Source organism: Microtus pennsylvanicus, chromosome 2 (genome assembly GCF_037038515.1).
Source record: "Microtus pennsylvanicus isolate mMicPen1 chromosome 2, mMicPen1.hap1, whole genome shotgun sequence".
Classification (NCBI taxonomy): domain Eukaryota; kingdom Metazoa; phylum Chordata; class Mammalia; order Rodentia; family Cricetidae; genus Microtus; species Microtus pennsylvanicus.
This window is the reverse complement of record NC_134580.1, coordinates 98,051,948-98,122,660: the sequence shown is the minus strand read 5'-3', so window position 1 is coordinate 98,122,660 and position 70,713 is coordinate 98,051,948. Positions and strand designations below refer to the sequence as shown.

The 70,713-nt window shown below is 48.3% G+C and overlaps 2 protein-coding genes across 3 annotated transcripts in view; one reads left to right on the top strand and one right to left on the bottom strand.

Moving 5' to 3' along the window:
* Positions 1-40,996: 40,996 nt before the first annotated feature.
* Tyro3 (TYRO3 protein tyrosine kinase) lies at positions 40,997-60,210 on the bottom strand. 2 transcript variants are annotated; one of them, XM_075961841.1, is made up of 19 exons: positions 59,899-60,210; positions 58,092-58,275; positions 57,653-57,753; positions 56,579-56,749; positions 55,098-55,184; positions 54,249-54,364; positions 51,522-51,699; positions 50,536-50,681; positions 49,941-50,085; positions 49,164-49,293; positions 48,979-49,079; positions 48,632-48,727; positions 48,261-48,341; positions 47,547-47,639; positions 47,081-47,202; positions 46,602-46,711; positions 46,279-46,438; positions 45,936-46,072; positions 40,997-42,487 (listed from the first exon to the last, which is right to left on the bottom strand). In XM_075961841.1, the coding sequence occupies exons 1-19, from the start codon at positions 59,990-59,992 to the stop codon at positions 42,097-42,099; spliced, it is 2,643 nt and encodes an 880-aa protein (XP_075817956.1). In that variant the 5' UTR covers positions 59,993-60,210; the 3' UTR covers positions 40,997-42,096. The 2 variants fall into 2 exon arrangements, with proteins under 2 accessions (XP_075817956.1, XP_075817955.1); XM_075961840.1 differs by lacking the exon at positions 59,899-60,210 and adding an exon at positions 58,917-59,004 and having other exon boundaries at positions 41,035-42,487.
* Positions 60,211-69,474: 9,264 nt separating this feature from the next.
* Rpap1 (RNA polymerase II associated protein 1) overlaps positions 69,475-70,713 on the top strand; it is a 21,888-nt gene continuing 20,649 nt past the window's right edge. The window contains exon 1 of the mRNA XM_075961839.1: positions 69,475-69,895. The gene's annotated coding sequence lies outside the window, so the exon portion shown is untranslated. The remainder of the gene's footprint in view (positions 69,896-70,713) is intronic.

Here is a 70,713-nt window from a genome sequence, read left to right as displayed (position 1 = left end):
CAGATCAACCCTAGAAAGGCAGGAAAGGACTTTCAGAGGAGATGAAATGGTCTATATATTTTGATCAGATGAATGGTTATGAAAATGTCTACTCTATCAAAACTGTGAACTGAAGACTTAAAACTTATATGCTGTGTATAATTGATAAAACTTTGTTTGGTACTTTTGGGCATTCTTGGCATTTAGGGAGTACATGGCAAGCCGCTCTGGTTTGCAATCTCATCGGCAAGGTCGGTGTGTATCCCAAGCCCAGCATTTGGCTTCAGCTCCATCATAGGTGTGAAGTAATGGTTGTCATGTATCTTCAGGGTCTTCCTGAATACTTTTAATTTCTTACTCAGGAAGAGAGGCTATCAGTTTGAACTGGGTGGCGTGGTTGGACTCTTGTGCCTTCTCCGTGGAGCTATTGTGGTCTTCATGACTACTATTGGTAGTCACACTGGCTAGGTAGGGTCAAGGATCTCCAGGCAGCTAGTCATAGATCCTTTGTGGAAAACAAAAATCAAAAATCTTGATGACAGCCCAGCTAGGCTCCATAACGGTGTGATAAACTCTACAAAATCACCGGTCCCCGCTTCCCATTGAAACTAAGCAGAACGGGTTTCAGTTTCACAGGGCCCAGGCTTCAGGAGGCTGTGCTGTCTTCCTGGCAGGCTGTCACCCACCTCAGGCTGCTGAAGTCTCAGTCATCGCCACGCCCACCTCTACCCACCTCTGTGCCGAGTCTTAGTCACCATCTCTGACTCCGAGAACTCTTTGTGAATACTCTTATTATAATGCTTGCCGCACATCGGTTTTTAAGTTTTTGTTTACAGATTTCTCTTTTTCACTGACTTCCTTCAGGAAAGAAAACTTCTGATTCATCTTCCTATCTCTACCAAGCGCTGGGCGGGGAGTAGATTCTCGGTAAACAGAAAGTGGGTTGCAGTGAATCAATCAGGCTCTCTTTGATTTTTCTCACCATTTTGTGGTAAATAGTCCTCTGTACCCTGGAATAGGGCGATTTCTAGATCCGGGCCCACGGCTGTCTTCTGGCCTCTGCTTCTCTCCTATTTTCTTGCCTCCATTCCTTTGGTAGTATCTACAAACTCAAGGTTGTAACCATTTCCCCCTCTGTAGATATGAGCAAAAATTATACGTCATCAGAAACAAGTTGTGGACCTGAGGATGTCGCTCAGTGGTCTTGCCTAGCATGCCCAAGGCCCAAACTCTGTATCTTCATGTCTGATGTTAAAGTGATCTTCAGGTCTCCAGCTCCTTTTAGCTTTGTTGGCTACAACACACTTCTCTCTCTCAGACTGGTTCCATGCCTGGTCTGCCACTCTCTTTGACAGGTATCCCACGACTCTGGTATGTCTGACATCTTGGGTCTCCAATGAAATCCAGGTTTCTCCTTCACAGCTTCACACATGGCCTCCATGCAAGGATGCCCTTGACACACTCGTGACCTCAGCAACTTTTCTTAGCTGAAGAGAAAGAGGCTCAAGAGCTCCTTTCTTGTATCCTTGACCCTAAAGCCAGAACCACGTGGCTAAAGCTGCAAAGGTCTGCTGCTTGCTGAGGCGGTAACTTGGCCCCTGTTCAATCACCCTTTCATCAGCTTTCTGTTTGATGTTTTCTTTTTCTGCTTAAGCTTTTCTTTAATCCTCTTTTAAGTTAGAAACTTAGCTGGGTAGGATCTTGCCTTGCCACTGTCTTTATTCCTTTTAGCATCTGGCTTTTCCTTAAGATTTTTAAATTTTTTTTTATTTTCTGTACGTTGGTATATTGCCATGGGTATCAGGTCCCTTGGAAGTGGAATTAAAGATAGTTGTGGCCAGGCAGTAGTGGTGCATGCCTTTAATCCCAGCACTCGGGAGGCAGAGGCAGGCGGATCTCTGTGAGTTCGAGGCCAGCCTAGTCCACAAGAGCTAATTCCAGGATAGACTCCAAAGCTACAGAGAAACCCTGTCTCGAAAAACAAAAAAAGAAAAAGGATAGTTGTGAGCTGCCATGTGGATGGTAGGAATTGAACTCAGGTCCTCTGGAAGAACAACCAGTGCCCTTATCCGCTGAACCATCTCTCCAGCCCCCTTAAGCTTTTTATCTCCCGGAGAACCGGAACTAGCTCCATTACACTTTCTGGTACTCCTTTTTTCCTCAAACTGTACATTTTGCAGTTTTTCTTGCTCTGTTTTTCCTTTTTATTGTAGATCTGCATAAGAGTGACCACTAAAAACCACATGACACAGTCAACTGTCAGACTGTCTTGCATTCTCCTCTGCCAAAATCATTCATCCAAAACTCTTCAGTGTAGCTTCCGACAAATTTTTAGGACAAGGGCAGAAAACAGCTATATTCTTTGACAAAATATCACAAGAATAATTTAGGTCCTTAACTCTAACCATAACCCTAATCTAAGAATATCACATAGAGGCCACTTACTAATAGTCTTTCCCTCGGACACTTCTCGAGCTGGGTCCGCATTGCTGTCAACACTACTGTCCTTGCTCCTCCTAGGCTGGCCCATTAAGCCGCACTTAAAGCGTTTGACCATTTTAGTCCAAAGTCCCCAAATCTTCTGTCATGGTGAGGCCTGTTGAAGCAATCTCTGACTCCTGGTACCAACTTCTGTCTTAGTCACTATTCTTTTTTTCTTTTAAGATTTATTTATTTATTTATTACGTATACAGTGTTCTGTCTGCATTTACATCTGCAGGTCAGAAGAGAGCACCAGATCTCACTACAGATGGTTGTGAGCCACCATGTGGTTGCTGGGAATTGAACTCAGGACCTCTGGAAGAACAGCCAGTGCTCTTAACCGCTGAGCCATCTCTCCAGCCCTTAGTCACTTTTCTTTTGCTATAGAGACACCACAATCAAGGCATCACTCATGAAAGAAAGCATTTTCTTGGGGGCTTGCTTATAGCTTCAGAGACTTAGTCCATATCCTCATAGTGGGGAGCATGGCAGCATGCAGACAGGAGCTGAAGTAGTACCTGAGAGTTACATCTTGAACTTGAAGGTATTGAAACAGAAAGCCTGGGCCTGGCATTCGCTTTTGAAATATCAAAGACCACCCAATGACACCCTTCCTCCAGCAAAGCCACACCTACTAATCCTTCTAATACTTTCAAACAGTGCCACTCCCTGGTGACTACGCATTCAAATAATGAACCTATGGGGTGATTCTTATTCAAACGACCACACCCCCAAAAGTTCTATAATGCTAGTATATGTTTATTGAGTGTTAAAGTACCAAAGTCTGAACATGAGAACCAGAAGACTTGAGAATTTGGAGAATACTGAATACAGGATGTAGGAAAGAGTAAAGGACTCAAATGTCTCCATGAAACCACCCCTCGGCCCTAAAGAACAGACGTGTCACCAAATGGTGAAGCCTAAAGGAGAAAAACAGTTTGTCTTAGCTGGGTAGAGAATGGCCTGTGACGTGCTTGGTTAATATGCACAGAGACCAAATTCAATCCTGCACTAAGCAAAATTACAGTTCATAGTCAATGCTATAACGAACTATGCAGTCCAGGCTGGAGAGAGGGCTCAGCAGTCAAAACACTGACTGCATAAGAGTACAGAGACAGAGCAAGAGTTGTCCATCAACCTCCCTCCTGACCACACCAGAGAGTGGCAGGAAAGAGATGGAGGCTGGGATCGACCTCCCTCCTGACCACACCAGAGAGTGGCAGGAAAGAGATGGAGGCCGGGATCGACCTCCCTCCTGACCACACCAGAGAGTGGCAGGAAAGAGATGGAGGCCGGGATCGACCTCCCTCCTGACCACACCAGAGAGTGGCAGGAAAGAGATGGAGGCTGGGATCGACCTCCCTCCTGACCACACCAGAGAGTGGCAGGAAAGAGATGGAGGCTGGGAAGGCACTGGACAAAGAAATCCTTACAGCAGAGGATAGACCACAACACTGACTACCAGAAACAAGTGAGGAGATCAGAAAGCTGATCTCTGTGAATCCCAGGTTATCCTGTCTTTAAAAAAAACAAAGTCAGAAATCAAGAAAAGTTCTTGTGGTAGTGTGAAAGAAAATGGCCCCCAAAAGAAATGGCACTGTTAGGAGGTGTGGCCTTGTTGGAGTAGGTGTGACCTTATTAGAGGAAGTGTGTCACTGTGGAGACAGACTTTGAGGATTCATACATGCTCAAGATAGTGCCCAGTGTGACAGTCCACTCTTTGTTGCCGTCTAATAAAGTTGTAGCCAGTACCATGTTTGCCTGCACACTGCCATACTCTCTACCATGTTGATAACGGACCTAACGTCTGAACTGTAAGCCACCACCTAAATGAAACGTTTTCCTTTGTAAGAGCTGCCATGGTTGTAGTGTCTCTTCACAGCAATAGAAACCCTAGCTTCTGTCAGGCAGTGGTGGCACACCTTTAATCCCAGCACTTGGGAGGCAGAGGCAGGCAGATCTCTTAGAGTTAGAGGCCAACCTGGTCTACAGATTCAGGACAGCCAGGGCTACATGGGGAAACCCTGTCTCAAAAAAAAAAAACCACCTAACTTCCCAGACAGACAGTTCTTTGGACAGGTATGATGAAAAGCATGTGTAATTCCAACACTCAGAAGGCAGAGACAGGAGGATTGGGAGTTCTAGACCAGAATAGAATATGTAGGACAGCATCTTACATATCCTCCTTACAAAGGAGGGCTGGAGGACTGCAGCACACATTACTCTTGCAGAGGACAGAGAAGGATTCATAAAACCCTCATCAGATATGGTGCAATAGTTTCCTCAGAGACTGAAGCATTCCATCCTTCAGGGAAGCTCCTTGTACTGGCCTATTTTATGTCAACTTGACACAAGCCATAATTATCAGAGAGAAAGGAGCCTCAGTTGAGAAAATGTCTCCGTAAGATTGGGCTGTATGCAAACCTGTAAGGTATTTTCTTTGTTTTTGTTTTTGTTTTTGTTTTTTTTTTTTTTTTTTTTTTGGTTTTTCGAGACAGGGTTTCTCTGTAGCTTTGGTGCCTGTCCTGGAACTAGCTCTTGTAGACCAGGCTGGCCTCGAACTCCCAGAGATCCGCCTGCCTCTGCCTCCCGAGTGCTGGGATTAAAGGTGTGCGCCACCACCGCCCGGCTGTAAGGTATTTTCTTAATTATGATTGATGGGGGAGGGCACAGGTCACTGTGGGTGAGGCCTTCCCTCAGCTAGTGGTCCTGGGTTCTATGAGAAAGCAGACTGAGCAAGCCATGAGGAGCAAGCCAGTAAGCAGCACTCCTCCACAGCCTCTGCATCAGCTCCTACCTCCAGGTTCCTGGCCTGTTTGAGCTCCTGTTCTGGTTCCCTTCAATGATGAACAGTGATATGGAAGTGTAAGCCAAATAAACCCTTTCTCCCCAGTTTGCTTTTGTTATGGTGTCTCGTAGTGGTAATAGAACAGTGACTAAAACATCCCTTAAAGCAAGAATGTAAACAATTCATAACTTCAGGAAGTTCCTGAAACTGACCAGACTCACTAGGCCCCTCTCTGTCAGTGTAAGAGCAATAAAAGCTGAGCATCCTCTCAAACCAGAGGAAGCAGAGCTCCAAAGACCATATCAGTTGCCTGGAAGAAGCAGAAACCAGCTGAGCTATCTGGAAGAGAGTTAGACCAACTGAGGCACCTGGACAGGACACTGTCTGTAGGGCCCATGGGTCTACCCCTGCTCCCCAGGTTTTATCTTGAGGACAGTTTTGGTCAGCCAGCTAAAACATCCGGTTTGTTCCAGTGCTCCCTCTGCCCCTCTGGTGGTTAGCTACAGGCCATTGTTGACTCCACCTTGGGCGTGGTAATTTCCCACCTACCTTGGGGGGTATTCCTTTGTGCAGCAACTAGGTATTTAAGGTGTTTCCTAAATTTGAATAAATGGCATTCGGCTGATCTCCTTTTGAATGACCCAGTTCTCTTGTGTGCTCTGTCAATCTCCTGGCCCTTGTCCGGCTAGTGGCTCGCGTTGAGAGAGTAACGCAGGTGTTACAGCTGTCTGACCTGTGTGCTCCAGGTTGCCAGCTTTGTGAGCTATCACTCATGCTGGGGTGAGCTTTGGTGATGCAGCTGTCTTTGATTCATTTCTGCTCCTGTAAGTAACCCCTCGCCTGTAAGTAATTCCGATAAAGATCACTAATTCACCAAACTGGACTTTGATGTTATCTGTACTTGGGTTTTCTGTCTGGGGTGTGTAGATGCGTGTGTGTTGTGTCTCCCCAGGAAAAGTTTTGCCACACAACATCAGGTAGCTCAAAATTCCCTGACCAGCTGCAAGGAACCCAGTGCTCTCTTCTTGCCCCTGCAGGCGCCTGCACTCAGGTACACAGACCTAAAAGCTGCTTTTTAAGAAGAAAAATGAGTCTTCCCTTAACCAATTATTTATTTTAAAGATTCTTTTATTTTATTTTATGTGCATAAGTGTTTTTGCTAACTTGTATGGCTGTGCAATCATGTGAATACTTGATGTCTGAGGAATTCAGACGAGGGCCACAAATCCCCTGGAAATGGACTTATAGATGGTTGCCAGCCACCACGTGAGTGCTGAGAATTGAACCCGGGTTTTAACTGCTGTGCCACCTCTCCAATACCACGCATACACATAATTTAAAATAACTTTTTGAAAAGGGGGACGCTGGAGGCTGGAAGATGGCTCAGAGGGCTTGCTTCTCAGACATGAGCACCTAAGTTTGGATTCTCCAGCACTCATAAGGAAAGAAAAGAAAAGAAAAGAAGAGAAGAGAAGAGAAAAGAAAAAAGCCAGGTACAGCTTCCAAGGGAGGAGGCAGGCAGACTTATCTCAAAAACAAAACAAACAAACAAACAAAAAGAACCCCTACAGATCTGGAGACAGATGACCACGAACAGTCGTGAGAGTGGGGGTTGGGGAAGAGCCAGATGGCAGAGGAACCCAAGAGTGAGTCACGAAGACACGGAAGCACACAGAATTTGGCAGGAAAGGGAAGGAAAATGGGACAGAAGCTTAAAGAAGGAGAGGTCGTGTCCTACAGAGGCCTTTTCCAAACAGGCGCCTGGAAGTGAGAAGGGAACAGACGCCCAAAGCAAAGGAACCAGTGGAAAAACATGGAAGCCAAACAATTCGTGAGACAGTTTTCCGGGGAGATAAGGAGAGGGCAAGATGCGGACGGACCATGTTGACTCCAGAAATAACTTTTTCTTAGTACTAGAGAAGCGACAAGCCAGGAGGAAGGAAGGCATCTTTTTAGGTGAAGGATTTGGAGAACGGAGTTCAAGTTCAACTTGACCCATGTCTTCCCAGTAATAGTAAGAAATCTAACATTTAATAAATATCGTGGTGCCAACCTAAGCTGTTTAAATTTTGCTTTCTTTTCTTTTGAGACAGGGTCTCACAGAGTAGCTCTGGCTGTCACGCAACTCAATGTGAAGACCAGGCTGGGGAGGGAGTTCAAGGCTAGTCTCTGCCTCTAAGTGCTGGGATTAAAGGTATGGGCCACTACATTGGGGCTCAGGTGCTTGTTTATAATGACCTTAGAATTGAATTTTAGCCAGGCAAGGTAGAGCAAGCCTATAATCCAAAGTGCTTGGGAGATGCAGATTGATGAGGAGTTTAAGTTGATCCTAGGCCATATATCGAGTTCAAGCCTAGCCTGGGCTATGTGAGACTTCGTCGCAAACAAACGAACCAATAAATAGAGCTGGATCTCAGCCTCAGGGCTGGGGAAGTGGCTCAGTGGATAAAGGCCTGATTTTGGATCCCCAGTGTTCCAAACAAACAGCTTCTGCTTACACCCCAAAACCCTAGTCGAACCACATACCTGTAACCCCAGTACGGGGGACACAGAGACAAGCAAGTCCCTAGGACTTGCTGTCAGACAGTCTAGCAGAAAAGGCAAGCTCCTCCAGGCTCAGCAACAGACCCTGTCTCAGGAAGAAGAGTAGAGATTGTTAGACGAAGACATTGGACTTCAACATCTGGCCTCTACATGTGTAGACACAGGCATGCACCCCACCCCTCACACACACACACACACACACACACACACGGAAGGAAGGAAAGGAGAGAAGTAAATGGTTCTCCATTTATAAGAAGCGAAAAGGATAGTTTCTAAGAAAATAATAGTAATACAATACACAGTGAGGGCCAGTTAAAAACTTAACTAGTTAATTTAAATAAAGCGAGTTAAAAAGGAACAGAGTAGAGCTGTAGAAATGGCTCAGCAGTTAGGAACACCAGCTACTCTTCCTGAGAAGGGGGGGGTCTTGAGTCCCAGCACCCACTGGAAGCTAACAACCATCTGTAACTACAGTTCTGATGCCCTCCTCTGGCTCCCACAGGCACTATACACAAGTGGTACATATATACACAGGCAGGCAAAACACCCATACACACAAAATAATAAAAAAGGATTTCTTCCAGGTTGTTCTTGTAGCCCTGCCCATAGGTAACAAGCCAGATCTAAGCTTCATGTGTTGGCACCTGTCATACCAGCACGTGAGAGGCTGAATCAGGACACTTCACCTTCCAGGCCACCCTAGACTACAAAGCAAGACCCTATCTCAAAAACAAACAAGGAAACCCAAATCAGTTAAAGAAGACTTTTGAAATATTCCATAATTATTTACGTCACTAAGGAAACAGAAGGTTTTATAAATAAGCCAAATTGCTCTATTCTCTTTCTCAAATGTCAGTGGTATGTTGGCAAAGCTTCCTAAAGGAGTGAGAACAGAAAAGCAGCCACACTAAAGAGTCAAAATGCTCCTCGTATGGATGCATCAATCCAAAACAAAACTGAAAAGAAAGATTACATTCAGGATAGTTTGCAGGCAAATTTGCATCATCACTATAACTTCCGCCAGTAATACAGACTAATATTTTTCACATTAAAATATGGTAACGAACAAGCAACTTAACAATAACTCTCTTGAGGTATTCCAGTTCACTTGAACACACACAGTGGGACTGTTGAGGCTTCATGACTCGAAAGGGTGAATCCTGGCTTGGAGACCATGCCAGGCAGCCTGGATGCTCAGCTAAACAACCAATCCAGAATCAAGCTTAGCTATGTAACAGTCCATTGTTGTCGAGATGTGAACAAGGAGCAAAACAGCACAGAATGGCGTCAGCTTAAGGATGTATCACTTGCATCCGCCTACGGACAACTCTGGGAGCTGTTCCTGAAATGGGAGGAGGCTGTCACCACCTCTCCTGGTGGCACAGGCACCGTGTGCTGCAGAAGTCATTATATTTGTTGCCTCCCTTCCCCCAGCTTCTCCTCCCCATCCTGAGAGGTGAACTTGGTCCTCCACTAACCTCAGTGATCCTTGGCTGGAGGAGGGAAGCGGGAAGCATTCTACAAATGCCTGTGGAGCTGGGAGACGGAACATTGCTCAGGCATCCTGGTGGGAGGGAAACCTGGTTCCCCACAGTGCAAGGAGGAGTCAGACTGAGGAGCCCCCCCCCCCAGTCCGTGAGGACTGATGGTTGCATCCTGTGCTTTCTTCTCTACGATAGACTTCACAGGAGTGACAACTAGCAATGCCAGGCCCTCCTCTAGAAAGAGACATCAGCAGTTTTTCTCATGGACTCGAAGAAGGGCTCAGAAGATCTGAAGAACACCTGATACTGAAGCGGTGACTTTAGGGCCACAGAGTTGGCTTTGTGGGGACATGTTCTTGCTGCCAAACCCGACAACTGGAGTTGATTCCTATGACACATGCAACAGGAGAAAACCAACTCTTGCAAGTTCTAATGCTCGGACTCCACGTGCATGTCCGTACACAATAAATAAAGACATACAAAATAATTCAAATGTAATAAAATCTAAATACAAAAATTTATAAGTCGGACTGGAGAGATGACTCAGCAGTTAAGAGCACTGGCTGTTTCTCCCAGAGGACCTGGGTTCAAGTCCCAGCACCCACATGACAGCTAACAACTTTAATTCCAGTTTGTAAAGATCTTATACCTTCACACCAATCCACATAAAATAAAGTTAAATAAATTATTTTAAAAAAATTTTAAGTCAATTTAAGTTATGAAAGGCATTGCATTGAAAGCTCTTTGCCTTCACCAGCCCCAAGCTCTGGGCCTTCTCAACTTTATTACACAATCTTCCTAACAAAGCAAGGTGGTCTCCCTGCCACCCTATCACTGTTTCTAACCATAGGCAGACACCATATAATCACACAAGCAAGTAGACCACAGAGTGAAAATCTAGCAGACTATCTGACCACAAGCTGTTTGCGATTCTTTTTAAGAAGGTTCGCGCCGGGCGATGGTGGCGCACGCCTTTAATCCCAGCACTCGGGAGGCAGAGGCAGGCGGATCTCTGTGAGTTCGAGACCAGCCTGGTCTACAGAGCTAGTTCCAGGACAGGCTCCAAAGCCACAGAGAAACCCTCTCTTGAAAAACCAAAAAAAAAAAAAAAAAAAAAAAAAAAAAAAAAAAAAAAAAAAAAAAAAAAGAAGGTTCGCTATAATCCTGAAGCCCCACCAGCCTTCGGAAGACACTTCCAGTTCTATAAGTCTATCTTAATCTCCTGGTACCAGGCTAAATCCAGACTGTCAATGCTTGAGTTTTAGAGTATATTTCATATCCCCTTCATCACTCTTGGCCTGTGTGGACTTTGGTTCCTTAAGATTTCCACCAAAAATCAGTTCTCTTCTTTTAGTTAGTTATCTTTGCTGCTCCTGTCTCCTGCTGGGTTAGAATGAGCTGACCATAATTATACAGAAAACCCTTCTTGCTGATTCACGACTTGTTGACAAACATGATGAAGTTTTTCCTGCACGCATGCGCACACGCACACACACACACACACACACACACACACACACGCGCGCGCACATGCACTCACCACACCACACCACTGTGATGGTTTGATTGAGACTAGCTCCCATGACTTCATATATTTTAATACTTGTTCTTAAAGTCTTAGAGGGTGAGACCACGACCCTTACGGCAGGAACTATGGCAGGCAGGCACTGGAGCAGTATCTAAGAGTTCCCATCTTGAGCCACAAGCACAAGGCAAAGACAGCTAACTAGGAGTGGCATGGACATATGACTTTTTTGTTTTGTTTTTTGAGACAGAATTTCTCTGTGTAGCCCTGGCTGTCCTGGTACTTGCTTTATAGACCAGGCAGGCCTCGAACTCATAGAGATTCACCTACCTCTGCCTCCTGGATGTTGGGCTTAAAGGTGTACACCATTGCTGCCCTGTGGCATGGGCATTTGAACACTCAAAGCCAGTCCCCAGTGAGACACCTCCTCCAACAAGATCACACCTCCTAATCCTTCTCTAATAATTCCACCAACTAGGAATCAGGCATTCAAATATATGAGCCCACGGGGCTAGTCTCATTCAAACAACCGCACATAGCAACAGCACCCATTCTGACAGTCCTGCTAAGGAAAGGAACGTTTGTGTGTTGTGGCAAGCAATTCGATCCTAGGTTTCACGAGGCATGCTCACACAGAACTCTTTTCTGTTGTTTTGTGTTTTGGGACAGGTCTTGCTATAAAGCCTTGTAGCCGAGGCTGGTTTGGAACTCCCTCAGTAGCCAAAGATAGCCTCCAAATTATGTCAGTCTCTTGACTTGATCTCTCGAATGCTGGAGTTACAGGCATGAACCACCTACCACTCCTGGCTTTCCAAAGTCTTTTATAAATAAAAGCTCATTTCATCCATGCAGTGATCTAACAAAGGCCTAGAAAAATGCCCCCATCCCCCTGGCAGATGAAAACTCTCCGGAAAAGTTATCGACCTATCCAGAGTCAACTAGGTCAAAAGAAGGCCCAGCAGAGTGGAAGGAAGGAAGCCCCAGGAGAGAAAGAAGCACCACACTGAACTGCCCTCAAAGAAACTGTTGGCTCTCAACCACAATGGTGTATGGGAAGAGGAGGAAACAAAGCCCTTGAGTTCTACTAACCTCCCAGTTTGGACAATGGATCATGTGGCAGAGAAGAGGGAAACTCAGGAAGGCCTTCTGAAGTTCCCGCTAGAGATGGAGAACTTGGAAACGCTAAGCTTTATCATTAATTAAAGCTGCAAGTTTGCTAGCTTAGTTCCTCATGCAAATTTGATAGGTGACTATAAAATGTTAACCCCACATGTCTGCCTCCTCTCCACCCTGCTCTTCCTGCTGCTGTCAGTTGCTGTGTGGTCGCTGTGTGCCATTTCCTCCCCGCTCAGCTGCACTCCATCCTTCTCCTCCTCTGCAGCAGGCTTCCTCTCCTCACTCCTCCTCACTGTTTTCTTCCTGTACTCCTGCAGGAACCAAACAGCTCCATTTAAGGACTGTGTGAAGCAGTGGAACAAGCTACCACTGATGGCTGACCCGCGGAGTGGGAGAAATCACAGGAAACCACGTTGGTATCCTAAGGCTGGTCAACATGGACCAGTCTGGAGCTTCCCTGCTGTCCTATTGGCAGTGACTCCAAGGAGTCCAGATGGTGCTAGAAAAAGTCTCTGGCCCAGGGATACTAAGACAGACTTGATTTGAAGCCCCTAGAAACATTGAATTGTAATTTATGTACTCTGAAATTTAGTTGAACCTGTGAGCCCCCTAATAGGTAGAATGTGTCCTTAATGTACAGTGGTCCAAGGTGGCGTCATGCAGGAGTCATTTTAAGATGCCAGGTCCCCTCCCAGTGAAAGGACATCAGCTCTGATTCTGAAGACCAAGAGGCATAGGCTACATCTAGATGTCGGGAAAGGGACATCCCAGAAGCTTCTTGTCAGAAGGAAGACTGTTGTTCAGGAATCTGCTCCATCCCCAGCCATGCACACCATCTGTTCATTTCTACTCCTGCACAGTACCAAATGCTATACTGAGCCTACTTCATGAGCTCATCTCCTTGTGGAAAACTGTGCCCCTTCTACTGATAAGAACTGATGATGTTCTGGTTTAATGCTTGCTGGGAAATATTCTATTTTTTTTTTTTGAGACAGGGTTTCTCTGTGGTTTTGGAGCCTGTCCTGGAACTAGCTCTTGTAGACCAGGCTGGTCTCGAACTCACAGAGATCCGCCGGGAAATATTCTAAATGATAAACCAAGGCACACAGTAACAAACTTGTAATCCCAGCACTCCTGAGAAGAGGATCCTAGCCATTGAGGCCACATTCTGATTATTAGGAGGTGTCAGGAGCCATTTTCCCAAAGATTATAGCAGAGACTATTATCCTAAGGATGTTTGTGGAGAGCCCCACACCCCAACTGTATTGAGAACTATTTGTTGGCAGAGCCCACCCCACACCCAACTATCTTGAGAGCTATCTGTTAGCGGAACCCGCCCCACATTCCAACTATCTAGAGAATTGTTTGTGGTTGGAATCACAAAAGCAACTCATGACCGTTGCTGCAAGATCCCTTCCTGCCCTTGCCATGCCCCTGCCCCCATCCCAAGCCAAATTCCTCATTCAAGGGCTATTATATAAACCACAACTATTTCACTAATAAAGTGAGACCTTGACAAGAACTCTGCTTGGTCTCCTTTTCTCCCTCCCGCCCATGTCTTTTTTCAGATAGCGCCTCTTCGGGACCTTGGAATAACTGACCCGCTGGGCAGGTATAAGGAGGAGATTCAACTGTTTGCCAGTATACAGGTCATCCTTGAATTCCTGCTTCTATTTCGCAAGTTTGAAGCCAGCCTGGGTGATATGAGACCCTGTCTCAAAAATGAAAATGTAGGGCCAGCAAGATAGCTCGGTGAGTAAAGATGCTTGTCACATAAATCTGGTGACTTGAGTATAATCCCCAGAACCCATGTAATGGTGGAAGGATAGGACAAGTTCCTGCAAGTTGTCCTTTGACCTACACACACACACACACACACACACACACACACACACACACAATAAATAAATAAATAAATAAATAAATAAATAAATAAATATGTAGGGCTGGAGAGATGATGGCTCAGTGGTTAAGAGCACTGGCTGCTCTTCCAAAGGTCCTGAGTTCAATTCCCAGCAACCACATGGTGGCTCACAACCATCTGTAATGAGGTCTGGCACCCTCCTCTGGCTTGTGGGCTTACATGGAGGCAGAATGTTGTGTACATAATAAATAAATAAATATCTTAAAAAATAAATAAATAAATAAATATGTATATAATAGAATAAAGGTGACAGTGTGGCTTCATGGAGTCCATTTTCCCATTCTTACCCTACTCTAAGGAAAGGGACAGCAGCTCTGAATACACGGACTAGGTCACGAGCCATCCCTGAGCCAAGTGACTCATCAGCCTCGGGGTTGCAGCAAAGAATTTCTCCAAGCTAAAAGAAAGAGAATCTAAAAGACAGTTTCTAGTCCAACTCGGAGTAAGAACAGAAGCCTCTGGAACCCCTGAAGCAGACTTGCTCAGGATGTAGGCAAAACAGTTAGCCTGGTGTGGCAGTACAGGCCTACAATCCCAGAATTTGTGAAGTAGAGGCAGAAAGATCAGGAATTCAAGGTCAACCTCAGCCTGGGCTTTAGGAGACCCTGCCTCGAAAGAAGACGTCTTAGTGGGGGAGAGGCATTTACACCTGACAATCTGGGTTTGATTCCGGGAACCCGCAAAGTCGAAGGAGATAGCTGACGGCACAAAAGCTGTCCCCTGAGTTCTGCGTGTGCACGGTGGTGCATGAGTACCCACGTGCAAACACACACAAAGTAAATAACTGTGAAAAGTAACTATGCCGCCGGGCGGTGGTGGCGCACGCCTTTAATCCCAGCACTCGGGAGGCAGAGGCAGGCGGATCTCTGTGAGTTCGAGACCAGCCTGGTCTACAAGAGCTAGTTCCAGGACAGGCTCCAAAACCACAGAGAAACCCTGTCTCGAAAAACCAAAAAAAAAAAAAAAAAAAAAGTAACTATGCCCCCAGACCACACAAATGGCTGCCCTGTGGACAGTAGGAACTTGTAGAGAAAAGAAGATGTGGGCTAGATAAGAGCGGCAATAATTCTGCAGGGAAATTTGAATTCTTTGTCAAAACACTGCCTCCGGGCATTAGCTAGAGGTGGTAGGAGGGGCAATTGTCTAAGAATCCGAGCAAAGAGGACGTTTGGATCCTCCACAGAGGAAAGGGCTCTCGCTTCCACCATCTTCCAGCTAGAGTCTTTTATTTACTTATTTTATTTGATTTTTCAGGACAGGGATTCTCTGTGTAGCCCTGGCTGTCCTGTAACTCACTCCTTGAGCTCACAGAGATCCCCCTGCCTCTGCCTCGAGTGCTGGGATTAATGGTGTGGCATGTACACTCCTGGTTCTTTTTTTTTATTAGCCTTATGAGAATGTCATACAATGTACTTTGATGATATTCATTTGACTCCTGCCCTAACTCCTTGCATATCATAATCTATTGCTGACCTTTCTAACCTCTCCCAATTTCATGTCCTACTTTTTTTTAATTAATTTTTTTTTAAATATTTATTTATTTATTTATTATGTATACAATATTCTGTCTGTATGCCTGAAGGCCAGAAGAGGGCGCCAGACCTCTTTACAGATGGTTGTGAGCCACCACGTGGTTGCTGGGAATTGAACTCAGGACCTTTGGAAGAGCAGGCAATGCTCTTAACCACTGAGCCATCTCTCCAGCCCTAATTAAATTTTTTTTAATTAAAAATTTCTGCCTCCTCCCCACCTCCTGGTTCTTTTTTTTCCAAGCATGTCCGGTAATCACTGGATGGGGGGCTAGAAATAGAGTGTTTCCAATCAGAGAGATAACACACAGAAAAGCACAAAGAAGACCCTGATAATCTCAACAAAGAGGAAAGGTGCGTGGGTGTAGGGAATATTAACTCAGGTGCTCATGGCTACATACAAGTGCTCTTAACTACTGAGTCATCTCTCCAGTATCTGACTTAGTCTACGGGTCAGGAAGCCTAGGACTAGCCAGGGACAACCCTGTAACCTAGCAGTATGGCATGGGAGGACCTGGAGTTCAAAGGTAGTCCAGGCTGCATAGCAAGATCCGTTCTCAGGCCTGGTGGAGGTGGTGCATGCCCTAATCACAGCATTTGGGAGCCAGAGGCAGGCAGATCTCTGAGTTTGAGGCCAGCCTGGTCTACAGAGTGAGTTCTAAGACAGTCAGGATTGTTTCACAGAGAAACCCTATCTCAAAAAAAAAAAAAAAAGAACAAAAACAAAAAAACAAAGTAAAGCAAAACGGAAAAGATCCATTCTCAGATAAGATACAGCTTAAAATACTCAGAACACTGTCCGATGTAAAGTATAAGCAACAAGGGTACCTAGGAGATGTAGAGACTTTCCAGCATCCTGGAAGAAAGCTAGCAAAAGAGGCCTGCTCTTCACACAACTAAAGGTAACACAGAAAAGATAAGAGACAAAGAATCCCATAGCTGATATTTGTTTGCCTGAGGCTTTGGTGAATGCTTTGTCCATGAATGGCCAACGAATTGAACATAGTCATAAGATGACAGCCATGGGGCTGGAGAGATGACTCAGTAGTCACAAGCACCTGTGTGCAACCACGAGATTCTGAGTTAGGCTCCCTGTGCCCACGTACCACACCAGACATGATCCAGCCTACACCTGTAATTCCAGAGTTGTTGGGAATGGAGACAGGAGGATGCCTGGGATTTATTGGCTGTCAGCCTAGCCAAGAAATATCAGTTTTGGGTTTAGGAAGAGGCTCCGACTCAAAGAAATAAGGCAAAGAGTAAGAGAAAAGGACTCTCAACAACCACCTCTGGCCTCAGGGAGTGAACACACATACACACACACACGCACACTCTATACACATATACATAGAATAAAGTGAGCTAAAAATCAAAATAAAAGATGTTTGAAAGGTAAGAACTGAGCACGGCAGCACACACCTTTAATCCCAACACTTGGGAGGCAGAGGCAGGTGGTTTTTGAGAGTTCAAGGCCAGCCTGGCCTATCTAACTGTCCAGTTCCAAGACAGCTGGGGTTACACAAAGATACTGTATCTCAAAAAAAAAAAGGAAAGAAAAGATAAGAATGATCTCTCTTTTGCCATTTTTCCTTTTATTCTTTTGTATTTTATTTTAGCGATAGGCTCTCATGTAGCCCAGGCTGGCCTCAAACTTGTATGTAGCTGTATTAGATGGGGTTTCCACTGTTGTGATAAACACCATGACCAAAGCAACTTGGAGAAGAAATGATTTGTTTCATTTTACAGCTTACAGTCCATTATGAAGGAAAATCAAGACACAAACTCTAGGCAGGAAACTGGACACAGGAACAAAGGCCATTGAAGAATGTTGTTTCCCGGCTTGGTCCCCATGCTCAGCCTGCCTTTTATATTACTCAGGACTGCCTGCTCAGGGGTGGGACCTCCCTTAGTGGACTGGTCCCTCCCACATCGATCATGAATCAAGAAAATTCCCCCACAGACTTGTCCATAGGCCAATCTGATGGAGCCATTTTCTCAGTTGAGGTTCCCTCGTCCCATAGGATCCTAGCTGTGTCAGGTGGACAAAACGGTACTCAGTGCGGGAGTCTAAGATGACTTGGGACATCTGATCCCAGAGTGCTGGAATCCAGGCATGCACAACCATGCCCAGCTTATTCAGTGCTAAGCGGTCAGACCCAAGGCTTTGTGTGTGCTGAGCACGGACTCTGCCTTCTGAGCCACATCCATGACTGAAACCCATTTTGTTTTAAATCAAAGGTCATTAGCTCTGCAAGGGCTCACACTTCCTAACCCTCCCCTTTCCTTTTCACTCTCTCTGTATTCATGTGTTCCTTTGTGGGACACCAAGATTATTTTTTTCTAGCAACCTCTATTTTGGATGATTTATGAGATAGGATCTCATGTAGTCCAGGCTGTTCTAGAACAGCATATTGTTGAGTCTGACTTTGAACTCCTAATGCTCCTGCCTCCGTCTCCCAAGTGCTAGGATTACAGAGTGGTGCTACCATGTCCAGCTCTATCTCTTTTTTTTGTTTTGATTTTTTAACTGATTTTTATTGAGCTCTACATTTTTCTCTGCTCTCCTCCCTGCATCTCCCCTCCCCTTCAACCCTTTCCCAAAGTCCCCATGCTCCCAATTTACACAGGAGATCTTGTCTTTTTCTAATTCCCATGTAGATTAAATCTATGTATGTCTCTCATTGTTGTCTAGGTTCTCTGGGATTGTGATTTGTGAGCCTATTCTATTTTTTTTTCCAAGACAGGGTTTCTCTGTAGCTTTGGAGCCTATCCTGGAACTAGCGCTTGTAGACCAGGCTGGCCTCAAACTCACAGAGATCTGCCTACCTCTGCCTCCCGAGTGCTGGGATTAAAGGCGTGCACCACCACCTCCCCAACCCTATCTTTTTATGTAGTATTTCCTTTGCTTCTGTGATGCTGGGTTTGGGACTCAGGCCTTTGTGCATGCTAGACAAGCATGAAGCCTGTGAATTCACTTGAGAGCCTCTGCCCTCCTGAGTTATGGAATTATAAATATGTACCATCATGCCTAGCATAACAACATTTGCTTGGAAACTAAGATTCTTGGCTAGGTGTGGTGGCACATGCCTTTAATCCCAGCACTTGGGAGACAGAAACAGGCAGATCTCAGATCTGAGTTCCAGACAACCAGACACTCAGGACTACACAGAGAAACCCTGTCTCAAAAAACCAAAAACCAAAACAACAACAAAAAAAAAAGAAAGGAAGGAAGGAAGGGACAGGTGTGTGTATGTGTGTGCGTGTACCGGTGCACATGTGCACACGGAGGCTAGGGGATAATATTGGGTGTCATTTCTCAAGCATTGTCTATCTTTCTTTTTTATTTTTTAGTTTGAGTATTTGAGACGTGGTCTCTTGCCTGCAACTTGCCAAAATAAATGAGCCTGGCTACCAGCAAGCCTGTCTCTGTTCCTCGTCCTGCACTGAGATTGCAAGTGTTTACCACCGCATCTGGTGTTTTATGTGAACTCTGTGGGTAAAAATCAGCTCCTTATACTTGCGAGACAAGCTCTTTACTATTAAAGCCACCTTCCCTTCCTAAACCAACAGTTCTTGCCAGGCTTGATGGAGCCGGCCACTAATCCCAGCACTTGGGAAGAAGAGGCAGGAAGATCAGAAGTTCAAAGACAACTTTTCTTCATTTATTTATTTATTGCTTTCGGTTTTTGTTTGTTTGCTTGCTTTTTGATTTTGAGCCAGGGTCTCACTACGTAGACCAAGCTAGTCTTGAACTCACAAAGATCCACATGCCTCTGCTTCTAAAGTGCTGGGCAAAGTCTACTTTGAGTCAATGTAAACTGAGTGTGGCAGTACAGACCTATTGATTAGCCCAGTAGCTGGAAGGCTGAGACAGGAAGACCTCAAGTTCCAAGTCTGAGGTCAGATGGAAGTAAAACTAACAGGGGATAGAAGGTAAAAATAGGAGCACTTTTATATTCTCTATCAGAAACATACTTGTGCTCCCGGAGAAGGGGCAGGCTGATACCAGCAAGCACTAACTACAGCCAGGGTTTCAAGAAATACCTGAGCCCTGATAGCCAGCGAATGAGGGACTGGTAACAAGAGAGGCAGGCACGTGACAAATCTGCCACAAATGTGGCGGATTCCTGTCCTGTCCAGAGAGCTAAGATGGACTCTGAGATGCTCTGTCTTTCCACCCTATCTTCTCTCTGCCATCTGGAATGTGGGGGGGTGGCAGCGTTCTTGTTTGTTTGTTTGTTTTTAACATGTTACTCAGTCAGAGCCTGGAGAGACGGCTCAAGTGTTAAGAGCACTTGCTGCTCTTGCAGAGGATCATGGTTTGGTTCTCAGTACCTACACTGATCAACCTGTAACTTGAGTTCCAGGAGATCTGATGCCCTCTTATAACAGCCTCCACAGGCACCTGCATTCACATGTACACAACCACACACAGATACACACGCATACTCACACAGACAATTAAAAATAAGCTGGGGAGAATGCTCGGTAGTTAAGAGCACACACTGCTCTTGCGGAAGACCTGAGTTCTGTTCCCAGCACCTACACTGGGCAACTGACAAGCTCCTATAACTCCATGTCCTGGAATTCTGATGCCTCTGGCCTAAATAGGCATCTGCATTCTCTTCTCATGTATACACCTACACGCAGACATACGTACATACACATAATTAAAAGTAAAATAAATATTTTAAATGTTTGTTTCTTTTTGTTGTTTTTTTTTTATTTTGTTTTGTTTTGGTTTTTTGGCTCGGGGGGGGGGGGGTGTTGAGACAGGGTTCTCCATAGTTTTGGAGCCTGTCCTGTCCTGGAACTAGTTCTTATAGACCAGGCTGGCCTCAAACTCACAGAGATCTGCCTGCCTCTGCCTCCCTAGTGCTGGGATTAAAGGCGTGCACCACCACCCAGCTAAATGTTTCTTTTTTATCTTAATTTTATTTCATGTAGCCAGGTGGTAGTGGTGCACGCTTTTAATCCCAGCACTTGGGAGGCAGAGGCAGGCGGATCTCTGTGAGTTCGAGACCAGCCTGGTCTACAGAGCTAGTTCCAGGACAGGCTCCAAAGCCACAGAGAAACCCTGTCTCGAAAAAACAAAAAAACAAAAAAAAGAATGTATTTCATGTGTTTGGGTGTTTTGAGTGTGGATGCCTGCTGCCCAAAAATGCCAGAAGAGGGCGATGGGTCCCTTGGCGCTAGAATGACAGACTGTTGTGAGTTACCAAGTGGGTTCTGGAAATTGAACACAGGTCTTCTAGAAGAGGAGACAGTGCTCTTAACTGGTGAGCCATCTCTTCAGCCCCAAATAATCTTTTATTTTTTAAGATGTCTCTCTGCTTTGTTCTCAGATTGCCTGCTCTCTAAATTAAGCCTGACTTAAAGATTTCTGTTCCTACTCTGTTGTAAGGCTCTCAGGGCACGAGGGCAGCCAGGTCCCACCCCTGAGAACTTCCAATCGCAGGCTCCAGACCCACAGACACTTTAATGGCCATAACTGCCCCCCAAGCAGCAGGTAGCCAAGCTCCAAGGAACAGAGTAAAAAACCCAAGATCAGGCCACCAATCCCAGGCCACTTAGAGAGCTCCATCCCCCAAAGCCTGCCTTCTTCTCCCCCTGGCCTAGGCAGAAATATCTTGCATGAGGTTTGTGGGTCGGTGCGACTTTCTTTGGCAGGACGCCTTCCCCTCTGAGCTGTAACACTTGCATCTGCTCGTTGGCCTTAGAAGTTATGGTCACCGTGAGCTCCAGTTACACATTTTGTCTCAAAAACCTAAAGAGGGCAGGGCAGAAGAGAAGGCTTAGAAGGTAAGAGCACTTCTTGTTCTTGCATAGGACCTGGATCCAACTCACAGGACTCATAGAGAGGCTCACAGTCATCCATTGCTCCAGTCCCTGGTGACCCAATGCCTTCTTCTGACTTCCTTGGTTTCCAGGCATGCACGTGGTCTATAGACACACACCAAAAACACTCACACACATAAACAAAAAAAAAAAGAAAGGAAGAAAATTACAGCAAGTTAAATTTCATTCATTTGGTTTGTTTGTTTTGTTGTTGTAGTTGTTTTATGACAGAGTTTCTCAGTTTTAGCCTGGTTGTCCTGGAATTCACTCTGTGGACCATAAGGCCTCAAACTGAGAGATCTGCCTACCTCTGTGTCCCGAGTGCTGGAATTAAAGGCCTGTTCCACCATGCTCTCATGTATTTATTCTGTGTTGTGGCAGTGGTGGTTTTTGGGTTTTAGTTTTTTTTTTTTTGCTAGTGTGTGTGTGTGTGTGTGTGTGTGTGTGTGTGTGTGTGTGTGAAGGTTAGAGGTCAGAGGACAACTTTCAGGAGTGTGATGTGCTCACTCATACAGCACGCATATGGAGAGGAGAGAATAATGTCTGGAGTTGGTCCTCTCCTCCACCATGTATGTCTAGGGGATTGAACTCATGTCCTCAGGCTTGGTCACAGCATCTTGACCCACTGAGCCATTCCTCCAGCCCACTCAGTGAAGTTTAGACATTTGGGGACTTTTTAAATTTTATTTTCTGTGCATGGGTGTTTTGCCTGCATGTATACAGTGCACCACATGGAGACCTGGTGCCCAGGGAGGCCAGAAGAGGGTGGCAGAGTTCCTGGAACTGGAGTTTCAGAGGGTTATGAGTCACCCTGTGAAATCAAAGCCTGGTCCTCTGGAAGAGCAGCCCGTGTTCTTGATCACTGAGCCAACTCTCCAGCCCTTGCTTTGTGGGTTGTAGGGTTTGTTGCGGGAAAGGCAGTTGGTTGTTTTATGAGATTTTTTTTTTAAACGAATTATTATGGGGGCTCTAATTAGGAAGAGGATAAACACAGAAGGGAGGAGGGAAGAGAACAGTAAGAATGTCTGAAAAACCATAAGGAATCATATTGTTAACTCTCTACCAAAAATACCTATAATATATTTAAGTCAGTACATAAATATACATATATAGTTTAAATGAAATTTTCCCATCTGGTCTGACTATGCTCTCCCAAAGAGCCATAGACCATCTAACGAAACCCCAGCATCAAGCATGAGAAGCCCTCTTTTGAGCTGTTGGTCAGAGTTGTCCAAAGACTAGCAAAAACATTATAGGCTTTTGCTCTTACCTTTAGTTGCCCCCAGAGGTAGAAGGTAAGCGCCTATTGCTAAAGATGCCATGCAATTCACATACAGGGCCCAGAGGCCCCTGAAAGGGAACCCCTGAGGGCTTCCTCCCTGAGGACTCGTTTTCTTTTTTTTTTTTGGTTTTTCGAGACAGGGTTTCTCTGTGGCTTTGGAGCCTGTCCTGGAACTAGCTCTGTAGACCAGGCTGGTCTCGAACTCACAGAGATCCGCCTGCCTCTGCCTCCCAAGTGCTGGGATTAAAGGCGTGCGCCACCATCGCCCGGCCAGGACTCGTTTTCTTGATACCAGAAAGTGCCACGAGAGTTTCCAAAAGGGGGAAGCAACCAAGAGTCCTACCCAGACCTGATGCCTATTGTTGGGGTCCAGCCTCAACGGGTTCATACATTCCAGGGTAGAGGCATGTGCATTAGAAATGTTAGGCAGAAAAAAATAGAGGCACAGGATAGAGTCAGGAGGGCAACCCAGTGAGTACTGAATCTGCCCACGGTTGCTTTTCATAGGCTTTATATACCCCATCCAGAGAGGAGGGGAAGACGAAGACCTGTTTACCAAACTGTAAGGAACAAAGTGGTTATCTTTTCAATACCCAAAGCATCAAGTAACCACACCCTAGGTCAAAATATCCTGCTAGCAGCCACAGTGTGAGCCAAACCGCCAGTGAATAACATTGAAGGAGCCAGAATAGGCCTGAACTCTCCGACCTTTGGTCAAGGTGGAAGGAATCCACGTCTGTGGGCTCCAACAGCCTATGACCCCCAACAATGACCAGCATAGCACAATAATCCTAGGGGTGCGAGGTTCAGCAGCGGTGGCATACTCACCTTGGTGATCAGCGGCAGCTCTTTTTTTCCCTGATACAGGGATTCTCTGTGTAGACCAGGCTGTCCTGGAACTACCTTGTAGACCAGGCTGGCCTTGAACTCACAGAGATCCGCCTGCCTCTGCCTTCAGAGTGCTGGGATTAAAAACATGTGCCACCTCAGCCCAGTGAATTGCCGCTCTATTAAACCAGTATAATCCTTAACTACATTCTAAACAGTTGTCCTTACACTCACAGATAAGTGTAGTACTCACCCCTTTGCAACATCCTCTGCAAAGATGGAGACCGTTACAGAAAACCACAACCAATCAAAGCGCAGAATTGTGGAGCCCAACCCCACTAATACCTCTGCAGCACAATTCCTGTACCTAAGGCTCAGAGACCATCGTGGTAGAGGGAACAGAAAGATTGTAGGAGCCGGAGGATCAAGGAGTGTGCTATGAGATGGTGTCTCTTAGGACACTCAGAAGTTACACCCCTACTCACCAGATGACCACGTAAGCGTGAGTTGAAGAAAGATGACACCAATAGACAAGCTAACGTGCATAGGGCAAGCTCACCAAGCTGAAACCCTACACAAATGACTATAAGCAGCTAAGAAATGCTGAGAGTGGGAGGAATGGCTTCCCCAGGAAAGAGCACATCACTGATTATTCAGAATCAAATGGTCAGTCCTGAAAACATACAGATAAGTAACATTATACAGACCAAGCAGGTTGTATTTCTATTTAGGAACACACACATGCACACAACACACACGTATACAATAATTAATGAAAAAGAGAACCAGGTGGTGGTGGCAAACACTTTCGATTCCAGCACTCAAGAGACAGAGGCAGGCAGATCTCTGAGTTTGAGGCCAGCCTGGTCTACAGAGCAAGTTCCAGGGCAGCCAAGGCTATATAGAGAAACCCTGTCTTGAAAAACAACAACAACAACAAAGAGTTCATGAATTTGGTGTTTTTTTTTTTTTTGGTTTTTCGAGACAGGGTTTCTCTGTGGTTTTGGAGCCTGTCCTGGAACTTGCTCTTGTAGACCAGGCTGGTCTCGAACTCACAGAGATCCACCTGCCTCTGCCTCCCGAGTGCTGGGATTAAAGGCATGTGCCACCACCGCCCAGCTTGAGTTCATGAATTTGAAAGAGAGTAAGGAGGGATATATGAGAGGGTTTGGAGGGAGGAAAGGGAAGGCAGAAAATGATGTGATCATATTATAATCTCAAAAGAAAAGATTAAAAGTATTTATTTTGAATCTCATACATGTGTGTGTAGATATGTACACATGGGTCCAGATGGCCACTGAGGCTAGGAGAGGCCTTAGGTCCCCAGAATCTGAAGCTACAGATTGGTATGAGCAGCCCCACTTGGGTCCTGGGGCCCAACTCAGGTCTCCCGCAAAAGCAAGAAGCACTTGCGCCACTAACCCGTCTCTCCAGCCCTGAGGGGTATTTTGTTGTTTTTGAAGAGGCAAGGTTTCGTCTGTCCCAAGTTTGTCTTGAATTGATATTAGACTACCTTTCAAGTAGTCATGCTGTTTGAAACCAGGCATTTGGGAAATGTGGCTGTCCATGTGCGTTCCTGAGTACGTGACAGGTTTGACCTGAGTTTAGTTTCAGCCAGGCTTGGTCACGCTGCCTGTAATCCCAGTATTCCAAAGGCTGAAGCAGGAGGACTGCCTCAGGTCAGGCTGGACTACAAGGCAAAACCTGACTCAGACTGATAAACTAGCTTGCCTTCATTTTAGGTTTGGAAGCCATCTTACAGTAGAAAACAAACTAGGTTCGTTCCTGTTTATAACTAAATCTCTGTTTCTCACAAATTGGCCTATGCCGCACCTGCAGCCTGGACTACAGATGGTCCTGTACTGCCTGATCCACGCCTTTGTTTCACCAAGGTCTTGTGACTGCCTTTTATGACCACCTCGCAACCACGTCTCCGTTTCAGGAGGTTGTTATGACCAACTTGTCACGATTATGTTCTCCTTCTGTGACCCCACCTATTTGCCTGCCTATCCCCCATTTGGAAGCCCCATACCTCTGAGCTATAAAAACCCTTATTTTCCCCATGTCCAATGCTGATCTCTCGAACCCTGTACACAGGGGAGACAGCCTGTGAACATGAATAAAGAGCTTGCTCCAATTTGACCATGATTTGGGTCAATGATCTTTCTTCTTGAGTCTGTGGGATTAACAAAACAAGAGAAAATGTAGCTCAGTTGGTAGAGCATATGCTTAACATGCACAAAGCCCTGGTTTCCATCTCCAGCACCATAAAAACTTGGTGTGATACTATCTACGGTCCCAGCTCTCAGGAAGAGGAGGCATTCCCAGCTACACTGCAAAAATTAAAGAATTTAGTTTTAGTTTGATGGCAGAGAGCTATTGTAATTCCATTTTGATTTGCCCCTTTAATGCAGTGTAAAAGGCCAATCCAAGCTAATTTTTCCTAGAAACCTTATTTCTAGAGGCTCCCTATATTTCTGGGCTCATGGACTTTCTATCTCTCAAGTGATGTCCAGAAACGTGAAGGACATCCAGTGCCAGCTTCATGATGCCCTCCTGTGCTTCACTCTTCTCCTGAGGTCTTCATTCCACCACCTACCAGCTAGTAGAGGCTAATCTTCCCCGCACAGACAGGGTCACCAGATTTGCAACCTTAATTCCAGCTGTAGCCTTGCTTCCCCTTTTTGATGGAGCCTAACGTAACTACAGACACGGGTTCCTAAGGTTAGGAGGCAGACGTCTGGGCTTTGCTTTGCGGTGACGGGGATGGAATCCAGGAAACTGCATGCTAAGCACGTGCTCTCTAACACTCACACACACACACACACACACACACACACACACACACACACACACTCTCTCTCTCTCTCTCACACACACACACACACACACACTCACACACACATACTCTCTCTCTCTCTCTCTCTCTCTCTCTCTCACACACACACACACACACACACACACACACACACACACACACGAAACAGATTTCCCAGGAGCCACTATTCTGTCTACTACAAAGGTTCTCATAGTCTTGCCAGAGGGAAGAAGTAGGACCAGGAGGTGGCAGTCAAAATGGCCTAGATTGTTACTGCATATAAACTGTACCTCAAGGAGCTTTTAAAAGGTTGGCTCTTGACAATCAAGGCCTCTATAATCATAGTAGCAGTTAGTAACTATCATGTTTGTTTGTTTTTTAAATACATTTATTTTATTTTATATGTATGGGTATTCTGTCTGCATATGTGTCTGGGCACCGTGTACATGCCTATGTCTGCAGAGACCAGAAGAGAACTCTGGATCTTCTAGAACTTCAGTTACAGCTGGTTGGGAGCCACCATGTGAGTGCTAGGAATTGAATCTGGGTCCTCTGGAAAAGTATCAAATGTTCTCTCTCTCTCTCTCTCTCTCTCTCTCTCTCTCTTTCTTTTTTTTTTCCTTCTGAAACAGGATTTCTCCATGTAGTCCTGGTTGTCCTGGAACTCACTCTGTAGGCCAGGTTGGCCTTGAACTAAGAGATCTGCCCGTCTCTGTTTCCCAAGTATGGGATTAAAGGCGTGCTCTACCACCACCTGACTGCATCAAATGTTCTTAACCATTTCTCAGACCCTGTTTGCTTTCATGTGTGTGTACATGCATACATAGCAGATGTGTGTTTGGGTGCACACATGTGCACACGCATGTGGAGGCCAGAGGACAGCCCTGAGTATCATTCTCAGGAAAACCATATGCCTCCTTTAAGGCAGTCTCTCATTAGTTTACCAATTAGATGGCTGAGCCCCGGGGATTCTAAATGTGAATCACCACACCTGGAACTTCTATCTGGGCTTTGAGGATGCGGCTTAGGACCTCATGCTTGTGAGGCAGATGACGACCTCCCTGGACCTGGCTGTCATTCATGAGAGTCTGCTATGACTTTATATGCTTTGTTAGGTACCCATAATTATCCTCACAACCTCAAGGAACTGAAGATGCTGTATTTCTCTTTATAAATGAAACCAAGGCTCAAAGAAACAAAACAAATTGCCCAGGTTCACACCTCTGGAGTGATGGGGTCCGGATGGGCATGAGGTCAAGAGAAACCAAAGCCTGCATACTAACCTCTAGCCATCTGGCCCTTCAGTGCGTCCTCTTTGCTCACGCCCATGCAAGGAGGCTGTCCCCAAACAGCAAAGTCTGTTTTCACCAAGTCTATACATCTGTTTCAAAGCCACTCTGTCAGAGAAGTTTCCCCAGCCCCTCACCCGGAAGTTCTTACTTTCTCTTCTGGGCCCACACAGGTCTCAACCTACTTCTAGTAAAGCGTTTGATCCTAGTAAAGCAATGGCATTTACAGGGTCACCTTCTTCCCCAAATTCTAATCCCTTTCAGATCAGAAACCACGCCTTCCTCATTTTTTGCTCCTCACAGCGGCTTGGTTCCTCGTGGATATTCACTGGGATTCTCTGAATCAAGTGGTTCTGAGAGCTCACTCTCCGGGTGTCCTCCCCTGCGCCCCACTCTAATTGCATAGCAACTGTAGATAAAACAAAAAGAACACACCAAAATGATAGTGTTGAGTTCAAAAACAAGATTATCATCTCTGGGACCTTCAACTAAATAGAAACACGAAGTCATGGACAGAGCTCAAACTCCAAGCTACAAGTCCTTGTAAAGATGGGGGAAGAGACAGCCAAGCACAGAGAGCAGAAAGTCCTCCAGGCAAGGGGCACAAAAGCCACACTCAGTGCTCAGGTACTGGGGTAACATTCTTCACTACAAAAAAAAACCAAACAAACAAACCTGGAGGAATAAGACCCCTGACGGCCGCTTAGGGACACTTTAGAACTCAAAACAAGAGGCCTAAGTGCTTGCCTAGGACTCCCGAAGCCCTGGGTTCAATCCTCAGCACTGCACAAACCTGTCCACACCAGTAATCCTAGCACTCAAGAGTTCAAAATCATCCTCCTAGGTTACACAGCAAGTGGAGACTTCTATGAGGCCCTGTCTCAAAAACACCATAACTAAAAGCCAGTTATGGTGGAGCACACCTTCAATCCCAACTGTGGGGAGGCAGAGGCAGGTAGATTTCTGTGAGTTCAAGGCCAGCCTGGTCTACACAGCAAGTTCCAGGACAGGCAGAAATATAGAGACCCTGTCTCAAAAAAAAAAAAAGAAAAAAAAAGAAGAAAAACAGGATGGGGAATAGAGATTGGTTAGTGGAAAAACACTTGCCTTGCAACATGGAGACCTGAGTCTGACCCTAAGAATTCATGTAAACCCTAGCATGGTGGAGTGCTTTTGTAATCCCAGTAGTGGGTGACAGTGGTTAGCCTTCCTCACAACATTCCAAGCCAAGGTACCCTGTCTCAAAAGTGGAAGACAAGCATCTGAGAAATGATACCTAAGGCCGTTTCCTGACCTAAGCGCACACATTCAGTATGTAACTTAACATATGCAGCCTTCAATGCCTAGCACCGCACATAGGAAAAAATCAAACGATAATAACCTATGTCATAATTAGTAGTGAGCGAGGCCTATAGTCCCAGCTACTCTGGAGACTGAGGCAGGAAGACTGAAAGTTTAAGACCTTCCTAGAAACTTACAGAGAAGCCTGGTCTCAAAATAAAAAGGGAAAAAGGAGCTGGGGATATTGTTCAAGGGACAGAGCCCTTTCCTAGCGTACTGGGAGTTCTAGGTTTAATCTCTGTTACTTCTAAGTAAACATGAGTAAATAAATAAAATAAATGAAGCTAGGTGGTCACAACAAATTGCAAACGGCTATCCAACCCAACTGTGTGTCCATCTCCACAAGCCTGGGGTAAGGTAGTCAATAAAATCCACAATCTCAGCTGAGCGGTGGTGGCACACTCCTTTATGTCAGCACTCGGGAGGCAGAGGAGGTGGCCTGTGAGTTCTGGGCCAGCCTGGTCTATAGAGTGAGTTCCAGGGCAGCCAGAGCTATGCAGAGAAACCCTGTCTCAAAAAACAAAAACAAAAACAAAAAATCCACAATCTCATGCTTGTGAGAATTTACTCCTTCAAGCTACTAGGATTGTGTAGGGTTGGAATCTGTGTTAGGTTGATGAAGGGAAAGAACTTTGTTCTTGGACAACCTTGAGAGTAGCAAGAGCACCTCTGTCCTCAATCACCAGCATTCAACAGAAGCCAAGAAGGAATCCTGACATCTAATGACTGCGACAGCCCCTCTTGGAGGTTCAGTAAGAGCTGCTGCTTAGTCCAGTGAGATAAGACAGTTCAGGGGATGGAGGTCCTTGCTACTGAGGCTGGTGACCTGAGTTCCATCCTGGGAACCACGTGGCAGAAGGAAAGAACTGATTCCTGAAGGTGGTCCTCTGATCTCATTTATACCCTGACATGGCATCCTTACATGATAGATATAATAAAAATAAAGACCTCATGGGACCAGGTGCGGTGATAAGCTCACCTACACGCCCAACACTAGGACAAGAGCATTGGAGAAGCAGGTGAATTGTGAGTTCCAGCCTGGGCTACACAGTCACACTGTCTTCTTCTTTATTTTTCTTAACTTAAAAAAAAAATTAGCATTTGAAATACTGGGTTTCATGATGGCATTTTCACACACATACATCATTACGCTTTGTTTCGACCTCACTGCTCTCTGTCTTCCTTCCTCCAACTGCTGATCCATTTCCTCCGAAATACTCCATCTTTCTGTTTTCCATTAGCCTCTATCATTCCCACCCACACCTCCAGACCCTGGAAACCCAGACCAGGTTTTTTGTTTTTTAAGGAGCTCATGATGAGGGACAGACTGGGCATTTCTAAACCCTCAGAATTCTAAACTCCTTCCAAGAAGCCCTGCAAAGCGGAGAAGGTGCCAGGAATAAAATCCCAGCCAGAGGGACAAATAGGAAGAAGGCCCCAAAAAAGGAGAGGCGGGTGTGTGGCCCAAGCTGTAATCACAGACCTTGAGAGGTAGAGGCAAGAGGGGCAGAAGCTCAAAGCCAGTAGTCTCCAAAACATGAGACCCTGTCTCAACTGCACCCCACCCCCAAGGCAAGTAACTAAGACAATAATAAAATAAGAGTGAGGGAGGGCAGTAGAAGAGGCAGATCGCAGGAGGAGTGTCGAGACTCCAGACTGAAAGGGCATGAACATACCAACGGAAACTGATTCAGAGCAACTAATCCACTGGAGGATTGGTTCAAAACACTCAAAGAGGGGCTCGAGAGGTGTCTCAGCAGTTACAAGCACTGGCTGCTCTTTCAAGGGCCTGGGCTTGAGTCCCAGCGACTCACATGTTGGCTTACAATTGTCTGTAACTACAGTTCTAGGGGACCCAAAGCCCTTCTCTGGGTTCCTCAGGGACCAGACACACACACATAGTATCCATGCAAGGCAAACATTCACATGCAAACAATATAAAGTAAATAAATAAATAAAAAGAATATTACAGGAGCTGGAGAAGTGGCTTAGCAGTTAAGAGCACTAGCTGCTCTTCCAGAGGACCTGGGTTCGATTCCTAGCACCCACATAGCAGCTCCCAATTGTCTCTGACTCCAATTCCAAGGAATCCGACACACAGACATACATGCAGGCAAAGCATCAGCACACATAAAATAAATAAATAAATAAATAAATAAATAAATAAATAATCATTAAAAAATAAAGCCATCAAATTTATTTTTTAAAAAAAGAATATTACGAAAACCAGGCCAGTTTTGTGATGGTAAATAATCCTAATATTGATGAGAGCAAGAAGCAGAGGGTCAGGAATTCAAGGCTGTCCTTCCGTGGGGGAGGTGTAAACAGTGTCCATGCCTTCTCCTAAGGTCCCAGTTACAAATCAAGGCATGATTCCACCAAAGTTCATTCTGAACAATCGGTGAGTTTATTGAGGGGTTATCTACAAGGGTGTTGTAAAGCACTCCCCAAAAAAGCCACACTGGAAAATCTTTACTCAGCAGGGATGAGGACTTTCCCATCCCACGAAGATGGAGGCCTTCTCCTGCAGTCTCCCCTGGCCTACATACACAAACCTCTCCCCCAGGCCTGGGGCAGTGTTGAGTGTTAGGCCGTAGAGAGCAGCTGGATGCGCAGGTCACTGTAGGTCAGGAGAGGGAGGGTTGGAAAAGTTAGACTTGTTCCTCGAGTGTTCTTGGAGCTGACAGGTTCCGGCCTCAGGTGCTGGACCTCAAGGAGCCCCATGCTTTTCCGTGGGTACTCTTTGGATGTCTATAAATAGCTGGTGTCAGAATGCTATACAGTCAGGGACTCTCAGGCAACCAGACTCTACAGCAGTCTTGTTGACAAAAATACCTTCTGCAGAGTTTACTAAATCCTCCTCTGAAGCCTAGGATTCGCCTAGGCTTCCACACAACTACCTAATGTCTGAGTCCAGAAAGGTTCTGTTTGGGTCCTGCTAATCACTGTTCCCCTGAGGACCTCTGTCCAACTCTGTATACTCACCTACCTCTAGTTTATAGTTAACGGTTTGTTTATAAGTGTGTATGTGTGTTGTGTGTTTCAAGGCAAGGTGTCTTACTCAAGGTTTCTACCACTTTGAAGAGACACCATGACCACGGCAACTCTTACAAAGGAAGCATTTAATTGTGGTGGCTCGCTTACAATGCAGTCCATTATCATCATGGTGAGACACGGTGGTGTGCAGGCAGACATGAAACAGTAACTCCACTTCCAGAGGGTCTGATGTCCTCTTCTGGCCTCTGCAATCACCAGGCACGCACTGACACACTGATGCACTTACTGTAGGTAAAACACTCCAGTACATAAAATAATTTTGTTTTGTTGTTGTTTTGTTTTTGTTTTTTGAGACAGGGTTTCTCTGTATAACAGACAGCCCAAGCTGTCCTGGATCTAGCTCTGCAGACCAGGCTGGTCTTGAACTCACAGAGATCCGCCTGTCTCTGCCTCCAGAGTACTGGGATTAAAGGCGTGCCCCACCACCACTTGGCAATAAAAAGATTTTTTAATATATATAAAATCCTCCATTTTTTCCCAAAAAACAGTTCAAAAGTCATCCTTGGCTACATAACAAGTTCAAGACTAGCCTGGAGCCGGGCGGTGGTGGCGCACACCTTTAATCCCAGCACTTGGGAGGCAGAGGCAGGCGGATCTCTGTGAGTTTAAGACCAGCCTGGTCTACAAGAGCTAGTTCCATGACAGGCTCTAAAACCACATAGAAACCCTGCCTCGAAAAACCAAAAAAAAAAAAAAAAAAAAAAAAAGACTAGCCTGGACTACATGAGATCCTGTTTCATATATATATATATATATATGTATGTATGTATGTATGTATGTATGTATGTATGTATGTATATGTATATGTTTGGCTACATTGTAATCGAAAACTTCTGTATTTAAAAAGCCCACAAAGGAGCCTAGGCAGTTTGGATGCTCACCTTACTAGACCTGAATGGAGGTGGGTGGTCCTTGGACTTCCCACAGGGCAGGGAACCCTGATTGCTCTTTGGGCTGACGAAGGAGGGGGACTTGATCTGGAGAGGGGGAGGGAAATGGGAGGCGGTGGCGGGGAGGAGGCAGAAATCTTTAATAAAGAAATTAAAAAAAAATTAAAAAGCCCGCATAAAGGGCTGGAGAGATGGCTCTGAGGTTAAGAACAACAACTGCCCTTTCCGAGGACCCAGGTTCAGTTCCCAGCACCCACATGGCAGGTCACAACTGTTTGTAACACTAGTTTCAGGGGATTTAACACCCTCTTCCAGACTTCATAGGCCCTGCATGGTTATGCACAGACTTACATGTAGGCAAGCATTCATACGCATAAAATAAAAATAAAATCTCACAAAATGGAAAAGTGAAGAGTCTCCCCCTTTAAAAAAAAGCCTACATAGGAACTAAGGATGAAGCTCAGTTGGTAGGTCACTTGCTTTGCATGCACAAATCCTTGGGTTTGAGCACCTTTACGACATAAACCAGATACGATGGCACACACCTGTAACGCCATCAACTGGTAACAGGTGGAGGCAGGAAGCGTGGAAGTTTGAGGCCATCTTGGACCACATAGCTAGTGCTTTGTTGATCAACTTACTGTGTAGGCCAGCCTGGGTGGGGCACACAATGTCATGTCTAAGAAAAAAAAAAGACAAGCTAGCCTGCTGTTATGGTTTATGTCCACAGTCCCAGCACTTGGCAGGCTGAGGCAGGGGGATCACCCATGTGCTACACGGTGAGTCCCAGAACAACCTGGGGTACAAAGTAAGATCATGTCTCAAAAACAGAACAAAAAAATAGAGACAAAGAGAAAGCAAAGAAAACCACAAGTCACAGCCAGAAGACTTGTCTGTCATAAAGCTGAGACATAATTGGCTCAAAATGGTTAATGCATTCCTCAGGTCAGTACACAAAAACAGCATAAGCTGTAGGAAACCAAAGCCATACCCAGTTTCCCATTGTCAACTGAACAGTCAAGTCACCAGTAAGCAAGGATGTTCGTGCCCATCAGATTGCTAAAACTTAAAACATCTGAAAATGTTAACTTGGACTGAGACTGCGGAGCAGAATGGCTGTCAGTCACTGCTGGAGTTCTCCAGCACAGGCTCGCTGAGCGCTTGTGTCCAATAAGGGGAGCTGTACTGCACTAGGCCAGCAAGAGAGTCTGCAGGAGACCTGAGCTAGGGTGTTGAGTGGGTGCTGTGGGTGCTAGGGTGTTGGGGTAGGTGCTGTGGGTGCTAGGGTGTTGGGTGGGTGCTGTGGATGCTAGGGTGTTGGGTAGGTGCTGTGGGGGCTAGGGTGTTGGGTGGGTGCTGTGGGTGTTGGGTGGGTGCTGTGGGTGCTAGGGTGTTGGGTGGGTGCTAGGGTGTTGGAGTAGGTGCTGTGGGTGCTAGGGTGTTGGGTGGGTGCTGTGGGTGCTAGGGTGTTGGGTGGGTGTTGGGTGGGTGCTGTGGGTGTTGGGTGGGTGTTGGGTGGGTGCTGTGGGTGCTAGGGTGTTGGGTGGGTGCTAGGGTGTTGGAGTAGGTGCTGTGGGTGCTAGGGTGTTGGGTGGGTGCTGTGGGTGCTAGGGTGTTGGGTGGGTGCTAGGGTGTTGGAGTAGGTGCTGTGGGTGCTAGGGTGTTGAGTGGGTGCTAGGGTGTTGGGTGGGTGCTGTGGGTGTTGGAGTAGGTGCTGTGGGTGCTAGGGTGTTGGGTGGGTGCTAGGGTGTTGGAGTAGGTGCTGTGGGTGCTAGGGTGTTGAGTGGGTGCTAGGGTGTTGGGTGGGTGCTAGGGTGTTGGAGTAGGTGCTGTGGGTGCTAGGGTGTTGGGTGGGTGCTAGGGTGTTGGAGTAGGTGCTGTGGGTGCTAGGGTGTTGAGTGGGTGCTAGGGTGTTGGGTGGGTGCTAGGGTGTTGGAGTAGGTGCTGTGGGTGCTAGGGTGTTGGGTGGGTGCTAGGGTGTTGGAGTAGGTGCTGTGGGTGCTAGGGTGTTGGGTGGGTGCTAGGGTGTTGGAGTAGGTGCTGTGGGTGCTAGGGTGTTGAGTGGGTGCTGTGGGGGCTAGGGTGTTAGGTGGGTGCTGTGCGTGGTAGGGTGTTGGGGTAGGTACTGTGGGTGTTGGGTGGGTGCTGTGGGTGGTAGGGTATTGGGTGGGTGCTAGGGTGTTGGGTAGGTGCTGTGGGTGCTAGGGTGTTAGAGTGGGTGTGTAGTTTATGCCTGTAGTCCTTGCTGCCTGAGAAACTAAAGTGTTGCTAGAACTCAGAAATTCAAGATTAAGCAACATAAAGACACTGTGTTGTAGTTTTCTTTCTCATTTTAAATTTTATTTATTTTGGGACAGCACAGATACCCAGACTGATCTTGAACTGACTTTGTAGACCAGGAAGGCCTTGGATTTCCTGGGGCTAAATGTGTAGGTGACACTAATCCTGCGGCACTAGGACCCATCTTATTTGGGGTTTGTTGGTGGATTTGTTTTGAGACAGGGTCTCAGGTAGCCCAGGCTAGCCTGGAACTTGCTACTTGGATAAGGATGAGCTTGATCACCAGCCTCTATCAGCCACACAACTAGGACCAAGGACCAGTTCTCCTGTGTCCCTGCTTCCAAACAGACTTCGACTGTTGCCATGAGCACGAGCCTTTGAGCACAAGAACTGGAACTCAGGCTCTTTTGTACTCCCCTCCATCAGGTTGCTACTTAGGGGACGAATTTAACCACCAGAAGCGGCAAACTCAGACAGCTTTGGCAAAGCAATGGCCAATCTTCAGCAGCAGGTTGAAAAGCTTGACCGAGGTGACTTGGAAATGCGGGACTCCTATTGGGTGCCCGTTAGTCACCCCTCCTGACCCATGCAGTGCTCTGCTCCGTCGCCTGGGTGCCTGCTCCACTCACAGCTGGAGGGCTGCCACACCGAGGACAAAGGCGATGGTGTCCCCTCCAGCCCGGCAGAGCCTTTCGCTGCCAAGGCCCGGGAGAAGAGAAGCCACATGTGACCCCGCGTGTGACCCAGCTCCTGACCAGGCTCCAACTCAGCCTCCCAACCCTGGCCGTCAGAGGTTCCCAGACTCAGCAGGCTCGGGGGACAGGCCCAGGGTCACTATGGGTCTTCCCAGCACTTTGGCTTAATTTTATGTGTATCCATGTATGTCTGTGTACCACACACATGCTCAGTGCCCACAGAAGCCAGAAGAGGATGATGGGTCCTCTGGAATTGGAGTTTCAGATCGGGTTTGAGCTATGACTTGAACCTTGGTCTTCTGGAAGAGCTCTTAACGGCTGAGCCATTTCTCCAACCCCTATATAAATATGTTTTTTTATTGCATTTGTCTGTCTCGTGGGCTTGTGCATATGAATGCAGTTGCCCTAGGAGGCCAGAGGCATAGTATCTCCCTGGAGCTAGGGTTACAAGCTCTTGTGGACTACCTGTGTGTGCTGGGAATCAAACTCATCTTCTGCAATTATGCAAGTAATAACTAAATGTTAATATAATCATAAGAAATGAAATAATAAAAATTAATTAAAACTTTAATACAGAGATTCAACTGTTTTCATCTTTTCCATTTGTATTACATTAAGTGATTTATATTGTTATCATTTTGTAAAGTCTTTTTAAAATCTCACTGCACATTTTGGAATTATTAATTATTAGTCCTCACTGTGCTCTCTTTCTCAGCAGCAGCGCCCACAATGAGCGGCGAGCATGTTAGAAACACAGCCTAAAGCCAGGGGAGATTATGCACACCTGCAATCCCAGCATTCAAGAGGTGGAGGCAGCAGGGTCTCAAGTTTGAGAGAGGCCTGGGCTACGTAGCGGGAACTTGTTAAGAAAAGAAAAATTAGAAAGGTTTTTAAGAAGCAAGGAAGAGAGAGCTGTCCGTGGTGGCACAGGGTTTTACCCCCAGGATTAGGAAAGCAGGCGCAAGTGGGTCGCAGTGAGTTCGAAGCCAGCGTGGCCCACATCCTGATTCCAGGACAGCCAGAGCAGCACAGTGAGACCCTATTTAAAAGCAAAACAAGCCAGACGGTGGTGGTGCACGCCTTTAATCCCAGCACTCGAGAGGCAGAGCCTGGTCTACAAGAGCTAGTTCCAGGACAAGCTCCAAAACCACAGAGAAACCCTGTCTTGAAAAACTAAATAAATAAATAAATAAATAAATAAATAAATAAATAAATAAATAAATAAATAAATAAATAAATAAATAAATAAATAAATGCAAAACAAAAGGATGAAAGTAAAAGAGAAACCAAAAATGTAGACTCCCTTCCCTAGGCCTACCTCAGACCTTTCCCATGAAAGCCTACATTTTGACAAGCCTCTGAGATGATTTGTCTGGGTGATATTGTTTCAAAACTGTGAGCAGGGCCGGGCGATGGTGGCGCACACCTTTAATCCCAGCACTTGGGAGGCAGAGGCAGGCGGATCTCTGTGAGTTCGAAACCAGCCTGGTCTACATGAGCTAGTTCCAGGACAGGCTCCAAAGCCACAGAGAAACCCTGTCTCGAAAAAACCAAAAAAAAAAAAAAAAAAAAAAAAACTGTGAGCAGGCCAGCTGTAGTGTAGACCTTTGACCCCAGCACTCAGGGGACAGAGTCAGGTAGATCTCTGTGAGTTCGAGACCAGCTAGGGCTGAATAGTAAGACCTGACCTATGCGCCAAAAGACGGGTTTAAATGAAAACCAAGGGCTAGGGAGGTGATGATTTAGTGTGTAAAGTGCCTACTCGAGAACCTAGATCCTAGGCACGAGGGTATTAGGTCGGGGCAGGATGTGGAAGCAAGCGGACCTGTGGAACTCTTTAGCTATCCAGACTGGCCGGCTCTATAAGCTAGTCCAGTGTCAAAAAGGAAGATGGAGAGTCATGGAGGAAGGCCCCAGTGTTGCCCTCTGGCCTCCACACACAGGTATACCCACACGAACTCATCTATACACTAATGCACACGTACATGCACTTTAAAGAAAAGCAATCAAAACCAACCCTGGTCTTGCCTTTGTCCTTTGATTCCAAACTCTTAAAAGTTACTGAAATTAGGTGGACCTGTGGGACGGGTGTGACCCTAGCACTCAGGAGCCTGCCAGGGATGGAGACCAAGGCCTCAACGTGCTACACCGCAAGGCTGTTAAAAACCTATTTTGCTGTTTTGCTGTTATTTATTTGCTGGTGCTAGGTAAATAAAATCCCAGCGAGCACTGTGACAGAGTACATACCTAGTATGCATTACATCTTAGGCCTGATCCCTAGAAGTACAAAAAGAAGGAAGAAGGGAGGGATGAAGACAAAGGAATTGAGGGACAGAGAGAGGGGGAAAAAAAGAAGCCAATTGAAAAATTATTTATCCTAAAGGATTCCTCAGATACAAATTCAAGAAAAACTACGTTAATCCCAGGCAAGGATCTGTCCGGCTAGAGATTGCCTCTGAGGAGCAGAAGGGAAGCTGAGACCTGGAGCAGATACCAAGGGTGGCTCCTGGGAGCTGGGAATATTATTGTTTTATGATCTGACTGCTTGCTGTTGGGATCTGTCAACGTTCTCAAGGACTAGACGGTTATGATTGCTGCGCTGTGTTTCTTGCCTTGTCCGTCAATAAAGGCTCACTGTGGGGCGGGAGGTACTGCTTAGGATGCTCACCTACTGTGAGGCCCTGGGTTTTATTCTCCAGAACCACAACAGTAATTCCACTGTTGTCCAGTACAGTGGGATACCCCTATAATCCCAGCAAGTTCAAGGCCAGCCCAGACTACAAAAGAGATTAAGAAAATGGCTGGACAGTGTTGGCACACACCTTTAATCCCAGCACCCAAGAGGCAGAAGCAGGTCCATCTGAGTTTGAGGTCAGCCTGGTCTACAGAGTGAGTTCCAGGAAAGCCAAGGCTACAAAGAGAAACCCTGTCTCAGATAGAAAAAAAAATTAAATATAAATACCCAATATTGTAGACATACACCTTTAATCCCTCACTCAGGAGACGCGGGAAGAAGGAGCTTTGTAAACTCAAGGCCAGCCTGGTCTACGTGGGGAGTTCCAGGTCAGCCAAGGCTAGGTATAGAAATTCTATCTCAAGGCAAACAAAGATAAATAATAAATAGGACTGGAAGGTGTGGCTGAGTTCTTCCTGGGATCCACACGGTGGAAGAGAGCAGAGCAGATCTCTCTCTCTCTCTCTCTCTCTCTCTCACACACACACACACACACACTGTAATAACAGATATTTCTTAAGGGCTGGTGAGTTCAGCAGGTATATGGATCTGCCATCAAATCTGATGAGCATCAAACCTGATGACCTGGGCTTGATCCCTAGAGCCCACATGGAGGAAGGAGAGAACTGGCTTCTACATATTGTCCTCTGACCTCCTCACATGTATCATGGCATGAGCGTATACACACATGCACACACACACACACAGACATTCTCTCTTAAATATTTAAACAGGTTATGTAACAAACTTTTTTCCCTCCTAAAACAGGGTTTTTCAGCCGGAGAGTGATGGGGCACACCTTTAATCCCAGTACTCGGGGAGCAGAGGCAGGCAGATCTCTGTGAGTTCGAAGCCAGCCTGGTCTACAGAGTGAGTTCCAGGACAGACCCCAAAGCTATACAGAGAAACCCTGCCTCGGGCAGGGTGTGTGTGTGTGTGTGTGTGTGTGTGTGAGACAGGGTTTTTCTGTATAGCTCTGACTGTTCTGGAACTCAAGATCAAATTGACCTCTGCCTCCCAAGTGCTGGAATCAAAGACATGTGCCACCTGTAGCAAACTTTAAAAATTAGAAAGAAAAAAATCCCTACCAGTTTAAAGGTGCTCTTGGGGTACTGGGAAGAGGTTGTCACCCAGCTAACCTCCCAGTTTATTCTACTCAAGTATTTCTGCCTCTCTCCTGTCCTAAAAGATGGAGGTGAAATTCCCACTTCTAGGAAGACCACAGTGGATGAACCTAGCCACAGACCCCAGGCAATTACTCGAAAGGAAGGGTCTTCTGGTCAATTCCCAATGTTATCTCAGTCAATCACCACCTCCAGTTAAAACTACTCACAGTGTGAGGTATTTGAAAGCTACTTGCCTGAATTGAATTCAGGTCTCACAGGCTACGTGGGAACCAGACCTGAGGAGCCAGCAACAGGTTTTTCAGGATACTTGCTCTGGGAAGGGGCCAACCTCATTCCATTGCCCTCAGCCAGCAGGGCTGTGGCTCTGCCTCTCCCAATTTCCCTCCACCCTAGCAGAGGCAGGCTCCGATTGCACAAGGCCAGGACTCGCGCTGAAACTAGGTTGCAGGTGGCAATACCAAGAAGCAATTCTGTTTCTGGTATCTCTACTCATCAAGAGGCTCGTTTTTCCTCAACCCAGGTTTCTGGAGTGAAGAGAAGACAACCTAAGGAAACATTTGACAGGGTAGAGAGAACAGCCTGTCTAGTCCGTATTTTTTCTGTGGGGGTGGGGATGGGGAGTGGGGATTCAAGACAGGGTTTCTTTGTAGCTTTGGAACCTGTCCTGGAACTAATTCTAGTAGACCAGGCTGGCTTCGAACTCACAGAGATCCATCTGCCTCTCAAATGCTGAGATTAAACGCATAAACCACCACTGCCTGGCCTATTCCAAAATGTTTGCATTTGCCAGAGCCCAGTGGGAGTTAATACCCTTGGGCGGTGGGATTACAGGCCATCTGCATCTTCCTAGTGTCCACAAAGACAATGTATTATCTTTAATATGGAGAGTTTACTGGGTCTAATCTGCTAATGAGAAGCATATTGTGTTTAACTCAGAAAATTTAGGGATCAGGAAGAAAAAGTTTTTCTTAATCATATCATGTAAAGATAACAGCTGTCTACACTTTGGCATATCTTTCCAGACTTTTCGCTGCTGAGATGCCTCATTTGTTTCCTGGACTGGAAGGGGAAAAATGTTAAAGTTAAGACAAAGCTGCCAGGAGGTGGTAGTGCCAGATGGTGGTGGCACACACCTTTAATCCCAGCACTCAGGAGGCAGAGGCAGGTGGATCTCTGTGAGTTCGAGGCCAGTCTGGTCTACAAGAGCTAGTTCCAAGACAGGCTGCAAAGCTTCAGAGGAACCCAGTCTCAAAAAAACCAAAACCAAACAAAACAAAAGACAAAGCCTTGGGTTGGGCACCATAGCACAGGAATTTAATCCTGGCACTGGAGACAAAGCAGGTCTATCTCTGAGTTCCAGGTCAGCTAGGGATACTTAGTAAGACCCTGTCTCAACAAAAACCCAAAACAAAATAAAAAAGTATCAGCAATGATTTTAAGAATAAATAAAGCTTTGATTCTTTAGTTTTCAATTTTATTTGTTTTGAAACAGCAACTTAATAGCTTAGAGATGTCCTTAATAGCAAGGGCCTACCCCATGCACTCCAGGAGGTTCCTGGAGCCTAGACCCCAACCCTGGCTCCAGGAACCTCTCTCTCCCACATCAGCTACCAGGCTTGTTTTCTCTCCGGGACACTTGAGACAAAGAGGATGTCCACTTAGAGAGGAGGGTGGGCCTAAGGGTCACCATGTGGAAGGGTTGGGCTTAGACAGAACTGCCTCTGTTAGTTTGGGGAGTATTTGGGGACTTGGTAGCATGCTCAGACAGACCGTGGGAAGCTTGGAGGGGTCTTGAACTGCTTCACTCACTTCTGGGCAAGCCCCTCAGTGCCCCTCAGCACCCTTCCACCAGACAGACTCAGAAAGGTCTGCCTTTAGAAGACAGATCTCTGTAGCCTTTTGTCTTCCTACATGCCTCAGAGGCACCCAGTCAGTTCCTGGCCTTGGCAGGGTGGGGAATCAGGAAGGTGATGAGGATTCAGACCTGAGAAAATCCCACCATCTCCTGCCGCAGAGCTTTGGGGCCCAAGTGTGCCAATCCCTTCCTGCCACCTAAAAGTGAATACAAGGATATCTCTTTGTGATTTGGAGGGGCAAACCTGGCATTTAAGCCTAAGTGTGGTGGGCACTGATGTGCCTCCAGGCTGCAGGCAGCTCCAAGCGTGCACTAGAAGTAGTAGCAGCTCAGGCAGGAGGGTAGGGGCCCACAGGGCTGTTGCTACCCTCCTCTATTGCCATCCACACCCATGGTACCCATGGAAACATAGCCGCCACCCCCACCTCTTGCCAGCTGCCTGCATTCAGGCAACCAGCTCTAGCTCACCTCCTCTAAGCCAATGCCTGAACTGATGCCAGGCTGGCCAGAGTGGCTGCAGGAAGAACTGGGATTGGGCAATTTGGTCAGTTCAGGTGCCAGCACAGCTTGGGAGGGCTACCACAGGAGCCTCCATACCTTGCTGCCTGGGCTGTGATCAGGCTGGGCTTAGTCAGCCAGCACAGTGGCCAGCAGAGCCGGATGGATGGCCCCAGCTGTCCTCTGCCTGAGGGCTAACAGCTACTATGGGGCAGTAGCCCTTGCTGCAGCAGCAGCAGCCTCTGGGTCTCATTGAGGGGGCTTTCTGGCTGCTGCTCAGACTGCCCGGGGGACTCCGCCAGCCCTCCAGGGCTGAAGATGTACCGACAGTCACTGGAGATGCCACCTACTGCCCCCAAGCCACTGCCATCCCCTGCCTCGCCGCTAGACTGCTCTCCACAGGGCAGCTCAGGGCTGCTTCTCTCAGTCGGCTGCTCGGCTCTCTCAATGTTAATGTACAAGGGGTCCTGGCTGGTGGACAACACAGACAGGTGGCCCAGAATGTTCTCCAGTTCCATCCGCAGGCATGTGAAGCTTGGGCGCTGCTTCGGGTCCGCGCTCCAGCACTGGTACATGAGATCATACCTGAGGTAGAGAGAAGAGTGAGGAGAGACGTGGCCACGAAGCAGAGGCCCTCTAGGTCACGTGACACTGAGCGAGGGGGACACACTTTAACACTGCTATAGGTTTACTATGCATTAAGATCACATGGATTTAGTGTGTGTGTACATAAATGTGCACATACTCATGAACTCATATGCATGCACCACAGTCCACATGTCAAATGACAAGTTTTAGGGATTGGCTTTCTCCTTCCACCATGTGGGTCCCTAGGATTAAACTCAGGTGTTGTCCAGCCTTGGCAGCAAGCACCTTAACCTGCCGAGCCATCTTGCCAGCTGAACATCTAACAGTTCCTATTTTGAAAATACGGAAATTGAAGCATGGAGAGATTAAGAACCTTGATTATAGGCTGGAGAGATGGCTCAGTCGCTGAGAGTGAGTACTGCTTTTGCTGAGGACACACGTTCAGTTCTCAGCACCCATGTCAGGCAGCTCATAAGCACTTGTGACTTCAGCTCTAGGGGGCTCTGACATCTCTGGCCTCTATGGGTACCAGTACTCACACTCACATACCCAGTTAAAAAATAATAAAACTAAATCTTTTAAAAAAAATCCTTGAGCCAGGCAACGATGGCACACACATTTAATCCCAGCACCCAGGGGGCAGAGGCAGGTGGGTCTCTGTGAGTTTGAGGCCAGCCTGGTCTACAAATTGAATTCCAGTCAGAAATGTTACACAATTAACCATGTCTCAAAAAAAAAAAACCAGAAACTAAAAAATCCTTAATAAAGTCACGCAGGTAGCAAGCAGGAATGGTAAAGCACACCTGTAACCCCAGCACTCAGAAGGTAGAGGCAGGAGGATCACTACCAGTTTGAGGTGGGCTTAAAATACATTTTGAATACAATGAGGCCAGCCCAAAGCTGCAGGGCAAAGCCCTGTTTCAAAAAAATAAAACACAGGGTTGGTTAGGCGAGTAGCTCAGTGGGTAGGAGACTCGGCTGCCTGGTAAGCACAAAGGCCTGGGTTTGACCTCCAGTACCTCCTAACTGCTACTCCTGTAATTCCAGCACTTGGGAGGTGGAGGCAAGTTCAAACTACCCTTGAGCTACGTAGCAGGTTTGAGTCTGGTTTAGGATGAGTGAGATCCTGTCTCAAACAAATTCCCCAAAGTCACTGAGCTATGACTTGAAGCCAGAGAGGCCAGTGGCCCCAGCTTCTGCGTTGTCTCAGGAGGGAGACTAAAATACAAGTGCTTCTGTCTTACACAGAACCCCAGAGTCAGGATCGGCTCCCCTGTTTGTGTTCTGTGGTGCTGGAGAATCCCAGGTCTCATGCGTACTAAGCAAGTACTCTGTGCTGAGCTACTATACCCCAGACCCTGGACCCAGGGCTCTTTTCAGGTGGTAGACTGGTACACTCCCCTTTTGTCCCAACTTCAAACGAGGCAGAACCCACGCATGTACGCTCATTTTCAGAAAAGCTTCCAGCCCTCTCCCTCTGCCAGGAATACTCCACCCAACACTTATTTCATGAGCCTTACAGATTCTCTTATAGTTTCCACTGTTTCTAAGGACACACACACACACACACTCCTTCCCTCATGGGAGAGGTCTGAGACAAAATGCAATCAGCAGTGCCTGACTCTTGTCCATGGCAAAAGTCCCAAGTGACTGTCTCACAAAAAAGCCCTCCTAGACAAGGCCCCAATGGCAGAAGAATCATGCCAGACCCCAGGCAGGCTGTGGGAATAGTCCAGAACTGTGGGTATATGGCCAGACTGGGACATATTCTCAAGGCTGTGCGGGAAGCCAACTGGCACCTTTCCTCCAAGGCTGCCTGGTGGGAGGCCAGTGTCCGCCCACCCTTCATTGACAACGGCAGCTCCAGTCTGGGAGAAGGCTGAGCCAGGGTCTGTCTCTCCTGCTTCCCAGAGCTCAGCTGCAGCTCTAGAAGAAGGCTGAGGCTGGGACAGCCACAAGGAGACCTGAGCTTTCAATCTCAATTGCCTGAGCTCAGTTAAAGAATAGGTGGGCAGGGCTGGTTCCTGCACTCAGCCTTCTATCTAAAGTTCCAGTGAGGGGTTGGGGTGTAACACAGTGATAGCGCACTTGCTTATCCTACACAGTCCCTGAGTTCAATTCCCAACACCAAGATAAATAAATAAATGTTTGGTTTTTTCCCAGACAGGGTTTCTCTGTGTTCCCTAGCTGTCTGTCTTAGAACTCGATTTGTAGACCAGGCTGGCCTTGAATTTACAGAGATCTATCTGCCTCTGCCTCCTGAGCACTGGGATTAAGGGTGTGTGCCACCAGGTCTGGCACTAAATGATTTAAATCTTTTTCTTTTGGTGCCAGGCTCCAGATACTCAGTGCCCGAGAGGAGACCACTACCATTCAAGCTCACTCCCCTCCACCCGTTCATGGCTGCGGCACTCCGGAGGTCTAACTTCAAAGCTACACGGGACAAAGGAACATGAATTCATGCTTCTAGACCATGCTGGAATTAGAGAGTAATTCTAGAACAGACCAAACACAGTTGATTTCATGGTTGAGAACATGAACTCTAAAACCACAAGGATCTAGGTTCAAGTACCAAATTAATCACATAATAGCGTGTGACCTTGGCCACGTTACTTAGTCTCTTTAATCCTATTTCCTCATCCACAAAATGGAGATAATAAGCCTTTTCCTTATAGGGTTAGAGACAGACCGCCTGGTAGAATACCTAATGGACCCAGCTCAGGGCAGTGACAATTATGTCATCCTGTCACGAGGGCTTGTTTACACTATAGTGGGAGTCCCGCCCCGCTCCACAGCAAAGGAGTCAGTTTCCTTCTTCCCAGGATCTCAGGTCCTCTCCTTCAAGGGGAGGCCAAGACCAAGAAAGAAGCCCAGGCCCCACCTTGATCTGGCTAAGAAAAGATAGTCAGTCAGGGGCTGCTTGTTTTTCCTGGGGCCCTGTATAGCCCTGTGTGAAAGGAACCAGGGCTAAAGCCAGGCTTCCTGACTAGCTGGGGTCCTAAGAAGTGACCAGGAAACCTGCACTGCTCAAATCAACTCTGTCCTCTGCCTTTCATGACTCCTGATGCTCTCTAGAAACTGCAAACAACAGAGATAGGAAAAGCCTGGAGCAAGAACTATGGTGTAGGAGCCAGGCAGGGTGGTTCACATTCTCGACTGTGCATGCTGGGGATCAAGACAAAGGGAATTTAGAGTCTGAGGCCAACCTCAGCTGCTTAGGGAAACCGTCTCAACATCCCCCCTCCCAGGAAAAAAAGGGGGGTGATGAGAGAGAGAAAACAGGGAGGGGAGCTTGGCGGCAAATATGGACTAGGTCACTCTTGACTCTTGACTCCCAGATCCAAAAGAAGGGCTAACAAAGTCCAGTGGAGGTTCTGAGCTCACCCTGGATAGCAGCTACAGCAAGGCCGAAGCCCCTCCCATGACCCCTACCCAGTATACTCACACTTCCTCCATACACTCCGGAGGCTGTTTCAGGCGGTTCCCGCCGATGAGGTAGTTGTAAATCTCAGCATTTTCGATGCCAGCGTATGGCGTCTGCCCACGAGTCATGATCTCCCACATGGTCACCCCGAAGGCCCACTGGTACAAAATCAGGGTTGGGGGAGAATATTACCAGGTTTCCTGAGCTAAGCAGAGCCAGATCTTGGAATTCTGGGGTCTCTTAACTCAGGTAATCAAAGCTCAGAGAGCAGAGCTTTGCTGGCCCGTTTTGGGGCCTGCACATCCACCCACACACTAATCCATCCTATTCACATTACCGAGCCCCACTGTGCCTCCCTGCTCACCACATCGCTCTGTACGGTATACAAGTTGTCAGCCAAGCTCTCCAGGGCCAACCACTTGACAGGCAATTTGGAGGCACAGCCCTGACGATAATAATCCCCACTGTAGATTTTCCGGGAGAGTCCAAAGTCAGCCACACACACCGTCATGTCTTCGGCCAGCCTGAGAGGAGTGTTGAAAGACAGTCAGTCTTTCCCGTGTCCACAGCTTTACCAAAGCCAGGCTATCCCCATGCATAGAGGTTCCATCCAGGGCAGGGGGTGACATTAGCGAATGCCAGGAGGTACTAACTATCTCTCACCCACCAGGCCACCACAATTCCTACATGCAATTCCGAGCTGCCAGGTCTCGGTGGATGAAGTTCCGGGAGCTCAGGTACTCCATGCCACAGGCAATGTCCACCATAAACCGGACCAGAGTCTGGAGGGGCAGGTTCTGGTAGGCAGACAGGGCAAGCTTAGGTTGGACCTACCCACTCCTCGGGGCACAATGACCGAAGCTCCCTGGCCAGAAAGTCTAAAAACCATCTTAAAGAATGATTAAAAAGAGACAGGAGATCAAGGGCCTCCCAAGGAAGCTTTGGCAAGCCTGAGAAAGAGGTAGAGAATCATATATCTTCTTCCCAAAAAGGTCTTTGCCTGACCTAAAAGTGCCAGCTAGGCTTCAACAGGGAAAGGACCCCTCTCTCCTGATAGCTCCCTGAGCCCTGCCCACCGAGCCTCTTCTCCCCCAGGTTCTCTGTCCCTTTCTAGGCATCACTCTCCCACCAAGTTCCTTGTGGCCATCCCCACCCGAGGCACTCACAAAAGGGTTCTCCCCAATCCGGGAGGCGAGAAGAAATGCATGCAGGTCTCCGTGCTTCATGAAGGGCAGGATGACCATGGGAATGGGGAGGCGACCTTTAGCCCTGCTCCGGAGGCTCACCCCTGGGAGACAAGGGAGAGTCAAAGAACTGGGCACAGAAGGGCAGCTAGGTATCTGCCTCGGTCCCCACCTGCTGGCTATCCCTTCTACCAGGGCACTTTTGTTCCTGCCCAGGTACCCACGAAGGGCTCTCCTGCTGGTCCTTGCTCCTGGTTCACTCCCTGACCCTCTCCACCCACAGGAGCAGTTCTGAGCGAGGCTCCTCACAGCCAGGTTTCTCCAGCACCTCACTCACTACCTGCTGGCTCACTGAGTACCCAAACTCCTCTCCTCCAGGCGGCCCTCCCACATTGGTGGAGCATATTTTTAGCCCTATTCTATATCTGCTTCCTCCATTTGGGCTCACCAACAAGCTTGGCCACGTGTGGATGGTCAAACTCCTTCATGCAAGCTGCTTCTCTGAGGAACTCTTCTATGTCGCTTGAGGCAATGATGTCAGCTGGGAGAAAGCAAGGGGGAGGAATGGGAACAAGATTCACTCCACACCCTCCCAAGACTCCTCAGACCAGTCCTTCAGAAGCCCTGGGCTTCACAAGGGACAGGGGAAGGGTGCTGTCCAACATTTTCTCTGCCTGCTTATGTTTTCCTATGCATCTTCGCGTTTGTCTGTGTGAGACGGTCCAGCCTGGATTCACACCCGCGATCCTCTGCCATACTCCTTACCAGCACCGAATCATCACTGACATTTTTTAGGCTAGGAGGTCTTGCTTCATAGCTCAGGCTGTTTTGGAACTCATTATGTAGCCCAGGCTGGCCTCAAACTTCTAACAATCCCCTGCCTCTGCCTCTCCAGTGCAGATTGCTGGCCATCCCTTTGGTTTTGACAGCCCATGTCAGTGAACGGAGAGGGCTGTCATGGCTGACGGCACAGAGCGAAGCTAGGGCACGGACCCTTGTGTGGGCTCATGCTTTTGAATTAGTCATGTGGGGCGGTCAGCATCCTTGCTGGTGCCAACTAGCTTCTTGGGAACTCTCAGGCCAAAGTGCAGCCTGCTCTAGGACCTGTTACTCCCTTTACCCCTCCTCCCCAACTGGCAACAAATCCCATCGTCTAACTCACCTTTCAGCATCTTCACAGCTACTTTCACGAAGGAGCCGTCTTCCTGTTTCAGCTGGGCTTCCCGCACTGACCCAAACTCTCCTAGGCATCAATGGACAGGGCAGGCACCTCAGGTTCCCTACTCCCTTCCCTCTCAAATGACTCCCCATGGGGTCATAAAACCATCCCCTAAAGCTCTTAAAGGAGGCTGTGTTGGGAACGGCTCCCTGTCCTCCTTGCCTCCAGCCACCATTCCTTATGATATCCCCAAATCAGGCATTGATAGGTATATCTTGTTTATAGGAGCTGACCCAAATTTATACCCTGGAAGTGCCAGGAACAACATGTTCAGAGAGGGCAAACTCATGCCAGTCCCTGCAGAGCCCCCAGACCTTTGCCCAACATCCGGCCGAGGGTGAACTGCTGCTCTGGGATGAGGACATCCTCCAGCTTGTCCTTCAATTCATCGCTGATGCCCAGGCTGTCCACTGCAGGGAGGAGGTGAGAAAGGGGCAGGAGAGTAGTCAAATCCACACTCCGGGCTGCTATCGCCACCCAGCTCCCAGTCCCCAGCACCAAGCCTGGATCTCCCATATTGTAAGCTCTACCAGGCACTTCGGTGTCTGTTTCATTACTCTGGGACTTGTCAAGGTTCAGCTACTTTAGCTGGATTAATGAGGAAAAAGGTAGGGTCATAAGACAGTCTGTCTTCTCCCTTCCATGATCCTCCATCACTCACGTGTGGCCTCAATGCGTTCAGGCCTTTCTCGATTGAAAGACCGAGCTGCCCGGAAGTGTACAGCTGGTTCCCCTCCGGCCATGACACTGTCAAAGGCTTGCCTAAAGAGGAATCCAGGACTTCAGGTAAATCCCCAGGCCTGTGTTACCGCAGACACTTCACTCTCCACAGTCCCATTTCCTTACCCGAACCGTGTTTCCTTTCGCCTCTTTCGAAGCAGGATGAGGGCCAAGGCAGCAGCAGTGATCAGGGCGGTAAGCACCCCGAGGACCACAGGCACCCAGGATGTGCGGCTGTGGGGAGGGCCCTGCCTTCCTGTGGGAGGGAAAGGCAATGACATGAGCCAGGCCGACACCAAAATGTCCTTTTAGAACTTTCCCAGATGGCTGCCTGTAGAGAGCTGCGTGGAGCCACACCTGATAATCAGCTCCTAATATTGGCTAAGGCCTGATCACGCAATGATTGTCAGCTGCTTGCATATGCGTGAACTTATGGGCAGTGCCCACCTGGCAATCCGGGGTTGGCGGCCGGTGCCTTTTTAAGGGCTGGGAGAGGTTTGCCCAGAGAGAGAGAGGGAGAGAGAAAAAGAGAGACAAGGTCCTGAATAAACTGCTAGCAGGAAGAGCTCCGGTGTTGCATCATCCTTGCTGGTCGAGGTGGGTGTGACAGCTGCCTCAACTAGCCTTAACAAAAGTCTTCTTGGCTTCCCAAGTTGAGAAGAGGGACAAGTGAAAGAGACCCTAGAGCAAGACCCGAGAGTTTCTACCTGAGCTCTGACAGACCCTGGTTGCTGTGACCTGCAGGGTGACCAAAGCAAAGGCAGGAAAACCAAGCTAGAAACACCAAGCCCGGGCTCAACTCCTGGACTCGTTAACTTGGGAGGCTGCACTGGAAAGAGAGGTGTCGCCTGCCTCCTCTCTTCAGTCTGTTATCCTTGAAAGCCTTGACTCCCCAAGCCTTACCTGCATGGTCATGAGAAGACACCACCAGTGGCTGACTCCAGGGCCCATAGCCAACTGCATTGGAGACACACACGCGCAAAATCAGGTCCTTCTGGGGATCCCAGCCGGTCAGATTGGCCCTGGTCCCTTCCACCATCAGCTCATCCTGCAGCCAGGGAAAGCCCCACCCCCACACTGAGTCTGGGGAAGCCTCCAGCTGGGATTGGAGGGCAGAAAAAAAGTTCAGCTAGGAATCTGGGAACCTTTTGGGGTACAGTGAGTGATGGGGGGGCTGTAGCACACAACCTCCTGAGCATCAGCACATTCCTGCCCAAGTGCAGGGAAGAGGCCTCATCCCTGGAGGAGAGGAAGTAGAGCCGGGGCTGGAGACAAAGCTTTATCTGTGCTCCAGACCCCCACCCCCTTTTGTAGTGACAGGAACAGGCTTCCTGCTTTGCATACAAAGTGGCCACAGGGCTATCCCAGCCCCAGATACAAACCAATGGGACAGGGAGCTGGCCTTGCCAGGGGGGGTGGAGGGTATTCCCTGGGGCTGTAGGAGGCCAGGCCCTCAAGCACTGCAAAGCAAGCAAGCAGAGAGGGCTGTCTCCCTTACCTGAGTTCCGTTTTCTTGGACCCAGGACAGTTTATAAGGTCCCAGGGGGCCTTCTCCAGGGTCCTCAGGGATCACTTCTTCCCATTCCAGGATAAGGCCAGAGTCGGTACGAATGGCATGGAGATTCTGGGGAGCTCTGGCTGGTGCTATACCCAAAGAAAGTAACTTGTCAGCATCCCTACTTTTCCACCATCATTATCCCACACAAACCAAGAGCTCAGGAGCTCAGAAAGCAGAGGGTGAGGAAAGGGCTTGCCTCCCAGCTGCAACTGCTAACATCCCCTGTGCTGGGAGAGGGCAGCCTGGCAGGACAGAAGCGGCCCAGCCCCCACATCTCTACAGTGCTGCTCTTCAGAACCCTGGTACTGCTTGGCCCTTCCCCCACCCGGCCTCTTTTAACAGCTAGAGAACAACAAGCAAATTCCCAGGCAGAGTGTTCTTTGACTGGCAGTGCGGCTCTACTTTGCTGCACTTTCCCACAAAACGTCTACACGGCTCCTTCTTATCCTGCAAACCTCACTCACGCCTCTGTTGCCCAGGCCTTTCCAACCCCGGAGCTCAGGGGCCTTATAAATGAACAGAATCATAAACACACTTAAAACACGAGTTTTCTTTTTTTTTTAAACTCAATTCTGTGGTTCTCCAGTCTGGACTCTATAGATAACCCTTGTGTCACAATGTCAGAAGGCCGGCCATCCCAGAGGGATTTTTTTTTCTTTTTTAAAGAGGTACAGGGGATTGAAACCAGGGCTTCCTGAATGCTAGGCCAAAGGATCCATCAGGGAGCTGAATTCTAGCCCTCTGTAGAGGATTCTGCTTGACCCCCTGGAGTACTCTTACCATACTGTCCCATGGTTTCCAGTTTGCTTATCTATCTGTTCCTCTCATAAGAACTAGATACAAATGGTATGCAGTAGGTGCTCAATAAGTGCTGATTGATTGACGCCTTCCCTCTCCAGTCTTATCCCTCTTGCTGAGTTTCTTACCTAGGCCCTTTGTCTGAAAGGGCACCCAGTCAGCATAGGGGGAAGGCCCCAAGGCGTTGGCACAGCGCACCCTAAGGCTGTAGTTGGTGGCAGGGGCCAAGTCCCGAAGCAGGCAGGTAAAGGGTGGCACTGGAACCACGACAGCCAGGACCTCCCAGTCTCCTGGGGCTTGTGCCACCTTCAGGAAAAACAAACAAAAACAGAACAAAAACAGAAAAGCACAAAATTGGTGATATCAGATAAGGTCTCTGAGATGGAAGACTGGTTAGATATGGCTTGAACAAATGTTTCCTCTAAGTCTGTCAGCACACACCTGCCCCAACTTGTCTCCACAAGACCAAACCAGGTTCAACCTCTCTTTCACAGATGCTGATCCTCTTGCTTGGAATGACCTGCTGTTCCCTGAGAAGTCCTAGTTATTCTGAGACTGCGTACAATCCTGGCGGTTGATTGCTCATGGGTGAGGCCCTGACTCCAATACCCAGCAAGGAGGAGAGGCAGGACAAGTGTCCCTTTTGCTGTTGTTTTTGAGACAGGGTTTCTCTCTGTGTGACTCTGGTTGTTTTGAAACTCACTCCATAGACCAGGATGGCCTTGAACTCAGAGACCTGCCAGCCTCACCTTCCCCAAGTGCTGGAATTAAAAGCGGGCATCACTATGACAGGTTTAGTGTCACTTTCTTGATGTCTCGGCAACTTCAAAACCTCCGCTTGCCAATTTGTACCTAGTGCTCGACTGCTTCAGATATCCGCCATCTCTGTTGACTCACCACCAAAGCTCAGAGCTTTCCAAGGAAAGGACAACGGGGAGCAAGGGCTCTTTGAACCGGCTTCCTACTTTACATTCTGGAGGCCCAGGACAAGAGTCCAAAAAAGGCCTGACGGCCTATGAGTGTGCTAGGGGTGCAGCTCAGTGCAGAGAAGTCAATAGATACTCAAATGCCCTGAGTTCAATCCCTGGCATTCCTTCACACACACACACACACACCCATAATAAATCTATTTACCTATTTATTTAGAAATGCTGGGGACCAAGTGCCGGGCCTTACATATGCTACACTAAGTGAGTGCCCCTTGGCTGCACTACAGCGCTAGCCTAGTCTCTTTTCATTGCCATATTCTCTTTCCCTTCCTCTAAGAAGGCCTCACATAGCTGAAGCTAGGCCTGAATTCATTCTATAGCCAAGAATATCCTTGAGTCAGGTGGTGGCGGCGCATGCCTGTAATCCCAGCACTCAGGAGGCGGAGGCAGGCAGATTCTGTGAGTTTGAGGCCAGCCTGATCTACAAAACAAGTTTCAGGTCAGCCAGGGCTAGACAGATAAACTGTCTCGAAAACAAAATAAAAGAGATAAAAAAATAAAAAGAGACTATCCTTGAGCCTCCTGAGTGCTGGATTAGAAGTGTCTGTCACCAAGCCTGATTTATTTTAGGTGGTGCTGGGGATAGAACCCAGGGCTTCCTACATGCTAGGCAAGCACTCTATCAACTGAGCTACATCCCCAGGTATTCCCCGACTCCCCACCACCTTTTTGGGGAGCAGGGACAAGGTCTTACATAGCCCAGGCTGGCTTTGAACTGCTGACTCTACCTCCCAAGTGCTAGGATTATAGATGAGTAAAACCATGCCTGGCTCAAAACCACCTGGAAGGTTGGGTTTCCATTTGTAATTCTCCAAATCCTTGTGTGTGGTAGCCCGGGAAAAGCTGGGCCCCAGGAATGAATCTACACCATGAGGGCCTTCCAACACATGGCAATGGACAATGCTGACTGCTCCCACCCACCCCCTGTGGCTGCGATTAGACAGAGAAGTACCCGTGGCACAGAAAGGTCTACCTTTGGGAGGATGGGCCAGGAGCCAGGGCACCCAGGGCAAGACATTCTGAATGCATAAGAGTGTTACCTGGCAGTTAGGATGTCCAGATAAGCTTGTCCCCTTTGCCCTGCAGACTCTGCCCAGGGACAAAGGGCTATGGCCAGGGTGAAGCTAGGGAAGGGCCCATCCTGCCTTGGGGACTTAATTAGAAGTCTCAAAGGTTCTTACTAAAGGACTGGGAATACATAGAGTGTTTGCTTAGCATGTGCAAGGCCCTGGGTTTGTCCCCAGTACAGGATGAATAGATGGACGGATAGACAGACAGACAGACAGATAAGGTTCTCATTAAATCCCCTTTGAATAGAGTGCTATCAACCCTCCCTACCTTTTCTATTCACCAGGGTTCAGGACCCCTCCTGGCCCTCATGTTCTCTTTAGGGGCAGTGGCAGGATATGAAAGGGAAGAATATCAGATATGTTACAAGAAAAACTCTTTGAGCTTGATGGTATAGGGTTTGCCTAGTATGTGAGAGGCCAGATTTGATCCCCAGCCCTGAAAGGCAGGAATAAATTGAAAGAAAGAATAATCTCCCAGCCAGCTGGTTGGTGACCCATGCCTTTAGTTCCAGCACTTGGGAGGCAGAAGCAGAGCTCTGTGAGTTTGGGGCCAGCCTGGTCTACAGAGCTAATTTTAAGACAGCTGCCCCCGTCTGCTCTGGACCTGCTTTCTAATATAAAGAAGGCATAGGCTTTGAGCCCCTGTTACTAAAGTCAGGGACAGAAGACTCTTTCTGTCCCTGGGCTCTTTCTACCAAGAAGCAGCATGTACTTCAGACCCAGAGTCCCAGGCAGGCCTAGTTAAGGGACAGCTGTCACACACTGCAGCCAGAATGAGCAGTCAGTGAGAGCCTACCTGCACCGTACAGGAATGGAGCAGAGCTAACCCGTCGGCACCCGGCACCCAGGCCACACTAGCATTGCGGCTGGAGATGGTCGTCACTGTGATGTTGAAGGGAGCTGCAGGCGGTGCTGTGGATAGGGACTGAGTGTCAGTGTCCAGTAAGAAATGAGAGGAGGAAGGAAGGCATAGGAGTCAAGCCTTGAATTCGTCCTAGGGCATGGAGCACCCTCTAAAGATGGCTACTCAGCATGTTCAAGGCATAGGGGAGCATAAACCGACTACCGGTAGAGCACTGTTATTCACACCTGGGAGAGTGCCTAGGCTGAGGGCAGAAGCTGCCTTAGTGGATAAAGGGCCCTGACTGAAGAATAAGGTGGGGGAGGGGTGTTCTGGGGCTACCAAAGGGGAAACAGGCAACTGCCCGGCTTCTACAGAGAAACACCTTTGTGCACTAGCTAGCTTCTCTCCTTCCTCTCCCCTCCCCCTCTGCACCAACACTTTGGGTACCCTGCTAGCCTGCTGCTCCCACTCCCTTTCCCTCTATACCAGAGACAGAAACAAGGTTGAATAAAAGCCTTGACCATCTCCTGCTGGCTCCAACCTTCCCTCCCACCCAGGGACTCTGCTTCGTGATGGGAAATCTGCTGTGACGTCAGGATTCTATTCTTGTCTCTGCTGTGGCAGGGTCTCAGGTGCTCCCACTAGGAATGGGAGCTCGCCAATCACCCCTCACCTGGAGATTCCTACAGAGCTGATGCAAGCTGGCAAGCCAGCCAATTCTACTGCTAGACAGCTGGCTGAGTCGGCCTCTGTCCCCCCCCCCCCGCTCCCCCCTTCCTATCCCGGCCTGTGTCCCCCTACCTTGAAGGCGAATAATGGCTGGTCGGGAAGTGGCCAAGCCTTTTATGTTGTGAGCTTCACAAGAAAACTCTGTGCGCTGGGTCACTCCTGGGGCCAGAAAACCTTAGTTAGTCCCAGCAGCAACCCCCACTGGGTGAGTTTAGGGAAGAAGGGACTCCAATGTAGGCTCTCCCCCAGAACACCTTAGACGCCCCTCCAGCCCAAGGAAGGGGGTGGCCAGTGGGGTACAGCAGAATGGGCTTGGATGGTGTTCTGTTTCCCCATCTGTCGAATGGGAGAATTGTTAAGAATCAGGTAATTGATTTGAAGTGCACAGCACACAGTGAGAGCTCAGAGAAATGTTAGAACCGTGCCTCCCACCTCAATCTCATCTCCCACAAACAGCACAGGGCACCTCCCTTCTCTGGCAACTCCTTGATTGTGCATACCAGAGCCCTTTTGTTTGTTCTCTGCCGGCCACTGTCACATTGGAGATCCTTAGCTTTGTGAGACTTTGCTCCTCATGCATGTACCATGCCTAACCAACCATCCTCAATTCTTTGGGGGCTGGAAAAGTAGCTTCGATCCTTTTGTTTCCCTTCCATTCCCTGTGGTGCCCAGCACAGTGTGGTCTATGCAGTAGGAGTTCAGCAGTTCCACTGAGTTGTTATTATTACAGGGCTGGCTGCCTGAGGGTCCTTACCCCGCACATCTGGAGAGAAGCTGAAAGCTGCGAGCCCAGCCTCCTCTCTGAACAGGTCCTGTACCTGGCACCAGCAGGTCCTATCGTCCATCACAATTCAGATCCCTGGGGACTTCCCTTTCATGCTCAGACTCAGCTATTTTGCACAGTTCAAGCCTCAACTGGAAAAAGTACACTTAGTTTCGCAGACTGGCAAGTCTCACAAAATGTGGTGTGTATGCCCAGGATCTCGAGGGTCTGGGAGACTGTGCAGGTGTGACTGCTTGGGGTATAACTGTAGAGGGAGAGGAACAGATTGGGAATTTTGTAGAAAGGACCGTCAGGTGAGGAGGCCCTGTATTTTGATGCTGGCCTCTCTCTCCCCTTTACCCTCCCCCATTTCCCTTTCTATAGCCTGAGTCCTCTCCCAGTTTGCCAGACACTCCTCCTTAGCTCTGCGTGGGCTGGTTTCTGGCTCCTTCCCTGGGGAGGGGGGGAGGATGGGTGCCCCTGATCTCATACAGTTCCTCTCTCAGGGCCAGCTGTGCGAGGACCAGACTGCCGTGGGTGAGGCAAGAAGGTCCCAGCACCCTCGGTAAGCACACACAGCAGGAACACACCTAATCAGCCCACCTCGTCAGCACGGCACACCTGACTAATGAGCTCAGCAATGGCATGGCTCACGCACAGGACACTGGGATTTGCTCTGGCCGCTCAGACAACAAACTCGGCTTTATGCAGATCCCAACTCTATAATGCTCCCTCCTCCAGGCAGGGACCCAGCGCTCTCTGCTCGAAGCCCCCTCCTGAGGTTGCTCACCTGTCACATTTAAAACAGAGGGAGAGGGGACGGGTCCCCCAACCTTAGTGAGTCCTCTCCACCAGAAAATGGTTACAGGTTCCGGAGGACCCACGGCCTCACAAGACAGTTGGAAAGGGGCATTGGGTGGCACTGCCAGGTCTTTTGGTTCCACTGTGAAGAATGGCACACCTAGGGAGAAAAAAGGGGTGTTAGCCCAGCCACCTCTTAGCTTCCTGCCGCTCAAATCACAAGTTCATTTCCATTTGAACACCACAGGACCCTCTCGAAGGGGTCAGCCGCAAACAGGCCCGAGGTATGGGGAGGGGGCAGCGTGGCCTTTGTTTTCACCATCTTCTTTTTTTTTTTTTTTTTTTTTTGCTGCCACAGCCCCCACAGTCCCTTCCCAGACCTGCTCTGACAGCCCTTCTCAGAACACTGCAGAGGCTGGGGTGGGGAGGTGGGGGAGGAGCACCCTGGGAGGGGGAGTGGGTGGGAGCTTTAGCAGAGTTCTGCTGGCAGGCCCGGCTCCTGTTCAGGGCCCTTTGTTACTTTCTTAGTCACTTTGTTTTCCAGGGCTGAACAGCTCTGAGCTCCAGCAGCTGTGGAGCCTCCTTTCCCTCCCCCACCCCTCCCCTAGGTCCTCTCAGCAGAACAAGGTCCAGCTTCTCATGAACGCTTGACAGTTTGTTGCTCAGAAGGCTGTCACAGACTGGACGTCAGAGATTGTGGGTCCTAGCGGCCTCCTTGGTTCTTAGACATCCAAACTCCAGCAGGTGGGGTCCCTGATGTCTAAAGCAGTGGTTTCCAACATGTGGATCAGGACCCCTTTGGCAAACCGTCTATCTCCAGAAACATTTACATTACGATTAATATCCATAGCAAAATTACAGTTATGAAGTAGCATTATGGTTGAGGGTCACCACAACATGGGGAACTCTATCAAAGGGTGGAACGAAGAATTAGGTAGGGTGAGAACCACTGGCCTAGAGCCTAGGCCACAGGAGACAGTAGGGCAGCTGAGCTTGCTCTGAGTTCTCTTCTGTAGAGGTATAGCTCTTAGCTCCAAGCCAAATGGCCCACACAGCTCCTCACCTTCCACGGTGAGCCATACTGGCTGAGAGGTCTTGGTTTCTCCACCATCCTTCACCTGGCACCAGTACAGGCCGGCATCAGACCGCTCCACTGACTTCAGACTGTGGAGACAGGAGATCAGGCAGGCTTACTTCTCAAAGTCAAGAGAGGCAGAGCCTTTAATCCCAGCACCCTAGAGGCTGAGGCAAGTGGACTGTGAGTTTGAGGCTAGACTTGTCTATATATATAGAGAATGAGCTCCACACCACCCAGTGCTACGTGAGACCCTGAGCAAACTTAATGGGGTTTAGCATGGCCAGCCTCTAGAAGGTTCCATGGCTTGCCAAATTTTAAAACCACAGACCTCTAGACATCAGCACAGCCTCAGTTCCCAGGCCATTATGAAATGGGCACAGGCTGTCTGTCCCCACGGCTGTCATCCCACACCACAGTCCTGCACCTGAGTAAGCCAATCCAGTACTGGTCGCTTATTGAGATGGACACCTGGCTTGCATTCTGGACCACAGTCCCATCCTTCATCCAGTGTATGTCAGGGTCCTCCATCCCCTCCACGCTACAGTTGATCTTCACTGGCTGCCCCTGAGACACTGTCATCTTCACAGGGGCTCCCATCAGCTTCAGGCCTGAGGGACGGGAAAGAGAATGTGCCGGTTTGACAGAGCTAGCCCGTGTCTCTGGGAACATCTCCCATTCTCTTCTAGAAAGCGGTGTCTAAGCTAGAAGGCTCATTCTCGGCCACGGCCAAGGAAGCAGAGACAGGACTCTATTTGAAGGAAGGTGGTCAGAACCAGGTTGGGAGAAAGGGCACGACAAGACCTCTAGTTTTCTGTCACTGCCCAGCTCCTTTAGAACTAAGAACCCCTTCCCCATAGCTCCCTATTACCCAATCACCAGGAGGCGAACTGAGCTGGAGTGACAGTGGAGACTAGTCACCTCCTGGAGCCAGCACTGCCTCGGGAATGACTGCTCTACCCAGCCAGTGCAACAGGCTGCCAGCTCTGTGCCCAGGGTGTCAGTCAAGCCCCTGAACTGCTGCCAGTACCCCTGCACCCCACCCCACCAAACGAAGGGAGGAAGGAGGGAGTGCTCCCCTGAAGCGGGGAACATATGGCTCCAAAACCACGTCAGATCAAACACATGGCAGCCTTCCTGGCAGCCGCCTGCTCTATTAATACCTGAATGTGTGCAGGGGCGGGAGCTAGGAAAATGGGAGGCAGAAGGGAGAGGTGGGGCCCTAAGCAGGAGCCTAAGACACCCCCCTCACCAGCCAGTGTGGCATCAACGAGGCCCACGTATCCTCCTCAGGCAAGGGTCTCCTCTAATGTTTTTAAACAGACGGGCAGGTGAAGTATCTGCATAAATAAAATCCAGACCTGTTTCTCCCAGCGCTTTACTGTGTAACCCTAGGTAAATTCCTGGGCTCACCGAGCATCAGAAACGCACCTAGAAATCTGTATCTACTTTCCACTCTCTCTTCCCCTCCTTCAGAGACTAATGTAGCAAGGAACTCAGTTTTAAGAAATGCCTCCTGGAAGTCTGCTGCCCTGAACCTTGTCTCTACCCTACTCCTTACGCTCTCCCAGAACAAGGAGAAATAGCCTCACACCCCTTCTACACCCAGTGGTTCCAGATGTGTGCAGTGGGAACTTGCGGACAAAGGTGCTGCCCTCCTGTCTCGGGGAAATGCCTCAGTGGCTAGGTGACAACGTAAAGCTAATCCTCATGAGGACCAGTAACCTTCACCCAGCCCAAGCTCTTCGACATTCGGGTTTCCGGGAGCGCCAAGGGCCACAGGAACTAGATAGAGTACGGCCAGAGGTATTTTAGAAACCGGCACCTACACAGACCTGGGTGCTCAAACCCAGATCCCGTAGTTTCAGACTGGGACCTTCGGGGGTGTGCGGAACGCAGAAGGGTCCTCAAGACTGAGGAAAAGGGAGCAAACAACTAGGAAGATAGAGGCGGGAAAATACAGTCCTAGCACCCCCGACTGCCCACACCCCTCACTCCCTTCCTTTGCACCCAGCCAGCCCCGGGCGCGAGAAAGTTGGGGGCGGGGGCCGCAGCGGGAGGGTTGGCAGCCAACACCCGCTGCGTCCTAGCCTCGGCCTTTCAGCCCCGGACACCGACCCCAACCTCTGGCCGGCCCAGGCCCGGGTCTCTCCCACTGCCGTCCCTGGGCTGCGCCTCTCAGCCGTGCCGCTCGGCAGCCCCCCGCTCCCCGCCGCCTCCCGGGCCACCCCTACCTGCGGCCGCGGACTCGGGGAGCAGCAGAGAGGCCAGCCCCGCCAGCAGCAGCGGCGGGAGCCCCGGCCGCCCCATGCTCCGCCTCAGCGCCATCGGCGGCGACGCCGCACCATGCCGGGCCCGGCCCGCGAGCGCCGAGAGGAGGGCGGCGGAGGAGGGGCGGGAGGCCCGCGGGAGGGGCGGGGGGCGGCGCTCGGTCGGGGCGTCCCGGACCCGCGGCCGCCTCGAGCCGCGGCCACCGCCGTCAGCAGCGAGGAGTCCCCGGGGCCGCGGCTGGGCCACCGCGCTCCTTCCACAGCCGCCGCCGCCGCCGCCGCTGATTCATGTTCTTCTGCGAGCCGCCGCCTCCTCCCGGCCCGCCCTCCGCGGAGCTCGTGCCGCCCCCCCCGCCCCCCCTGCAGCCCCGGTGTTGAGAGCCGAGCGCTAACCTCGGCCGCTGCCGCCCGACCTCCCGCCCACTTCCAGACGGCGCAGCCAGACCCGCGCCCCGGCCACTCCACTGCCGCTGCGGAGGACCTGCCTGGCTCCCTGGACAGGCACCCGGCCACGCCCCTCCTTTCCCCCCCAATTACTTTCTAGTCTCCTGCGCGGCACCCTGGATCCTCTCTTCAGGACCCCGCTAGAAGCCCCTGCCACGCCCCAACACTGTTCTAGATCCTGACCTCAGAATCCCGCACAGCCCTCCCAGAACATAAAGCACCTACTAGACACCGAAACCCTCATGTGTCCCCAAGACGGCTGTGACAGCTCACCACATAGATCTGCTAGCATCCCTGTACCTCTTTAATTGAGCTTTTCACCCAATTTTCTCTTTATTTGTTCTCTGTAGTCTACCTTTTATCGCCAAGTATTTTCCTATCAGAAAAACCATTTTCTCCTGCCCACCTTCCCAGGGTGTTTTCCAATTTGTTGTCCGTCTAGTTTTCCAAGATCTCTTTAGTAATTGCCAGATCTCTATCTCCACTGCTATCCTACACAGGCCAGAGTCGAAACGCCATGTATTTAGGGAGCTGGCATTCTTCCTACTAGCTTCCTCTTTCTACCCCCCACTTCCTAGGACATAGTGTGAACACTGGCATTGTCTTCATACTAGCCAGTGAAACATCCGCTGTTATTGGGGGACCACCTTACGCACAGTAGGCACCCCGTAGAAAAAATAGGCAGATCCTCGTTAAAGAAATGAATAGGCGCCTGCTCCACCACCAGTAATCACTGGAGGTGGCCCTGCCTACAGACATCCTGACAGTAAGTGCAGAACTGGTTCCCAAGCACACCGGCCAAGCCCTCACCTCTGCCTGCCCCCTGGAGGCCAACCCACAGGGCCCTTTGCACGGGTCCTGGGATGGGGAGAAGGAATTAACCACTGAGACGTCCCGTGTGACACTCTTGCGGGAACTTTCCAGGGATTCTCCTCCCGAGCAGCAGGAGCCTCCCTCTTCCACGACTTGGCCCCATCAGGGCTTGTTTATTAATTATGTTAATGACAACAGCAGGGCTGACGGTAACCTCAGCCCCAGCTGGGGGCGCCCCCAGGCGGCAGCCCAGGACGGTAAGTCAACAGTTGGATAGTGGGCCGGACTTCTGCTGAACTCCCAATTTTCTTAATTTTCTTGGGAACTCTTAGATGACTCTAGGATCTTTTCCTGAAGGAAAAAAAAAAAAAAAGAAAACTAAACCCACACAAACCTGCTCTTTTTTTTTAGAATCTATTGCTTTGGAACTTGGAGTGGCAGGCTGGCGAGGAAGCCAGAATGACTGGGCTGCTGACACCTTCGACACTGTTACCCCTTACTTCTCAACAGGGCTTCCCTATCTGTTCCCAGATGGAACTTCAAGTCTCCAGTAAGAGGGACTCTCTTCATTTCAGCTGACATCGGAAGGAGTCTTCCTGGAGGTTGTTAATGTAGAGGTCAAACTCAGCTCTACCTCCTCTTCAGATTCCCGAGCTGAAGCAGAGTTCTAGCCCAAGGGTCTACACTCTGTTAACAGCCAAACTGGTTCCTTCGGCAAGTCCTGGAATGGGGCTATATTCTCCACTCAGAAAAAAATGTCATCCTAGCTACAAGCCTGAGACATTGCAATCCTGCCAGGGTACACACCTTCCCTGAAGGACAGGGAGCCCTGGCTCCGGGTTTCCTCCCTAATTTCACTCAAACATAACCCCCCCTCCCCTTGGCTCTCAGTATCTCTACTCACAGGGCCAAAGTGGCAGGAGAAACCTGTGGGATTCTGATCTGCTTTTTCATCTCCTATACAAGGCTGGCTAGTTCCTGAGTTCTTACAGCCCACTCAGCCTGCCCCCATTCCCACCCCGCATAGCATAGGAATGTGCTTCTAGGGGTATGTGAGCAGGTGTGAATTTTGTGGAAGAGATGTGTAGGTGGGTGAGAGGGTGTGCATTGTGATGTATGAGGGAGGGTGTGCATTTGTGCAAATTCTAAATGTGACTGACGCTTTGTGGGTGGATGTGGAGAAAGTGTGTTCGTGTGTGTCTGTGTGTGTGTGTGACTGGAGGAGGGTGGCTGCCTGTGCAAATGCATGCCTGCAAAAGTTCCCTTCTTTCTGTAAATGCATTGCTTGGAGGGGAACTAATCAAATCAACAGGAAATGTATTTGACCTAACAGAGCAGCTGCCCCTGGAGTTCCTGTCCTCAGGACAGAACCAAAGCCAGCTCTATCTGTCTCAGGGGAGGAACATGCTATCGCATGGGTAAAGGAGAACTGCGAGAGGAAGGGATAGTGGCAGCCTCGTTATGGACAGGTTGAAGTTAGATCATAACATCTCCTTAACTGGTAGTAGAGAAATGCTCATACATGTTCCTCTTCCAGCAGACCCCCTGGTTTGATTCCTAGATCCCACTTGATGGCTCACAACTATCCATAACTCCAGATACAGAGGATTTGACACCCTCTTCTGACCTCCTCAGGCACCAGACACACATGATACACACACATATAGTGTAGGCAGCACTCATACACGAAGCATGTCCACAGTAGCAGGGCCCTCGATGCCAATTTCCAGGGTCCCAGGAAGCAGCTACTTCAGCTTCTTCAGAGTTGAGTCCTCCCCCCCCCCAAGGAAAAGGAATCAAGGTGAGCTGTGGGGCATGAGCTGTGGGTCCCTGACTTGTACCCAGTGACCAAGTCTTTCCTAACCACTGGCTCATGAGTGTTGGCAGGTCCCACTCAAGGAGTGAGGAAGACCACAGACTATGGTCTTTATCACTTTATAGGCAAACATTGTTTGCTTTGGGGTTTAATGCCTGTAACTGAATTGCAAGGGTGCTGGAGACTATTGCTATGCCTACCAAATGCTAAACAGGAGATCATGCCACGCCTTGCCCCACAGAAAATAAAGCAGAAAGGTATCCCCAGAGGACTATACTTTTCCTTAGAATCACAGGGGAAGTCTCAAATGATCAAGTTTCTCCCCAAAACAGATTTAGAAATAAGAAGAAATGGTAAGTTAAGGTTTTCTGAAAGGGCAGATGGATCCAAAGTGGAAGAAAAGGAGAGCTGACTCACTTGCCAAGGTCCCAGGTTGGTTCCAGCACCCACACTGTCGCACATAACCCCTGGAGACATAACACCCTTTTCTTGCCTCTGTGGGCACCAAGCATGAATGTGGTACACATACGTGCAGGCAAACACTTAGACATATAAGAAATAAATGTTTTGAAAACAATTTTAACTGTGGAGCGGAGCACTTGAGAGGAAGAATTGTGTGTTTGTATTAGTCCTTTAAAAAGGCATTAGTATATACATGTGTATAATATGGGAGGGGGCTCATGGTACCACAGCCGCTTGTGTGGCCATCAGAGCAGAACTTTGTGGAATTATTATTATTATTATTATTTTGCACTTTTACTTGAGTTCTGGGGATCAAACTCAAGTTTCCAGACTTGAATACCAAGCACATTTACCCACTCAGCCATTTTGCTGGCCTCTTGATTCTTTTTTTTTTAAGATTTATTTATCATGTATACAACATTCTGCCTGCATGTGTGTCTGCGTGCCGGGAGAGGGTACCAAACCTCATTACAGATGGTTGTGAGCCACCATGTGGTTGCTGGGAATTGAACTCAGGACTTCGGGAAGAGCAGTCTGTGCTCTTAACCTCTGTGCCATCTCTCCAGCCCCCGCTTGATTCTCTTTAATTGTAGCCTGGTAGGTAAGGATTTTTCATGTCTAATTTATTTACTCTGTTAATTTGGGGTTTTGTGTGTGTGCATGTTCCGGTGTTCACATGTGTACATGTGTGTGTAGGCCAACCTCAGATGTTATTCCTCGAGTACCATCCACCTCCCTGACCTCCTTTTGAGACATCATCTCAGTATGTAGTCCTCCCACACCTGGAACTCATGATAGGCTAGCCTCAAACTCTGAGATCTACCTCCCCCTACCTCCAGAGTGCTGAGATTGAAGACATGTACCATGTCCCGAGTAAGTGATCCAGTAGACCACATTTGCTAACTAGCAAGGGATGTGCTTGTCTTTGCTTTCCCAGCAGTGGGTTTACTAACTAGAAAGGGATATGTCTGTTTTTGCTTTCCTAGCAATGGGTTTACTAATTAGCAAGGGATGTGTCTGTCTTTGCTTTCCCAGCAATGGGTTTACTAACTAGCAAGGGATGTGCTTGTCTTTGCTTTCCCAGCAGTGGGTTTACTAACTAGCAAGGGATGTGTCTGTCTTTGCTTTCCCAGCAACGGGTTTAATGGTGGTGCTGCACATCTTTAATCCCAACACTCAGGAGGCAGAGGCAGGTGGATCTCTGTGAGTTTGAGGTGAGCCTGGTCTACAGAGTGAGTTCCAGGACAGCCAAGGTCACACCAAGAGATCCTGTCTGGCAAGGAGAGAGGAGTCTGTGCACCATCGTGCCCAGCTTTTCAACATGGAACTGTAAGCCCGGTTAAACACCTTATTTTGTAAGTTGTTTTTGTGATGGCCTGTTGTCACAGCGATAGAAAAGTAACTAACATAAACAAAGAAGACTAGCCTTGGTGTTAATAAAAGAAGCTGGCCACTGTTTTATTCCTAAATCCTTCATCCACAACTGAATTCAGCTAATTTTATCCTTGGGTCATTGTATATTGTATTCCTGTATTGTTATTATTTCGTACTTGCTAGGTCCCAATGCTTGACTATATTCCAGTTTTTGGTTTTTCAAGACAGGGTTTCTCTGTATATTTCTGGCTATCCTGGAACTCAGAATGTAGACCAGGCTGGCTTTGAATTCCAGAGATTCACCTGCCTCTGCCTCACTGAGTGCTGGGATTAAAGGCATGTGCCACCACCACCCGGCTTTTCAATTTTCTTAAACTTGTTATTCATTCTTTGTAAATTTTACATCGTATATCCCGATCCTGCTCATCTCCCATCCCCTCACTTGTCTTCTGTCCTTGCAACCTCCCCACAAAGCAAAATTTAAAAGTAAAATCAAACCAAACCAAACAAACAAAAAACATAAACAAAAAAAATCTCAGCAAGGAAGCTATCACGTGGCCCAGTGAGTCACGGTATATACCCTTCGGTGATACATTTTTTCTTGTAAGTGTTTATCACCGTGAGTCATTGGTCTGGGTCAAGGCCTCTGACTTCTGTTACATCCTCGATACTGAGCCCTCTCTGTGACTCCTCTTGGATATCCTATTTGTCATACCCAGATCCACGGAGTCCCCCCCAAAACCAACAAGGAGACCGAGTCCCATATGTAAATGCAAAGAGCCTTCATTCTTAAACAAGTTTGCAAACTCAGACTCTGTTTGTGCCCAACATATTGGCACGATCAGAGAGCCCTGAGCATAGGTGGGGTGGGGTTTTTAAATAACTGAGAAATATTTTTTTAAGGTTCAGGACCCCTGATTGACTGACATTTGTCTAGGGATGCCCTGGCAGAAAGGATGGGTGTGTGCTGAACTAATGGACGTCAAGTGATCCTATTTACAATAGTTGGAACGTAGAAATTTCCTTTGGATGGTCTGTTCCTGGGTGGAGCGTGGGTGGTCTCAGTTTGTGGTCCTTTTTGGAATCAGGTATTGCCTTAGGATAGACTCAGGCCCACCTTCCTGTTGGTCTACAGAGCCTGTGTTGGCAGGTGTATACCAAGTTGCCCTGGGTCCTACACTATTGTTGCCTTCTGTCATAGAGATACTGCAGCTTTGGACCTGCAGGTCTGGCCCCTTCACATGCTCCAGCAGTTAAAGATTGTCGCAAATTATGTCGGTATGATAAGTAATCAGGCTAGCTCAAGAGTAACAGGAATAATGGTTAAAGAGGGGAAACTTACACTATAAGAATGGGAGTTCCCAAATCCGATAGGTCCTGGCGGGCACCACGAAGAGAGAGTGCGCATCTACATCTCCCGATTTTTCTACCTGGGCTCCAGGTGGCCACACCCTAACTAGATGTGATGGGTTGATAGTCTCCCCATCAAAAGATGAGGTGGGTATTGGGGTGAGATTTTTTTTGTTTGTTTTATTTTTCAAGACAGGGTTTTTCACTGCACAGCCCTGGCTGTCCTGAAACTCGCTCTGTAGACCAGGCTGGTCTTGAACTCACGGAGATCCACTTGCCTCTGCCTCCATAGTACTAGGATTAGAGGCATGTGTCACCACTGCCCAGCTATTCTGATTTTTTGGGGACAAGAATTCTTAGATGTTTTGTACTTCCAAGTCACTAACTATCACTTCAAGAGGGAACTTGTGTGCAATGGGTCACCTTTAGTGATGCTAAGATTTGTCTGGAAAGGCTGGGTGTGGTGGCTCCCAGCAATGTGGGGTGGAAGCAGGCAAGAGGATCTGAAAATTCAAGGCCAGCCTGAGTTACTTTAGACTTGTAAAGATTCAAACTCAAACAGGCTGGGGTGTAGTTAGTTGGTACAGGGATCCATTATTTTATTCTGAGCTATGTTTTCCTCCTTTCTTCCATTCTGCAGCCTTTGTGATGGTTCCTTCCCTACATCCAGAACTTTTTTTTCCTTTAGAGACAGGGTTTTTCTGTGTAGCCCTGGCTGTCTCACTCTGTAGACCAAGCTGGCCTCAAGCTGATGGAGAACTGCCTGCCTCTGCCTCCTGAGTGCTGGGATTAAAGGTGTGTGCCATTACCACCAGGCTTTGTTGTTGTTCTGAAGTGTATTGGTGGAGGCTGGAGGTGTGTGTGTGTGTGTGTGTGTGTGTGTGTGTGTGTATGTGTGTGTGTGGTTCTGGCTGGTCTTGCACTGCAGCAGTCCTCCTGCCTCAGCATCCGCAGTGCTGCGATTACAGCTTCATCAATGTCTTCAGCAAACTCTGATGCCTGCTAATGTTTTATTTGTTCATGTTATGTACTTGAGTGCTCTATCTGCATGTACACTTTATGGTAGAAGATGACATCAGATCCCACCATAGATGGTAGTCAGCCACCTGGTGGTTTCTAGGCATTGATCTCAGGTCCTCTGGAAGAACAGCTAGTGCTCTTAATCCCTGAGCTATCTCTCCAGCCCCGCCTGCTGAAGTTTCAAGCCACTGAATTAACACTGACTGTCCCAGTGAAAGACCCGGATAAATTCAGACCCCTCTAGCGAAAAGAGTAGAGCCAAAAAAATCTAGCAGGGAGAGAACCAAAAATCTAGGTTAGCAGGTTCATTGACTCTGTTCCAGGAACTAGCTGACCATAAAGTTAGATTATAATCTTGAGAATAATCTTGAGAAATAGGGAGTTACCCCCTTGTGATTATCACTAGTATTTTTAGAATTTTCCAATGACGCCCTCTCTACCCCCTTTGGATTACTGGGTTATGGTTTCTTCCCTTAAATACTCCTTTTCCCAGCTACTCGGGGGTCAAACTCTACTACCCCTGTGTGGGAAATGAGTTTCGGCCCCAGTGCACTGGTTCCTGTCCTTGTCAAATAAACCTCGTGTGATTACAGCAAGGACGGTCTCTTGTGAGTTCCTGGGGGATTGTGTTATCCTGAGACTTGAGTGAGAGTCTCTCCACTCGGGGGTCTTTCACTAGAATGGCCTCAAACAGTGATTTACTAAGGATAACCCTGTGCACAGCGATCCTTCAAGGGCAAGCATTATCCAGGCAAAGAACAATGGACAACTAGGCAGTGGTGGTGCATGCCTTTAATCCCAGCACTCGGGAGGCAGAGGCAGGCAGATCTCTGTGAGTTTGAGGTCAGCCTGGACTACAAGAGCTAGTTCCAGGACAGGCTCCGAAAGCTACAAAGAAACCCTGTCTTGAAAACACAAAAACAAAACAAAAAACAATGGACTATCCAGTCCATTTTAATACACAGGACTTTTACTTTGTCAAAACAGCCTTGGGCTAGAGAGGTGGCTCATCAGTTTAGAGCACCTGTTGCACTCGAAAAGGACTCAGGTTTGGCTTCAAGCGCTGCTGTTTGTAACTCCAGTTCCAGTCCCAACACCCTTCACTCTCCTTTTAATTCTTGGGCTCCAGGCACACAAGTGGTAAACATACACACAATCAAGTAAAACATGTATACACTTATACGATAAAAATGAATACATATTCAAAAGCATCTGTTAGCTCTTCCAGAGGACTGGGTTTGATTCCAAGTACCCACCTGGTTGCTCACAACAATCTGTAACGACAGTTCCAGGCAATCTGACTCCCTCTTCTGGCTTCTCAAGGCACTATGCATGCACATGGAACACAAATATATATGCAGGCAAAATTTGTATATTTAAAAGGAAATAAATAAATCTAAAAATAAAAAACAGAATCTCAAAACCAGGCAGTGGTGACTCACACCTTTAATCCCAGGATTCTGAAGGCAGAGGCAAGCGGATGTTCTATAGAGTGAGTTCCAGGACCGCCAAGGCTACACAGAGAAACCCTGTCCTTTTTTTTTTTTTTATTTTTTTTTTTTGGTTTTTCGAGACAGGGTTTCTTTGTGGTTTTGGAGCCTGTCCTGGAACTAGCTCTTGTAGACCAGGCTGGTCTCGAACTCACAGAGATCCGCCTGCCTCTGCCTCCCAAGTGCTGGGATTAAAGGCGTGCGCCACCACCGCCCGGCTAGAAACCCTGTCTTGAAAAACCAAAAAGATAAAATCAAAACAAAACAAAACCAAAAACCACATAGGGTCGCACTTTGTAGCCCAGGCCAACCTTAAATCTGTCGATCCTCCAAAATCACTCCGCCAAATTCTGGGATTGCACGCCCCTTCTGTATCACCAGGCTGGAATCTTGTGAAAAGGTAACCAGCAATTGTTGCAGCCTGCTATGAAAGTGCTCAGGTTTCAGATCATCCGAGCTCAGTACAGTGAGCAGAACTGACTGGTAAAGGTTTTACTGTTGACCGTGGCTAGACCTTAAAGGGGAAAGGCTTTTGGGGAGGGGGTGGCAAAGAAAAAGGGGTTGAATTTCCAGGAAGGGAGACTGGCATGAACAAAGGCAAGATGCTTAGGAAGCGTGTAACCTTGATGACACCAAGGCCCTTTCTAGTATTTCTGTCTTCTCTTCAACACCTCAGTGCTTACTGGGTGCTCTCTGGGAGCGTTGCTTTCTTTGGGTCCTTCTCCCGGTTCCCTTCTCGCTCGTCCTAAGCACACAGGGAGGTCAGCGACTGTGCCACCTTTGTGTGCTGACTGCGAGCACCCGCGCAGGAATAGAGGTTGCAGTTAAGTGCGGTGGTGAGAACACAAGGACGGCTGTGCCAGCCTTTGCCTCCGCCAGCGGAGCTGCGGGTGTGTGGGAAGGCCAGGGACTGCAGTACACCAAACGCGCGTGTTCCGAGCGCCTGTATAGAGTTAGGTGTCACAGGCTTCCCTGCTTGGGGTTCACGTTCAACGCGGGACAGGGAGGCTCAGAACGCTCGCGGTCAAGTCAGACGCCGCAGGCCGGGCTGCCGGGCGGAAGCTGAACTCTAGCGGCGGCGGAAGTGCGGCTCCGCTCGGGCAAGATGGCGGCGCCCAGGCTTTCCTCGTTCTAGGAGGTGGCTGGCTGCAGACTCGCTGCAAGTGGTTCAAGCGGAGAACGCAGGAGCAAGGTGTCCGATTACTTTGTCATTACCTGTTTGGGAGTCTTTGCACAGCAGTGGCTGAGACCCCTGTGTCACATAGACCGGGGGCACAGCTCTTCATTTTCCGTGGCTGACGGGTGTGATCCAAAAGATGCTTAACTCGAGCCTTCGGCGCAGTCACCGGACAGGTTGTGTCCTCAAAGCGAAGGCTGCGGTGTAAGGGGCAGTTCGAAAACCCAGTGCGTCCATTGTTAGTTTTCCTTCGCTTTTGAGTTAATCTGTAGGAACTATCCTTGTGATTCAGGGTGTAGCTTGTGACACAAATTGATTTTAGACAAATCTCTCCCGGAGTTTGTGGGGGGTGTATATTTGCTTCTTTATGAAGCACGGAGCTAGCTGTTTTCATTCACTGAGGTTTATTTATATAACAGGTACTGTGGTAGGCACGTTTTGTGCAATAATTTTTTTACTGTTGTTGTTTTGAAAGGTTTCATTTATCCCAGGCAGACCTGTAATTTCTGATCCTCCTGCCTCCACTTCCCAAATGCTAGGATTACTGGTGTCCCAGCCCTGTGCATTCTACAGTTGAAACTGAATTAATAATAGCTTGAACAATTTGCCGAATTTTACTCTTAATAAGTAATGGAACTGATATTTGATTTCTGACTTACTGATCTCTAGTGCTACTGCTAAACTACCCACATCAGCCCTGTGAGTGTGCATATGTGTGTGTGTGTTTACTGGGCAGAGAAACCAAGGCCTTATGCATGCTAGGCAAGCATTGTGCCATTGCCTACACCTGACTCTAAAGAAAACGCTCAAAAAAGCCTTTTTAGGGGTAATGT

Excerpts from the sequence above, each read along its gene's own strand:
- Tyro3 (XM_075961841.1), bottom strand. The coding sequence starts at position 59,992 with ATGGCGCTGAGGCGGAGCATGGGGCGGCCGGGGCTCCCGCCGCTGCTG. Across the intron at positions 57,754-58,091 it reads TACTGGATTGGCTTACTCAG|TCTGAAGTCAGTGGAGCGGT; the intron begins GTGCAGGACTGT and ends CTGTCTCCACAG. Across the intron at positions 49,080-49,163 it reads CGAAAGGAAACACGGTTCGG|GCAAGCCTTTGACAGTGTCA; the intron begins GTAAGGAAATGG and ends ATTCCTCTTTAG.